The 66,203-nt window shown below is 40.0% G+C and overlaps 1 protein-coding gene across 1 annotated transcript; it reads left to right on the plus strand.

Annotated features, from left to right (window-relative positions):
* Positions 1-30,362: 30,362 nt before the first annotated feature.
* LOC308689523 (uncharacterized protein) lies at positions 30,363-56,847 on the plus strand. Its single transcript, XM_081363268.1, has 3 exons — positions 30,363-30,434; positions 40,943-41,090; positions 53,596-56,847. Exons 2-3 carry the CDS (start codon positions 41,006-41,008, stop codon positions 54,819-54,821), a joined length of 1,311 nt encoding a protein of 436 aa, XP_081219394.1. The 5' UTR covers positions 30,363-30,434; positions 40,943-41,005; the 3' UTR covers positions 54,822-56,847.
* Positions 56,848-66,203: the final 9,356 nt, after the last annotated feature.

Genomic DNA, 66,203 nt, shown 5'->3' on the forward strand with positions numbered 1-66,203 from the left:
AGCAGGATACTCAAACAGTATACAGCGAGGATGATCCTAAGGTGGTCCTTCGTGGAAAAGAAACCTTTGAAATGCATTGCCAGTCTCTCCAGGAAAACCCACAATTGAGGTCACTGTATGGTTTGAAAAAAAATTCTACACTTAATACACTTAGGTATTTTCATGTTTGCAATAACTACTTGTTCGATTATAATGCATGATCTTCTAGGGGGTGTGGTTCAGTACGAAACTAAATTGCTTTCAGGATATCTCACACAAAACTTTATCTCTGAAGAGGACTTGCTTTCGAGGATTTATTCTTTTGATTAGGCAAGGCAAGGCAAGTTTATTTATATAGCACATTTCATACACAATGGCAATTCAAAGTGCTTTACATAGAAGAAATTAAAATAATAAAAAGAAATAAGAATAATTAAAACAGTTTAGAAAAATAAAAATACAGTACAGTACAAACAGTCGGATGAACATTGGCACAGTGCTCATTCAGTAAATGCATAGTTAAACAGATGTTTTGAGTCTGGATTTGAAAGTGACTACTGTAGGAGCACATCTGATCTCCTCTGGAAGCTGGTTCCAGCTGCGGCTGGCATAATAGCTAAAAGCGGACTCACCATGCTCAGAGTGAACCCTTGGTATTTCTAGCTGATATGATCCTAGTGATCTGAGTGATCTGTTGGGTTTATATTCAGTGAGCATATCTGCAATGTATTGAGGTCCTAGGCCATTGAATGATTTATATACCAGTAATAATACTTTAAAATCAATCCTAAATTTAACTGGGAGCCAGTGTAAAGACCTGAGGACTGGTGTGATATGCTCATATTTTCTAGTTCTGCTCAGAATCCTGGCGGCAGCGCTCTGTATGAGCTGCAACTGTCTTATGGTCTTTTTGGGAAGGCCAGTGAGGAGTCTGTTACAATAATCCACCCTGCTGGTGATGAAAGCATGCACAAGTTTCTCTAAGTCTTGTCTGGAAACAAAGCATCTAATTCTTGCAATATTTTTCAGATGATAGTATGCTGATTTAGTTATTGCTTTGACATGACTACTGAAACTAAGGTCTGACTCTAGTGTCACACCAAGATTCCTGACTTGATTTTTAGTTGTTTGACCCCTAGAGTGAAGGTATGCATTCACCTTGAGAACTTCATCTTTGTTTCCAAATACAATGACTTCAGTTTTGTCTTTGTTTAACTGAAGAAAGTTTTGACACATCCAACTGTTGACTTCATCAATGCATTGGCACAGGGAGTCAATGGGGCTGTAATCGTTAGGCGATAGGGCTAAGTAGAGCTGTGTGTCGTCTGCATAGCTGTGGTAAGCAATTTGGTTCTTTCTCTGTCATGATCGGACAAAACTGGAAACAGTTGCAGGTTCTCAAAGCGTTTATTAAGCTCAAAAGGGTCAGACAAACAGTTCAGAATAACGAAGGGCGGCGACTCAGGCTCGTGCAGGGACTTGATGGTCTGTGGTGCGCTGGTGCTGTGACGGTGATGAATCCCGATCCCGGTGCTGGAGTGCGGTGAATCCAAAGACAAAGAACAGGAACGGCAGGAAGACACGGCAGGCGAACAAAGACACGGCAACTCCACGGGAAACACAGACACGGCAAACACAGGACCTCAACAAACAATCCGACACTGGAACAGAGAATGGTGTGAGTATATATAGGGAATGGAAATGAACAGCAGCTGTGAACAGTGATTGATGATGATGATGATCAGCTGGAGCGCTGACAGACACGTGAGCGGGACAACGCCCACTCACACATAAACAACAACGACACGAGACAAGAAGGAAACAATGCATTCAACAACCGTGACAGTACCCCCTCCTCTAGGAACGCCTCACGGCGTTCCCAGACTCCCTTACCTGTCGATTGTAATCATCGATAAGAGAGTGATCCAGGATGTCACGAGCCGGAACCCAACTTCTCTCCTCCGGACCGTAACCTTCCCAGTCCACCAGGTACTGGAATCCGCGTCCCCTCCGCCTAGAGTCCATAATGCGACGGACCGAATAGGATGGTTCCCCATCTACGAGTCGCGGCGGTGGGGGAACCGGGGCAGGCGGATTAATGCGGGAAAAAAAAAACGGGTTTAATTTTGGACACGTGGAATACCGGATGAATTCTCCTGTACACTGGAGGGAGGTTGAGGCGGACTGCCACCGGACTAACAATCTTGGTGACAGAAAACGGGCCAATGAATTTAGGAGCCAGTTTATTGGATACGGAGCGGAGCGGAATGTTCTTAGTAGAAAGCCACACTTTGGAACCGACGACGTATACGGGAGGCCTAGACCGGTGGCGATCGGCCTTGGCCTTGATGCGCGCCCGCACACGGAGGAGAGTCTCACGGGCTCTTGTCCATGTGCGGTGACACCTCTGGACAAAGGCGTGAGCGGAGGGGACCGCGACTTCGGATTCCAGACTGGGAAAGACCGGTGGCTGGTATCCTATACTACACTCAAAAGGAGATAGGCCCGTAGCTGACACTGGCAACGAATTGTGGGCGTACTCCACCATAGGCAGTTGCTGACTCCAGGAGGAAGGATTCCTGGCAGCCGTACATCGCAAGGTTCTCTCCAGGTCTTGGTTGGCTCTCTCAGTTTGACCATTGCTCTGAGGGTGAAACCCGGAAGACAGACTGACCGTCGCCCCCAGTAACTTACAAAACTCTCGCCAAAATTTGGACACAAATTGGGGACCCCTGTCGGAAACCACGTCTGTCGGGAGGCCATGTAACCGAAAGACGTGATTAACGACTGCAACCGCTGTCTCCTTGGCTGAGGGTAATATGGGCAAGGGAACAAAGTGGGCTGCCTTCGAGAATCGGTCCACCACGGTTAAAACTACCGTGTTACCCTGGGAGGGTGGGAGGGCGGTAACAAAATCTAGAGCGATATGGGACCAGGGTCTCGAAGGCACCGACAGCGGTTGGAGTAACCCATCTGGGGGTCGATTAGACGACTTACCAATAGCACAAACTGAGCAAGCCAAAACAAAATCGTGAACATCGCGAGCCATAAGCGGCCACCAGAATCGTTGTTTGACCAAATAGAGGGTGCGACTAACTCCTGGATGACAGGCTAGACTAGAACAATGGCCCCACCGAATAACGTCTGGACGTAGTTCCTCCGGCACAAATAAGCGGTTCGGTGGGCACCGGATCGGGGGCGTTACCCCTTCTAGAGCCTTCTTGACTCTCGATTCGACCTCCCAAGTGAGCGTAGAGATAATTAGGGTCTCAGGAAAAATACGCTCGGGAGTAGGTGCGTGTTCGGATCGATCAAAAATACGCGACAAAGAATCGGGTTTGATGTTTTTGGAACCCGGACGATACGAGAGGGTAAAATCAAAACGGCCGAAAAAAAGTGCCCACCGCGCCTGCCTGGAGTTCAACCTTTTAGCGGATCTAATGTACTCCAGATTCTTATGATCCGTCCAGACAATAAAGGGTACCCCGGACCCCTCTAACCAATGACGCCATTCTTCCAAGGCTAACTTGACCGCCAACAACTCCCTGTTGCCAATGTCGTAATTTTGTTCAGCTGGTGATAAGCGATGGGATAAAAACGCGCATGGATGCATCTTGTTGTCTGAGGGTGAGCGTTGTGAAAGAACTGCGCCTACCCCCACCTCTGACGCGTCGACCTCCACCACAAACTGGCGTGAGGAATCAGGGGCGATTAAGATGGGAGCCGAAACAAAGCGGCTCTTGAGGTTTGAAAAAGCAGTCTCGGCTGCTTCCGACCACCTGAACGCAGATCTGGGGTAGGTCAAGGCAGTCAGAGGTGCGGCTAGTTGGCTAAAGTTGCGAATAAAACACCGGTAGAAATTGGCGAACCCCAGAAACCTCTGTAGGGCCTTACGGGAATCTGGGTTTGGCCACTCTACCACAGCCTTAACTTTGTCAGGATCCATACGCATACCCTCAGCCGACACGATGTGTCCTAAGAAAGGAACCGACTGTGCATGAAAAGCGCATTTCTCCGCCTTGACAAAAAGCCCATTCTCTAGCAACCTCTGGAGTACTCGTCGGACGTGCTGCACGTGTTCCTGGAGAGACGAGGAAAAAATCAGAATGTCATCCAGGTAGACATAAATAAACTGATCGATCATGTCTCGCAGCACGTCATTGACGAGTGCCTGGAAGACTGCGGGACTGTTGGACAAACCGAAGGGCATGACCAAGTATTCAAAGTGCCCCCTAGGGGTGTTAAAGGCAGTCTTCCATTCATCCCCCTTCCTGATACGGACCAAATGATAAGCATTACGCAAGTCCAGCTTTGTGAAGATGGATGCTCCCTGCAACCTCTCGAAGGCTGAAGACATCAGCGGCAAAGGATAAGTATTCTTTACCGTGATGTTGTTCAGCCCCCGGTAATCAATACAAGGTCGCAGCCATCCATCCTTCTTCCCCACAAAAAAGAACCCCGCCCCAGCTGGAGATGAGGAAGGTTGGATGAACCCGGATGCTAGAGAATCAGAAATATATTTCTCCATAGCCTCCCTCTCCGGAACCGAGAGTGAATAAATCTTGCCCTTAGGCGGAGACTTACCTGACAGTAAATCTATAGCACAGTCGTAGGGACGGTGCGGAGGGAGAGAAGCAGCCCTTGACTTACTGAACACTTCCCTCAGGTCACGGTACTCCGCGGGCACGTTTGATAAATCCACTGCTTCCTCCTGCAACACAGGAACAGAGACAACAGAACAGGCAGACACAAGACAAGAACTATGACATTCAGCGCTCCAGGCTGATATGGTTCTCTGTTTCCAGTCAATGCGGGGGTTGTGTTGATGGAGCCAGGGGTGACCCAAGACAATGGGGGTGTGATGGGAGTCCGTGATGTAGAATGATATTGTCTCTGCATGGTTTCCTGAGGTGATGAGTGTAATGTTCTCGGTGGCCTGGGAGATGGTGGGTAGTGACTGTCCATTGAGTGCATGTACGGTGATCCTCTGGGGAAGTGTTCTGAGTGGGACTTGAAACTGTAGTGCAAAGGTGCGATCCATAAAATTACCTTCGGCCCCAGAGTCCACCAGTGCGGTGCAGTGATGATCGTGGACAGACCATCTAAGTCTTCCCGGGAGGATGGTGGATGTGGATGAGGACTTTTCGGCGGAGATCCCACCCGATAGTAGCCTCATACTTACTATCGGGCTTGACCTTTTACCGGGCAGTTGTTAGCAAAGTGTCCCGCTCTCCCGCAGTACAGGCAAAGGCCAAGGGATCTCCGCCTCTCCCTCTCCTCCCGGGAAAGTCGAGCTCGACCCACCTGCATGGGCTCGGGATCGGAGGGACCGACCGCGTCCATGCCACTGGACCACTGATGTTCCACCCCCCCACGAGGCAGGCTGGGTGGAGCGCGTGGTCCGACCCGGGCTAGTCGGGCGTCCACCCTCAGCGCCAGATCGATGAGTCCATTCAGTGAGGGGGGTAGGTCCAGGGCGTAGATCTCCCTCTGGACGCGGTCGGCCAGCCCATGCAGGAACCTATCCCACTGCGCTTCCTCGTTCCAGCGACACTCGGCCGCCAGGGTCTTGAACTCAATGGCGTAATCTGAAACAGATCGTTCTCCCTGGCGTAGATCAGACAAGACCCTGGCAGCCTCTCTTCCCGCGACCGCGCGGTCGAAAACTCTTCTCATCTCCGAAGAGAGCGCCTGGAACGAGGAACAGCATGGTTCTTGATTCTCCCACACCGCCGTCCCCCATAGTGCCGCTCTCCCAGTCAGTAGAGTGAGTACGAATGCCACCTTCGTCTCCTCTCTCTCAAATGTCCGGGGCTGGAGTGCAAAATGCATGCCGCATCGAGTCAAAAACGGCCGGCAAAAGTTAGGCTCACCAGAGTATGGCTCAGGAGTCGGAAGGCGAGGTTCCGACTGGGAGGCGGGCATCGGTGGTGTGGGAGGGACGGGCGGTGCGGCTGGCGCAGCGGGAGGTTGCAGCTGTTGAAAACGCTGGGTCAGCTCGGACACCTGCGTGACGAGAGCCTGAATCGCGCGCGCCGCTTCCCCTTGATGACGGTCCTGAGCGTCCATCCTTTGAATACTTGCACGAACAAAGTCATCCATTGTTGCGGCGGCGGCACCTGCTGCTTCCATGGATTGGTCGGATTGTTCTGTCATGATCGGACAAAACTGGAAACAGTTGCAGGTTCTCAAAGCGTTTATTAAGCTCAAAAGGGTCAGACAAACAGTTCAGAATAACGAAGGGCGGCGACTCAGGCTCGTGCAGGGACTTGATGGTCTGTGGTGCGCTGGTGCTGTGACGGTGATGAATCCCGATCCCGGTGCTGGAGTGCGGTGAATCCAAAGACAAAGAACAGGAACGGCAGAAAGACACGGCAGGCGAACAAAGACACGGCAACTCCATGGGAAACACAGACACGGCAAACACAGGACCTCAACAAACAATCCGACACTGGAACAGAGAATGGTGTGAGTATATATAGGGAATGGAAATGAACAGCAGCTGTGAACAGTGATTGATGATGATGATGATCAGCTGGAGCGCTGACAGACACGTGAGCGGGACAACGCCCACTCACACATAAACAACAACGACACGAGACAAGAAGGAAACAATGCATTCAACAACCGTGACATTCTCATTATTTGGCTCATTGGGAGCATATACAGGTTGAACAGGAGTGGCGCAAGAATTGAGCCTTGAGGGACTCCGCATGTCATGGATGTCCACTCAGACTTATGATCTCCTATACTCACATAATAACCTCTCCCATCTAAGTATGACCTGAACCATTTTAGGACTATCCCAGAAAGCCCCACCCAGTTTTCCAGCCTGTCAAGAAGTATGTTATGATCGACAGTGTCAAATGCAGCACTGAGGTTGAGTAACACCAGCACTGATAGTTTGCCTGAATCAGTATTTAAGCGAATATCGTTTATTATCTTTATGATCGCTGTCTCTGTGCTGTGGTGCAGTCGGAAACCAGACTGAAAATTGTCAAAGTATCCATTCGAGCTTAAGAGTTTGTTCAGCTGATTGAAGACAACTTTTTCAATGATCTTGCCTATGAAAGGAAGATTTGAGATCGGTCTATAGCTGCTTAGTATGGTCTTATCCAGATTGTTCTTTTTCAGGAGGGGCTTGACAACTGCAGTTTTCAGGGAGTTTGGAAAACTCCCAGAGAGAAGTGAGACATTTACCACTTCTAGAAGATCTGCTTCTAAACTGTTTAACACACTTTTGAAAAATGATGTGGGAAGTGTGTCAAGAGCGCAGGTTGATGTTTTAAGGTGCTGTACGGTTTCTTCCAAAATTTTGCCATCAATTTCTTTGAAGTCAGACATAGTAACTACTTTCTCAGGTGGTCTGATCTGTCTGACCCCAGGGCAACTCAAGGATGTGCTGATCACCTTTCTGATATTATTGATTTTCTCAGAAAAGAAAGAAGCAAACTCATTGCACTTGTTCTCTGAGAGCATTTCACTGGGAATCTCGCTTGGGGGTTTTGTCAGTCTCTCTACAGTAGCAAAAAGAGTGCGTGTGTTGTTTAAATTACTGTTTATAATATTTGAGAAGAAAGTCTGTCTAGCTTTGCCTAGTTCCATATTGAAAGCATGAAGGCTGTCTTTGTAGATGTTATAATGGACTACAAGTTTTGTCTTCCGCCACATGCGCTCTGCTTTTCTGCATTGTCTTTTCATAATTTGCACTGCTGTTGAGTTTCTCCAAGGTGCTTTTTGTCTGCCACTCTTCCTGACTTTAACAGGAGCAATATCATCAATTACACTTTTAACTTTTGAGTTAAAAGAATCAAGGAGAAAATCAACAGAGTCTGCAGATGTGCTTGGTGTTAAGGATATAGCCTTCATAAATGGTACACTAGTGTTCTCATTTTAGCATCTCTTATTGACAGACACAGATCTAGCTTCAGTGGCAGGAGAGATCAATATATCAAAGAAAATACAGAAATGATCAGACAGTGCTACATCCTTAATAACAATCGATGAAATGTTTAGACCCTTACTGATAAGTAAATCTAGAGTGTGTCCACGATTGTGTGTGGGTCCATGTATATGCTGAGTTAGATCAAAAGTTTTTAAAACACTTTTGATTTCTTTTGCCATATTGTTCTCTGCACTATCTATGTGGATGTTAAAATCTCCAGCAATGGCAAAACAGTCAAACTCTGAGGTAATTGTTGATAACAGTTAAGTCCTCAGCAAAGGCTGGAGAGTATTTTGGAGGCCTGTAAATAATGAAAAGTAAAATGCGTGGAGCACCTTTTAACACAATACCCAGATATTCGAAAGACAAGTAATTCCCAAATGATATTTGCTTACATTGATAGATATCTTTAAAAAGAGCAGCTAGACCCCCACCTCTCTTCACAGCTCTGCAGACACTCATAAAAGTAAAGTTAGGAGGGGCTGCTTCATTGAGGATTGTTGCACTGCAGCTGTCTTCTAGCCAGGTTTCATTTAGAAGCATAAAATCCAGGTTGTTTGTGGTTATTAAGTCGTTGACTAGAAGTGATTTATTTTTAAGTGAGCGGATGTTAACCCTTGTGCATCAATTTAAAAAAGTTACACATAGGTCCAAAGAGGACAAAAATGTCCATGTCAAAAAACTGTCATAAAAAGTTGAAGCTTAGGAGCACAGACTTAACTTTGGTATCATTTTAAAGAATACCCTTGGCAGATTATGGCTGAAGTTAATTTTTTTTATAAGTAAATCCAAAAAAAAAGTTATATAGGTTTAAAGGTATAGCGGAGGATCTTTCCGAATTTTAGATAAGAACCGCCCTCTCCACTTTTTGAAAAAATGCACATGCGCAACACTCTACTTGCTCCCGAGAGGGAACGCCTATTAAACGTGTGCGAGGTTCTCCTCGTGCACGCTCTGTTTACAAGTTGCTGTCGGCATCGCTCATACAAGATTACTTTCCAAAAGAAGATTTGCACTTTTTCTCCAAATAGCATGCCAAACTTTACCTGTCAAGTAGAAACTTCGCGACTGAGGCATCAGTGGGAAGCCCAACCTGTGTTTTCAGCGCACGCCATCGTGTGAAACAATCTCCCAAAAACACTCTGATCTTGTTTCTCTCTTCTGAGGCCTTTCTCTTCTTCTCATACAGTTCGTACAAACTTTTTCTCTTGCGACCCTCAGACATTTTCAAAGGACCCGGTGAAACGGCGAGCTTCAATGAATGGCTGAGCTCCAGCTCACCACACATAAACACCTGAAAGTGCGCATGCGCAGAAAGCGAAAACTAAGGGACGAGCACGCACGACGGCCTTACGTAAACATATCACCAGAATGATTGACACTTAGGTGGACCAATAGTTTACACTACCCACCCGGAAAAAGAAAATCCTCCGCTATACCTTTAAGTTTATGAAAATGATTTATGAATATTATTTTATATAAAATATATATTTTATGAAACAAGTTGAACTCTAAAATGGCTAGAAAATCAAAGCCATAAATCTAAATAAGTTGTGTCCCAAATTTGAGGTTGATATCTCAAAAAAATGAGCTTTCAGTAAGATTTTGTTTGGGCGCAGTACCAAACTTTCCCCATTGGATCCCAGCAAAACTCCACTGGTGAACACAGTGATTGGCTTTGTTATTTGCAGTTGAGTTTTTCTCTCTCAATACTACAAACACACACATGCACACAAACACTTTTTTATTTATAACACACATACCAACCACACTCTGACATCCATACCAACACACGCATACAATTATCATTGCATAATTTATCCAACTGGCTCTATAATAGCTCAAAATTCATGCAGTTAACATTAACAAAAAAACAAAAACGTACTCTTAGGTCCAAAGTGGACAAAAATGTCCAAGTCAAAAAACTCTCATAAAAATGTTACGCTTGGGAGCAAATACTTAAGTTTGGTCTCATTTTAAAGAAGACCTTTGGCAGATTGTTGTTGAAGTGAAAAAAGTGCAACCAAAAAAAAGTTATAAAAGTTTAAGTTTATGAAAAATATTTATGAACATTAAAATCAATATTTTTTTTTAAATGAAATGGGGGTGAAATAGTAAAATTACAATAAAAATACACACCTGTGCCAAAATTCATGCAGTTAACATAAAAAAAAAAAAACCTTACTCATAGGTCCAAAAGGGACAAAAATGTCCAAGTCAAAAAATTCTCATAAAAATGTTATGCTTGGGAGCAAATACTTAAGTTTGGTCTCATTTTAAAGTAGACCCTTGGCAGATTGTAGTTGAAGTGAAACATTTGAAAAAAGTGCAATCAAAAAAATGTTATAGAAATTTCAGTTTATGAAAAATATTTATGACATTATAATCAATATTTTATCTAAAATATATATTTTATGAAACATTTGGAACTCTAAAACTGATATAAATTCAAAGCCATAAATCTAAACAGGTTGTGTTCCGAATTTGAGGACGATATCTCAAAAAATGAGCTTTCAGTAAGATTTTGTTTGGGCGCAGTACTAGACATTCCCCATTAGATGCCAGCAAAACTCCACTGGTAAACACAGTGATTGAATTTTCGATTTGCAGTTGAGTTTTTCTCTCTCAAATATTACAAGCAAACAAACAACCTTTTTATTTTATAACACACATACAAACCACACTTAGACATCCATACCAACAAACCCACACAATTATCGTTGCATAATTTATCCAATTGGCTCTATAATATGGTGAAGCAGAAAACAGGAATAAAGCGAGTATTTGCTTTATAGGCCTAACCTGAAAAAATGGCACCATTTGTTAATTTTTTTTAAAAATGTCAATTTTGAAGCCTTGCCAACAGAATGAAAGCCTATTAAAAAAGATTGCATCATTTTATAGTTAAACAGCACAGGGATTAAAAAATGCAGTTTTAATGGGTTTCAATGGGGACATTTTTGTCCTTAAGGTGCTGAGAGGAAGTATTTTGTGTAACTAGTGCAAAATATATTTTTTAAAGAAAATGATGATGAAATAGTAAAATTCCAATAAAAATACACACCCGTGCCAAATTTTATGCAGTTAGCATTAACACAGGCAAAGTGATCAAAAAAACAAAACTGAAAAAGCCAAAAATGTCCTCAAGGATGCACAAGGGTTAAAGAGTGCTAACTTAACAGACTTACTTTTCCCCACAGCAATATTAGTTTGACGTATAATAGGCACCAGATTAGTTGGGTTTGCTGTACGGCTATTGAAGGCCTTAGACTTTCTATCTTGTAATAGAACAGCAATAGAGAAAGATACAGGCACACTGGGTTCCCGCTTGTTCTGTAAACATTTGAGAAAGTTACTGTTATCAAAAAGGGGACCCTACACATATCACTGAGAGCTGGTATCAGTTGTCTTTGGTTCACCTCGAGCAGATGGAGGAGGGTGTGGGCCCTGGCGTTGTGGCAGAGGCCGAAGAGCTCTCATAGGAGGGGGAGGGCGAGCTGGGCCCGCAGGCTTTGGTGGTAATGGTGGGATGTCCCAGTTCTGATTTTTTTGGTTGGTATCTGGGGGCTTGCAGCAAAAGAGTGGGATAGTCTGGTTCCAGCATGCACCAGTTCTTCCATTTTCTGTGAGAAGCACAGAAGTGGCGATGCTGGGGAGAGGGAAAAAGTGTCTGGTGAAAGGGGCTGTTGCTCTGGTGTTATCGGAGGCTGTAATATGCTGTCCTGGCTTCCCTGGCTGTTTTCCAGGAAGTCGTCCTTGGGTGCTGAATCTTCAAGCAGTTCTGATATGTCTGTCTGTGGTGAGCTCTGTGGGCAGGGTTCAGCTGAGATTGAGTCCGTGAGCAGAGGTTGTTGTGGCGAGGTGGTGTTATCATTGTCCTTGTGTGATATGTCAACTGCATGTCCATTTTGCTGCTGAAGTGAAGTCCCGTGGTCATTCATACTGTGTCCAGGTGTGTGTGTGCCGTTCAGATTGAGTGGATTGGCACAAACTGCAGAAGGATGATTGAGGGAGAAGTAGATATTGTCCTTTAGCACTCTTGAACCAAGTTTGTTTGGGTGATGGCCATCCCGATGAAACAGTTGTCTCTGACTCCAGAAAAGATTGAAATTGTCAATGAAGTTCACTGCTTTTATATTGCAGGTTTTTTGCAGCCATGTGTTAAGCCCAAGTAACGGTGAAAACCTGTTTGTTCCTCTTGCTGGGAGAGGTCCACTGATGAATGTTTGGACTTTCAGTCTTTTAAGTGTTTCAAAAAGTTCATGGAAATCCTTCTTAAGGAGTTCTGACTGCTCTTTATGAATATCATTCTTCCCCACATGAATGATGAGTCTATTTGCAGTTTCATCAGAATGTTCTGAAGTTCCCTGTTTACATCAGAAGTTGTTGCTTGTGGAAGGCAGCACGTAGTTGTATCCCTGCCGCTAATGTTTCTGATTATGGAGTCCCCCACTATCAGAGTCCTGGGCTCGGCTGCGCTCTGAGCTGAGTGCCGCTGTCTGCTCGACCTTGAGCGCCAGTTAGCATCAGTGTTAGCTACTGGCCCATTCAGTCTGTGTTCAGTCACATTCATCACGTTTGGGGATTCCTCATTTACATTCCTTAGTACTTCAAATCTGTTCTCAAGATGTATAGGCGGTGGTAATAGACCAGTGTTTGCAATCCTTGTCAGAGCTGTATCTGGGGTAGAGGATGCTACTGCGGCAATATGTGATGCTCGTGACAATCTGATGTCTCGAGTGCCTTTGGGTCTAGCTCCCTGTTTGTGCCATCAATTAGTAAGTCGATCGGCTTGTTTCTCTATCTGTCGAGGAGCACTAGTTTCATGGGACTCACCGGTATGCTGAGGGTGTCCATGACGAAGCTCTGTTGTGTGCTTCGTCTGGTTTGGTGGTCCCGTAAGTAACTTTGTTTCAAGAACTGCAATCCTTTGTAAAAGTCTGTGGCAGTTAGTGCAGCAAGTAGATTCCAGAAGAGGCATTTTATCTTATCCTTGAGGCAGTTGTGTTTTCCTTTCCCGGTATGTAAGCTGGTCGGGTAAAATAATTCTCAGTGTTTGTAGTAATCCAAACTTTGTCGTATGAGCACTGTGCTGATTTGCTGAAGTTAAAATTAGGTGATAAAAGGAAATAAAATAAAGGAAATAAAATATAAAAAAATAGGAGATAAAATGTAAAAGCGATTATGGATTTTTAGAACGTAAAAACCGCCCCACAAAGGTTATTTTGGAGAGTGCTGGTAATAGTGTTGGTTTAAATTCCATTCAAACATTATGTCTTGTGAAAAACCTGCCTCTTTTGTTTGGTGACATTGTTCCTCCAGGTCACAAACACTGGAGTTTGTTGTTATTGTTACTTCAAATAATGAACATTGTGTTTTCGCCTTGTCTCACTTTAGGCATGACAGTTTACTTGAAGCACTTGATTGCTGACCACCACAAACTATTTAAGTACTTGTACCCACATAAAAATGTAATACCCAAGCATCATTTTATGATCCATTACCCCTCTTCAATAAGGAAAATTGGCCCTTTATTAAATATGTGGTCTATGAGGTTTGAGACCAAACACAAGATGTTCAAAGATTTTTTTTTAAATTTCAAAAACATAACAAAATCGTTGGCTAAAAAGCATCAGATGGCCATTGCTTATCATTGGGAATCCTTTACCCTCAAACATAATGAATTTGGGCCAATTAAATAATTTCCCCTAAGAGATGAGAATGTGGTCAGCAATCATATCCTTGAAATGATCTTGTTAAAAGATGTCTTCTCAACCAGTTGGGTTAAAGTTGATGGTGTTGAATATAGAGCTTGACTTGTTGTTTGCACTGCAATGGAAAATGAAATGCCAGTCTTTTGTCAAATAAGTGATGTACTTTTGGTTGACAACCTCATTTATCTATTGGTAAACAAACTATTTACAGAGAATTTTGACGAGCATCTTCATGCATTCAGAGTACTACGAAGTGAGGAAAGGTGTGTTATAAAAATGTCAGAGATTAAATTTTGTAAGCCATTTGATGTTCAAAGCTCATACAGTGTTGCAGATGAACGTTTGTATATCATACCTTCTTTTGTAATGTTTTAAAGGGTTAGTTCACCCAAAAATGAAAATTCTGTCAGTAATTACTCACCCTCATGTTGTTCCAACCGCGTAAGACCTTCGTTCATCTTCGGAACATAAATTAAGATATTTTTGATGAAATCTGAGAGCTGGATCACTCCTCCATAGGCTGCTAGGTGACCGAAACCTGCTGGCCCAAAAAAGTTATTAAAGAGATCGTTAATATAGTCCAAGTGACTACAGTGGCTTAATCTTAAGTATATCAAGCGACGAGAATACTTTTTGTGCGCAAAAACAAACAAAAATAACGACTTTATTCCACTATTCATTTCCTTCTCTCTGGGCCTCGTAGTCTTTTTGCGCAGCGCGTCTGTGTTACACGTCACCACGTAGGCTCACAATTGGCCGAAGCTGGTCATGTGTGTGATGCGTGTTGACGTGCAACACAGACGCGCAGCGCAAAAACACTACGAGGCCCAGAGAGAAGGAAATGAATAGTGGAATAAAGTCGTTATTTTTGTTACTCTTATATCGCCTACAAAATTATACTGGTGTTCAAGGACAAGCATTAAACTGGTTCAGATCATACTTATCTGACCGCTACCATTTTGTCTATTTAAATGGAGAAAAATCGATCATAACTCCAGTAAACTATGGAGTGCCGCAAGGATCTGTGTTAGGCCCTCTGTTATTTTCAATATATATGTTGCCACTTGGAAATATTATAAGGAAACATGGAATTAGTTTCCATTGTTATGCTGATGACACTCAAATCTATATTTCATCACGGCCAGATGAAAACGCTAAATTATCCAAACTGACAGAGTGTGTTAAAGATATAAAAGATTGAATGACGCGCAATTTTCTTTTATTAAATCCAGACAAGACAGAGGTACTAATCATCGGTTCAAAAAACCGCCCACAAAACCTCTCACAATACAACTTTAACATAGTAGGATGTCCTGTTACTTTATCATCTACAGTAAAAGACCTGGGTGTTATACTAGACTGCAACCTGTCTTTTGATAATCATATTTCATATGTTACAAGAACAGCCTTTTTCCACCTTAGAAACATTGCTAAGCTACGTAATATGCTATCGGTTTCTGATGCAGAAAAGTTAGTTCATGCATTCATGACCTCGAGACTGTAATGCTTTATTAGCTGGTTGTCCTGCATCCTCAATAAACAAGCTACAGTTAGTCCAAAATGCCGCCGCTAGAGTTCTTACTAGATCAAGAAAATATGATCGTATAACACCAATTTTATCATCACTACATTGGTTACCTATAAAGTCCCGTATTAACTACAAGGTAGGGCTGTGCAATTAATTGAATTTCGATTTCGATTTCGGCTCCCCACGATCACCAAAATAGTATAATCGAGTAAAAACGATTATTTTGCCATGTTCTGTTTTGCAAGAACACTCTTATTTTGCATTGTGTTCTGAATGACACGCGCACGCGAACGCGCACATCCGCCCCTCCCGAAGCCATAAAATCAGTCAGGGAGGGCGAGTCGTGTGGATATCATCCGCTCAAATTTGAAAACTCGGCGCGAGTAAAGATGGCAGAAGGAGGGCAGCAACAGCAGCGTTTGGTGAGCAAAAAAGGCAAAACCAACTCCGTTGTCTGTGAACAGTTTGGTTTTGAGGAATCCGATGACGAGCAGAAACATGCTACATGCAGGATTTGCTACATGGTAGTTGCTGCAACGCATGTGAACACCACCAATTTGTTTAACCACTTGAAAATTAAACACCGAGTGACCTATGACAATCTAATGAAGAAACAGCAATCCACAACCCCCTCAAAATCCTCCGTAATTTAGGCATCCATAACAGACACACTGTACAGCGCAACTCCCTATCCGTTGAATTCGGAAAGGCACAAAAAAATAACTGATTCCGTTGCCTATTATTTAGCTAAAGACATGCGGCTCACTAGCATAGTTGACAACCCTGTGTGACCGAAGCAGTATTTTTGTAATATAACTCAATTCAGATAGCCTGACTACGCCAACTTGGGAATTACACCCAAGGAAATATAAAAAAAAGGAACCCAGGTTCGGTGGTGCAGAGAAAAGTCAGAGTCGTGTAATTCAGCAAACAAATAAATAATTTTATTTGAGAGGAAAATATTCTGCTTGTATCTTTAAATAGTATAAATCACTAGTAAGTTTATTGTAACAATACTAAGAACAATGTTAAAAGAACATTCCTCCGGGCATACGTGATCCAAGCAAGTTATCACATCAAACAAAACATCACAACCAAAAAAAAAACAAATGTATCGTCTCCACAAAATAATATAAGAAAAAAAAAAGAATTAATAAAAAAATATATATATATATGAACAAGGCTAAAGTTGCTTTAGGGGTGGCTAATTTATGTGTACACGGTAAACCAAATAAGTCGAGGTGCTCAACCCTGGTGCTCCAACCTCACAGCAAATGTGTTCACCCAGGTGACTAGCCTCCCCCTCGGCGCCCTCAGCCTTGACTCAAACAAAAAAACAAACAAAAAAAGAAAGATTAGTGGGTACGATACAAATACAAAATAATCACAGTAACAGAGGTCAAGCAAACCTCATTAAGGAAATAACAAAAATAACCCAAACCATGAAATGAAAAACAAAACAAAACACGGCATTCATCAAGTAAACTATCCGTTCACGAGAAACAAAGAGACTGATCTAGTCACGAAAAACAGCAGCACGACCTGAATTAATCACGTAGTACACGGGAGACACACGAGAATCACACACATCTCACGAACCACACATAACGTTATCACGAAGTCAGGATGCACTCTCGAATGTCCAGCTTAAAGCTTCCAATGAGCGATTGATGCAACTCCAGGGCATACAGCCAAAAAAAAGGTTACAGGAATCCTTAACTATAATGAAACCGGAAGAGGGGCGGGTATGACAAAGCCTACATTCAAGGGCTTCCAGTCTACGCACTTAAATACACCGGCACTAATTACCTCATCCTCCCACTCCCATATAAGGATAATGACGCAAAGAAAAGGAAAGGGGAAATCCCCTACTGCTACACCTGGATTCAAGAAAATGGTAAATACGTTGGATAAGCGCTATGCTTTGCCATCTCGACACCATTTCTCGAGAGTTGCTCTGCCAGATTTGTACAACAAATGTCATGCAGAAGTGGCTAACGAGGTGACCAAAGCAGAATACTTCGCAATCACGACGGATCTATGGTCTAGTCGAACCATGGAGCCATATATTAGCCTCACAATCCACTATATTGATGCCGATTTCCATTTGAATAACAAATGCCTCCAAACGGCGTTTATTCCCGAAGACCATACGGGCCAAAACATCGCCAATGGACTGAGGGAAGCTTTGGCTGCATGGGGTTTAAACGAAGAAAAGCTAATCTGCATTACTTCGGACAATGCCTCAAACATAAAGCTGGCGGCAGAGCTAAATGGATGTATTAAGGCTTCAGTGCTTCGGGCACAGACTCCACTTGGCTATAGGTGAGTGTTATAGGAAGTGACTTGTTATATGTGGTGATTTTAATTATGTGTAAAACAACAGTTAAAACAATACTAGGAATACTAATAAATAATAATATGTCAGTTAGGATACATGTGATTGTTTCTCTCACACTAGCCTTATTCTACCATTAGGCTACTACTACTAGCTTAGGCTAGAACTAGGCTAGCCTATGTCACGATCCACACACTGGAAACAGGGGAAAGATCCAATTTGCAGTTTGTTTATTAGGGAAAATCCGTACTCACAACTAGTCCAAGCAAGGGTCAAAATCCAAATAAGGCAATCCAAAAACACAAAACAATAAACATGCAAAAACAGAGCAAAGAAGTGGTTTGACAATAACAAGGACTCCGTGACAAACACTAAAACAGACAGGGTATATATACACAAGGAAATGACAATGCTAATGGGGAACAGGCTGAGTGCAATGATGAGTGATAAGGGACAGCTGAGTGCAATGAAAAGACAAGGATCATGGGGAATGTAGTTCAAGAGTGTGATGGACACCGTGGGGAAGGAGGACATCTAGTGGAGACCCAAGGAACATAAACCAGACACTGTGACATAACCCCCCCTCTACGGAGCGGCTACCAGACGCTCCAAGACATGACAGACAAACAAAAGTCCAGGCGGGAGGTGGACTGATGGAGGATCAGGGGGAGGGATGGGGGGCCAGGTCCATGGAGGGAAACGGGGACAGGGAGTGACAGTTCATCTGGCGGCCAGGGCGGAGCAGAGAGTCCATCGGGCGGCCAGGGCGGAGCAGACGGTCCATCGGGCGGCCAGGGCGGAGACTTTCCCTCGGGCGGCCAGGGCGGACACTTTCCCTCGGGCGGCCGGGGCGGACACTTTCCCTCGGGCGGCCGGGGCGGACACTTTCCCTCGGGCGGCCGGGGCGGAGACGACCCCTCGGGCGGCCGGGGCGGAGACGACCCCTCGGGCGGCCGGGGCGGAGACGACCCCTCGGGCGGCCGGGGCGGAGACGACCCCTCGGGCGGCCGGGGCGGAGACGACCCCTCGGGCGGCCGGGGCGGAGACGATCTCCCTGGGGCGGCCGGGGCGGAGACGACCCCTTGGGCGGTGGAACTGGCACCACCGGCTCAGGCACTGGAACTGGCACTACCGGAACTGGCACCACCGGCTCAGGCACTGGAACGGGCACCAACGGCTCAGGAACTTGCACCATCGACTCAGGCACTGGAACTGGCACCATCGACTCAGGCACTGGAACTGGCACCAACGGCTCAGGAACAGGAACTGTCACCAACGGCTCAGGAACAGGCACCATCGATTCAGGCACTGGAACTGGCACCAACGGCTCAGGCACTGGAACTGGCACCAACGGCTCAGGCACTGGAACTGGCACCAACGGCTCAGGCACTGGAACTGGCACCAACGGCTCAGGCACTGGAACTGGCACCAACGGCTCAGGCACTGGAACTGGCACCAACGGCTCAGGCACTGGAACTGGCACCAACGGCTCAGGCACTGGAACTGGCACCAACGGCTCAGGCACTGGAACAGACTCCACCGGCTCAGGAACTGGAACAGACTCCACCGGCTCAGGAACTGGAACAGACTCCACCGGCTCAGGAACTGGAACAGACTCCACCGGCTCAGGAACCGACACCACCGGCTCAGGAACAGACACCACCGGCTCGGCAGCGGCCATCTTGTCCGAAGACACAGGCTCGGCAGACATGACTTGAACAGGCTCGGAGGCGGCCATATTGTCCGAAGACACAGGCTCGACAGACGTGACGTGAACAGGCTCGGCGGTGGCCATCTTGTCCGAAGACACAGGCTCGGCGGCGGCCATCTTGTCCGAAGACACAGGCTCGACAGGCGTGATGTGAACAGGTTCGGCGGCGGCCATCTTGTCCGAAGACACAGGCTTGACAGACGTGACGTGAACAAGCTTGGCGGTGGCCAACTTGTCCGAAGACACAGGCTCGGCGACGGCCATCTTGTCTGAAGACACAGGCTCGACAGATGTGACGTGAGCAATCTCTAGATCGGCAGATGTGACGTGAACAGTCTCTGGATCGGCAGACGTGACATGAACGGTCTCTGGATCGGCAGACGTGACGTGAACGGTCTCTGGATCGGTAGACGTGACGTGAACACTCCTGGGAATTTCTAGGATATTGAATAGCGTAGAAAAATAATCCAATAATGTTTCAGTGGCCATCTTCTCAGGGGACACCAGCTCTGCGGCAGCCATCTTGTCCGGAGACCCAGGATCGGCAGAAGTGATGCGAACCTTCTCTGGATCGGCAGACGTGTGCCTCCTCCCCCTTCTCCGTCCACGATGGCGAGACGGCGGCTCCGATCCCTCCCTCATGAGTTCAGGGTCGAAGGGGGGCAGGGGAGGAAAGTGATGTTGGACTTCCTCTCGATGACCAACTCCTCTGCGACCTCCCCGGGTCCCACGAAAAATGGCTAAACGGGTTCCCTCAAACCTATCTTTTCCTCTCCGCTCGGTGGCTGGGGAGGAGAAGTGGGCAAACATACCGCTGGATCTCTTTGTGTGACGGAGTCCTTCTGTCACGATCCACACACTGGAAACAGGGGAAAGATCCAATTTGCAGTTTGTTTATTAGGGAAAATCCGTACTCACAACTAGTCCAAGCAAGGGTCAAAATCCAAATAAGGCAATCCAAAAACACAAAACAATAAACATGCAAAAACAGAGCAAAGAAGTGGTTTGACAATAACAAGGACTCCGTGACAAACACTAAAACAGACAGGGTATATATACACAAGGAAATGACAATGCTAATGGGGAACAGGCTGAGTGCAATGATGAGTGATAAGGGACAGCTGAGTGCAATGAAAAGACAAGGATCATGGGGAATGTAGTTCAAGAGTGTGATGGACACCGTGGGGAAGGAGGACATCTAGTGGAGACCCAAGGAACATAAACCAGACACTGTGACAGCCTACTACTAAGGGATAATGGAACGTTAGAGCGAGGCGGTTGCGAATACAACCATACACAGGAATACAACCCCGACGCTATAACAACCGCCTCGCTCTAATCCCGCTTATTACATGGCCACCTACCAAATAAATAAATAATTTGATACAAAATATTGATTTAAAAAACGATTGTATTGCTTCCGCTAAAGAAAATAGTCCGTTCCGTCTCTACAGTTAGAATCCTGCGTCCATAGCAACGCTCTGTTTTTCATGGCGCAGCCGCACAGCGGTCTGTTATCAAGAAATAACACACCGCATTCTACGTTACAATTCAACCAAGCCATGTAATAAACTATAATAATAATAATATTATTATTATTATTAACAACAACACACACCACAAATGGCAAATAATTCTTTGATGAAGGTTGTGACTAGGCTAGCCTACTAGTCTAAGCTTACTATTATATACTGTCTATTATACTATAATAATAGACTATAATATTATACTATATTATACTATAATAAGTAAGGGTTAATGCCCGACGAGGTGTCCATTATCAGGTTTTAATGGACGACGGCGAGGCGTGAACCGTCCGACGCGCAGCATATCTTTAACACCCCGACGCTATAACAACCGCCTCGCTCTAATCCCGCTTATTACATGGCCACCTACCAAATAAATCAATAATTTGATACAAAATATTGATTTAAAAAACGATTGTATTGCTTCCGCTAAAGAAAATAGTCCGTTCCGTCTCTACAGTTAGAATCCTGCGTCCATAGCAACGCTCTGTTTTTCATGGCGCAGCCGCACAGCGGTCTGTTATCAAGAAATAACACACCTCATTCTACGTTACAATTCAACCAAGCCATGTAATAAACTATAATAATAATAATATTATTATTATTAACAACAACACACACCACAAATGGCAAATAATTATTTGATGAAGGTTGTGACTAGGCTAGCCTACTAGTCTAAGCTTACTATTATATACTGTCTATTATACTATAATAATAGACTATAATATTATACTATATTATACTATAATAAGTAACGGTTAATGCCCGACGAGGTGTCCATTATCATGTTTTAATGGACGACGGCGAGGCGTGAACCGTCCGACGCGCAGCGGAGGACGGTTGCCTCCGCCGAAGTCCATTAAAACCTGATAATGGACACCTCGAAGGGCATTAACCCGCTTATACCATGGTTACTTACGAAAGAAAGAAATATTTAATCAATTAATAATACTTTAATGTGTTTTAGAGTAAAAATCGTGAGGGTTTTTATTTATTAAGTCGAGCGCACTATTTAATATCTCCCGTATACAGGCGTTGCCAAGCAACGTGGCCACAGCGACCCGACCGCAGCAGTTGATCAGTGAGTTTGAGCCAGCGCAATCATTTAGAACTGTCATCAGGCAAATTGACAGGACGCCTTTCCTAGGTGTCCATTATCACTTTTTAACGGACACCCTGCAGCCAATCAGAATCGAGTATTCACCCAGACCATGGTATAATATAAAATAAATGCTTATATAAAATAATGCTTTGATGAAGGTTGTGATAATCATAATAATGCTAAATATGTATTTGTTGTAATCTTAGAGTATGCAATGAAGGATCCCAGGAATGATCGGGCGATGGGGGTCTGCAAGAAGGTGGTCAGTAGCTTTTCCTACAGTTGGAAAAAGAAGGGGGCTCTGACAGAGGCTCAGAGGCAGTTGAAACTGCCTGAACACTCGCTAAAGACTGAATGCCCGACCAGATGGGGATCTAGGCAGGCTATGGTCGACAGAATCCTTGAACAACAGAAGGCCATTGCCCAGGTTTTCTCTGGTGACTGGAAGGCTAGACATCTCACCCTCACATGGCAGGATATTGATGTGCTGGAGGCCATCAACAAGTCACTCAGCCCTCTGGTTGAGTTCACTGATGCCCTTTCTGGAGAGAAATATGTAAGTGTTTCTTTCCTGAAACCAACCCTCCACCTCTTCAATAACCAAATATTGGAAGTGCAGGAAGAAGGCACAGACCTTGCCAAAAGCATCAAACTGAAGGTAGTAGATTATCTCAATGACAAATACAGTGACACAGCAACACAAGAACTGCTTGACATGGCCTCTGCCCTGGACCCTAGGTTCAAACTTAAATATGTCAATGAAGACAAGCGAGGGTCCATTGAAGACAGACTGATAGCGGAGATGAAGACTGTCATGGTAATAATAATAATAATAATAATATTAATATTAATAATAGAATATTAAGTGCATTAACATGTTTGTTGGCAAATATTGTGAACATTAATGCCATAACGGTCAGGTTAAAAATAAAAATTCTAAATTCCCAAATTTATAATTTGTTCCCTCCAGGAGAACGTCCCTCTTGAGACTGCAGCAACGCCTGCTGAGGATACAGAGGATGCTCCAAAGAAGAAGAAGAAGGGCCTAAGCAGCTTCTTCAAGGCCACAGTCACACCTCCTCAGCAACAGGACCAGGCCATAGCTAGTGAGCAACAGTCTTACCTCCAGAGGGAAATACTGGATGCTGAGGAAGACCCACTGAAGTGGTGGATGAAATCCCAGAGGCTATACCCTCGGCTTTCAAACCTGGCAAGAAAATACCTCTGCATTCCAGCTACAAGTTCCTCTTCAGAGAGGGTCTTTAGTACATGTGGAAACATTGTCACCTGCTTGCGTTCATCCCTTAAACCAGATCATGTTAACAGACTGGTGTTTCTGGCTAAAAACCTATAAGAGATTGTATTAGCAGGCTAGCAGCCCTACCAGCATGTTGACTTAAATCATTTTTATTTTGTCTTACATTTTAGTTAACTTATTTGCTGTTAATGCTGGGGCCTGATGGTGGGCCAGCCTTTAATATTCTTGGATTGAGTTACTAGCTGGAATTTGTTAAATATATTTAGCCAAAATTTTGTCTCTTTTCAAGAGATTGTGGAAGTGCACTTTATTGTTGATCTTATTTATTTGTGGTTATAATTTGTACTTGAATACTTTTATACTTTGATTTTAATATCTGTTATTTTATTTATTTTATTTTAAAAAATACAATAAATGTTCAAATTTTGATTTTAAGAATTGTTGAAAGGTGTCTTTTTAATAAATGCAACACATTCCCAAAGTCATGTGAATAATCGTCTTACATAATCGTGATTTCAATACTGACGAAAATAATCGTGATTATGATTTTTTCCCTAATCGAGCAGCAAGGTATTGCTACTGACTTATAAAGCCCTAAACGGCTTAGCTCCAGTCTATTTAACGGATCTTCTATCGCCCTATAATCCATTGCGCTCTTTAAGATCACCAAATTCTAGGCTTTTGGTCATACCTAGGATATCTAGGTCCACCATAGGAGGGAGAGCATTTTCACATTTAGCTCCAAAACTCTGGAATAGCCTTCCTGATACTGTTCGTTGCTCAGACTCGCTTTCCCAGTTTAAAACTAGATTAAAGACACATTTCTTCAGCCAGGCATTCATATAATACTTTTAATCTTACAGTTAAATCCAACCTCTAGTTTATAAACGCCAGAGGAGAACTGGCCCCCGACTGAGCCTGGGTTCTCCCAAGGTTTTTTTTTTTCTCCATTAGGTCACCTGATGGAGTTTTTCGGTTCCTTGCCACTGTTGCCTTTGGCTTGCTCAGTTGGGGATATTTGGGGATATTTTATTTAATTTAATTAATCAATCAACAATACTATTGATCAGCATTACCAAACGTGGACGTTTTCCACTAGAAACAAACATTGATGTATTATTTTAATTTAATACTGTGAAGCTGCTTTGATACAATCTGTATTGTGAAAAGCGCTATATAAATAAACTTGACTTGACTTGACTTCTTTCCAGCAACTCTGAGGCTTACTGCCGCCGAAAAGACCACGCTGATGCAGAGCTTCTTTGAGGCTCAGCAGAAAGACAGCCTCGCCAATTTTTTTTCTGTAAAGAAAATATGAAATAAAGCTGTAAGGGACAATTTAGATGAGGACCAATTAAAAGTCAACTGATCAATATTTAGAATAAACACACCATTTTAAGATTCAGTATCAAACTGGCCCAAATATTTACTAAATTGTAGTAAAAACTGTTCTTAATCCATCTATTGCACTGTCAGTTTTGTCTGAGGGGGTCTTTAATAACTTCAATTATACATGGATTTTACATTTAAACTTAAATTCATCACTGTGATTTACCAATTTCCTCTTGAGGATTTAGTTTTGCTGAGGGTACTGTAAATGGAACCTACACACTGGATGACATTAGCACTCAATAATAATAATAATTCATTACATTTATACATCGCTTTTCTTGGCACTCAGGGGAATCTCCTCAACCACCACCAATGTGCAGCATCCACCTGGATGTGGGGGATTCAACAGTGCATGTGACTGTAAAACAGTTCATAGAAGTATTAAGTTATATGTTCTAGTATAAAATTATTGAGGTATATACAAACTCTAACACTGGCTTCAGCTAGAATGTGGTCATGTTTCAGTACAAGAGCCAAGCGTCTCCCCTCTTGGTAGTGGGGATCCTGCGAGTCAAGTTTATGTTTGGTGGCCATTGCAACACAGACAAATACAGACAGACTGACAAAGACTGATAAGACAGACAATTAGACAAAGACAGACAGAGAGGAAAGACTGTGAGATAAAGAGATTGGAGAGATGGATAGAAATATAGATAATGAGATAGATGGACAAAGAAGTTGCAAAAGATAGGCAGAGATGGAAAATGATGAAGTGATAGATAGAGGTTGGCTCTTAAAAGTGCCTTTGAGTTTTGAAAATCAGGTGTAGCTAGGTTCGGACAGATGATACGTTGGACAGGATCTGCAGGGAGAACAGAAAATGTTAATTATGTAGTGTAAGCTAGCTATGTTGATATAAGGTTTAAAATGTGTACCCCAATAGTGAGAGATTTGAGATGTCCTTCAAGATGGCTGAGCTCGATCGGTTTCCGGGTCATAGGATGGAGGACGGATGAGCGAGGAGACGAGGAGGGATATTGAGAAGCACCCTCTGTATTGTCTGAGCAGCGCACCCAATCCCCCAGCATTTAAAACCACACCAGCTTAAAAGTGTTCAGTACATCCTAGTGACAAAGATGAATTAAAGAGGGGGGGTGAAACACTCAGTTTCAGTCAATCTCATATTAATCTTGAGTACCTATAGAGTAGTATTGCATCCTTCATATCTCCAAAAAGTCTTTAGTTTTATTATATTTATAAAAGAAAGATAGGCTGTACCAAGTCTTTCCGGAAAAAAAACGAGCGGCTGGAGGCGTGCCGTGTGGGCGGAGCTAAAGAATCACGAGCATACATACAGAACACGTTTTTGCTTAGAAAAACGTGAGATGGGCAGTGAAATAGGGGAAAAACACGAGGTCTCGAGAGTTTTTTAAAAGTAGAAATGATTTTAACTTGAGCGCAGTGTTTTTAGAACACCATGTCATGCGCGAGTTTTACAACATTTATGTGTGTTTACTCGTGGTTTATGAGGACATGAATTGGTTTATGGATTATTGTATGTGACTTAGCAGTAGCAAGCGGAACAGTTTTGCACATCAGACTAGTATTTTCATAGAAAAACAATGGAATAGTAGCGCATTTCAATGAAGAAGCACGCTTTGTATGAACGGCCCCTAGGTTTATTATGAAATAATTCATTTATTTCAACATATTTTCACACTCTTTGTGTATTGTTGTTTGGAGTGGTTTTACAATAAACAAACAAACAGACACCTACAGTGGCCAGCTAAACAAATGTATTTAAACACACACACACACCATACATTGCATGCTCCATAGATACATTAACTATACGTGATCATGTTGTTTACTTGCTGTGCTTACGCGCCTATAGCTAACAACACACAGACATTTGAAGCAGTTTTACTCACCGCCTGCGGTTCCAACGCACGACCGTGAACCTTTATCGTTGGGACTGCTCCATCCTTAAGCATTAGACGATCTGCAAATCCGGCAAATACTTCCCTAAAGCCGAGCACAGCGCTTTGATGGGCGTACTGCTTTCGCTCTCTCGCTCTAGTCTACGGGTGTGCGCGTGCCCTTCCGGGAGAAGTGCCCTTAGCACCCGTATAAGGAAATTCTGCCGCATCTGACGTCACACACGCTCATACTCGAAAAAAACTTTACGAAACTTGTGACAAACCGGAAGGAGTATTTTTGGTACAGAAATACTCCATCAAACGTACAACTTAATTTTTGAAACTTTGTCCATGTTTAGCATGGGAATCCAACTCTTTAACAGTGTAAAAAACTCAGTATGCATGAAATAGCATTTCACCCCTCTGGAAGCATCTCTTTCAGTAGCTTCGTCATTATAGAGTCTAACATACATGTTGTTGATTTAGATTTTTCTCCTATAGCAGTGAATGAATTGAATTTTTCCTCAGGGAGACTAAAATGCACTGTCTGATGTGATACTGTAGTAGACAGTTGCATAGTTATAATTTTCTCTCTAATATTATCAATCTTGCAAGTAAAGAATTCATTACTGCTGTGCTGTTTCGAAATGTCTGTTGTTGAAGCTTTATTTTTCGTTAATTTAGCTACTGTTTTGAATAAATACCTTGGGGTGTGTTTGTTTTCTTCTAATAGGGTTGAAAAATAAGCAGATCTAGCAGTTTTTAAATGCCTTTCTATACAGAATCGTGCTCTCTCTCTACGGAATCTCAGCGAAATGCGAAAAACTTCTAATTTTGTTTTCTTCCAGTTGTGCTCCATTTTTCTGGCTGCTTTCTTAAGAGCCCGAGTGTGCTCGTTGTACCACGGCGTTGCACTATTTTCTTTAATCTTCTTTAAGCACATCGGAGCAACTGTGTCTAAAGTGCTGGAAAAGAGAGAGTTAAAAGTTTCTGTTGCAATATCGAGTTCTTCTAAGCTATCTGAGATGCTGAGGAGATGAAACTGATTAGGAAGATTATTAATAAAGCAATCTTTAGTGGCAGAAGTGATTGGTCTAACATATTTATACCACGGAGTCGGCTTTGCACACTGTAAAAAGTTTAACTATTATTTACTCAATTTTATTGGTGAAACATTTTTACACTCAAAAAAATTGAGTAAATTTTAAAGCTGTGAAATCAATGAAATATACTGTATGAATTGAGTAAATGCAAGTAAAAAAAATAAGTAAATCTGAGTAACTCCATCTGGTACATTAACACATAAAATTGAGTAGAAATAATTTAACATTTAAACATTAAAAAAACTATATTTATGAGTAATGTTAACTGTTTTTATTAATGAGTAATATTAACTTTTTTATTTTCTCTAAACCTTTGTAAAATAGTACTCCAGACAACCACCAGTATACATTACATTGGCCTTTATTTTCAATGCGTACAGCAATACAGCACATTTTAGACTGTTTTTAACATGTATACAATATTGCCTGCATTTAAACTTATTTAACAAGTAAAAATGAAATATTTAAACATTCAGGTAGCCTAATTCAAGTGTAATCAACCAGTCTGTTATCCAATATCCACCGAATCTGCGCTGGTCCTCACATGCCGGAGACAGACTCGCCTCTGCGGGTGAACTTTGAACTTCATACCGCCGTCCTGCGTTTCACTCACAGCAGAGAATGTCTAATAGGAAGAGAATTGGCACTCTCTGCTTACTTCCGGGTTCTGGATTGGCTGCAGTAACACGTCTCTGTCCATGCGGGGGCGCTCGCGAGCGAGTGCAGAATGAATGGAGGTCTATGGTGAAAAACCCTCAAAATCCACTTTTCTCAGGATATAATTTTTTGTCTAGTAATTTGAATGTTGTATTCGAAAGGAGATGCAAAGAAATTACACATTGCTGGCTGTTAGATTTTTTTAGAGTCACTTATTTGGTTTAAAAAGTCTTTTAAAATGTCAATGACGTCAGAATGCTGACGTCATTAGCAGAATGCTAGCGTGTTATGGGCAACAACAACTCAACCTGTAAGAAATAGAAAAGAAATAAGTACTCGTGCATTCAACTTTCGACCTATAACCCATGTTGAACTTGCAAAACCTACAATAAAATCTGAGATTTCTCAACGGCATTTGGGTGAAAGAGACACATTTAGCCGTCTAGCCCCATTGACTCCCATTCAGTCTGCACTCGCTCGCGATCACCCCCAGTGGAATTCTAATGGAACTGCAACCAAAATCAATACATGGGGCTGAATAGGGAGTGCCAAGGCTCTCCGTAGACGGGCTCTGCTCACAGTCACTGTCTGAGGCACAGCCGAAAGATACTGCGAGCGACTGACATAACCTGCCAATAAACAAAAAGTGATAGTTCTGAGGACATTTTATCATCCAAATGATAATAATTATATTCATTATCATTAGGAATGAAAGTCGTGTGTTTATGCAAAGCGTTTCAATCACGCAAAAAGACAGGCGCGGCTCTCGTCTCGTTTAGGTGTCGAATTACGCCTCTGTAATACGTTGTTTTGCATTAAATATGATTTAAAGCACAGTAATGATTCTATAGATAAAATAAAACATACACCAACCTGAATTTCACAGGAAATGCACCAAATCTGCGACGCTGAGAAGAGAACTGTTGTTCTGGAGACTGGAGAGTTCAAACAGCCACGCTCACTCCAACCGTCGAGTTGTCGTCACGTCAGAGGGTAGGGGAGGGGGGCATTGTTTTAATTGAGTAAACTTACTCAATTTTAAGAGCGTGTTAAATATATTAATAATATTGTTTTGAATTAAGTATTTTTTTTGTTTCTTGAAACAGATCAGTTTAATTAAACATTCTCAAATATTTTGATAGAAATTTCACAAATATATTAAGTATATTATAAAGAAATAATTGGTTAGTCAAATACTAAATTATTTTATTGAAAAAAACTTAAATATATCTGTAAATTTTAGATAAAATAAATTGTTGGATTTTTACTCAATTATTTTAGTATGTTTAACTCAAACAATCAAGTAAACGATATTCAGAGATTTTATTAAGTTAATAAAGTTAAAAATTTCTGTAATATTTACTAAGCCACAAAATTATTTTTTACAGTGCAGCCTTGGCTAAATGAAGTTTACACGAGACTAGATAATGATCTGAGATGTCTTCAACGGCATCAACATTGATTCCATGTGCCAATATTAGATCTAGAGATTACGACAATGAGTGGGTCCTGACACGTGTTGTCTAACTCTAAGAGAGAATGTCTCTAAATGCCAATCCCAATGCGTCTTTTTCATTAATATCTACATGTATATTAAAATCACCAACAATTAGGACTTTATCTGCAGCCAGTACTAACTCCGATAAAAAAATCAGCAAATTCTTTGAGAAAGTCTGTATGGTGCCCTGATGGCCTGTATACAGTAGTCAGCACAAATCTCAGAAGTGATTTATCATTTACACTAGATAACGTTATAGAAAGCACCATCACTTTAAAAAAATTATATTTGAAACTAGACTTCTGAGTAATAGGCCTACTGAAGATATTGCTATAAATTACAGCAATTCCCTTCTCTTTATCCTTTTAAACTAGCCTCGTGTTTATAGCAGTAGTCTTGCGGGGTGGACTCATTTAAAGTAATGTTATCGTCTGGTTTTAGCCAAGTTTCTCTCAAACACAGCACATCTAGGTTATGATCTGTTAACAGACAATTGTCATATCATTAACAATAAGTGCTTTTGAAGAAAGGGATCGAATATTCAACAACTTAAGCTTTATCATTTGTTCATCTGTATATCTGTTTTTTAATTACTAAAAAATTGTATCTACTAAATGGGAAGTTTAAATTCTTTGTAAAATTCACAGGTCAAGAAACGATGGTTTGAAACGGAACATCTTCCTCTTTGTCACCCTCCAGCACATTAGGTGGCGCTTTGCTCCCTTTTATCGGTTTGCAACTCGCCAGTGAATGCACAGAAGTAGAATCACACGTCATAAGGCTGCGCCGCACTTTCGTGTCTGAGGTGAATCGACTGAAGAAAGGTTTGTGTTTTTAAGTGTTTAAGTTGATAAAAACTGCTGATTCAATGGTATAGTTGTTGCAAGCGCTGTAGAATGAATGGATTATTATTCAACGTGACATTGTAATGCTGTATCTAACATTTATTAGTCTTATTTTTGTGAGTAAAGTGCACACAAAAGTAATAGAAAAGATGTGTCTCATTTTCTTGGTTAATAACTGGAGATGTCCTCAATATAATTTAATTTACATTGAATGTGCTTAAAGGTTTTCGTCGTGGAAATGACTTTTTCTCTCTTCAAACATTGTAACGTTAGCGTTTTATTATTTCGCACATCCGGGTCACAAACTGCTCGTTCACTTTAAAATACCGAAAAACAAAATAGTGCTTTAATTATTGATCATCATTGAGGAAAACAGAAGAAAATCAGCAAATACGAATTACACTGGCAATTATTGTATTAATTATAGATAGTAATATTGAAGCTATGACCCTTTAGTTACTGAGTTTTGCCCCATTATCTAAACGCATCAACCACAGTTTACAAAGAAAAGGTAAAACAAAAAAAGTGTCTTTATTCCTTCGCATATTTCATGATTTAAAGTGGAGCGCACAAGCCTACTGTATGTATATGTGCAATACTTCAGAGTCTGATCACCTTTTTATTAAAGAAAGCAAGAAATTAATTTTCGTATTCATACAAACATCACATTAAAGAGCATTAGAAGTAGACAAGGTTATACATCCCATAAAATATTAATTATGAGTAAAGACTGTACAAATTATACATTAATAATGTGTGCAATTTTTTTCATGCGCTTAGTTCACTTTATGATACAATCAAGTATTAATGGGTCAGTGACATTTTAGAATTTCAAAACAGTAAAAAAAATAAAAATGAAAAGACAAATTAAATATAGCATTTTTTGTGTAAATCTATGTGTATATTTTTTTGTTTTATTAGTGCCCTTTATAAAAAATAACAATATATGACATTTTAATGTGTTTCTTTGTATACAGTCCTTGAAAATGTCATACGGTAAAACGAAGTGATTTTTAGAAATAAATAAAATTTGATATTCATGACACGGTTAAATACAACCAAGAATGTAATAGTTGATCTGTAAGTATTCTATAACAAGTTGCAAAATATAAACACCTACACCACAAATACGACTACAGCATTTCATCTATGGACATTTGTATGGACATCTATTTTTTTGCTAGAAATTAGTCAAAAATGCCTTGAAGTTATATGTATATATATTAGAGGTGGGCATAGATAATTTTTTTTAATCTAAATTAATCTAGATTAATTTTGAAATTAATCTAGATTAAAATGGCTCATTTGAATTCTGCCGAAGGCATTCAGAATATGTGTGCTACCCAAATAATGACTATAAAAGTAAGTCTTTGAGAACGGGTTTCTCAAGCCAGGTGGCGCATTAGACCAGGGGCTCATCTCCTGTTTCCAAAATGCATCACAAACTGCTTGAGAAAGCTGTTCTACTCATAGACTGTAAAAGGTTACTTCTGTACTGTTACCGTCCGTAGGCAACATATATAGGCCTATGTTATTATCAAATACTATAGGCTATCAATTAGGGATGGGCGATATGGCCTAAAATCTATATTGTGATATACATTGCAGCCTCTTGCGATAACGATATACAGTATAGGCTATTATAATAAAACCATTTCAGAACAGGTTACACAGACCCTGCTAAACAACTGCTAATTTTTTTTTAAAGGGTATATGTAGTTTTGAGAACATATATTGTGCAAAACTGTAAGTATACAACATCATTTTGCAGATAAATAAAATTTAAGTACACTAGCTGCAGAGATCTTAACCCTCTGATGGTCCGCGGGGTCTTTTTGACCCGCAAATGACTTTTTCTCAAATTAAAAAAAATGTTCCCTTTGTCCAAATGGTATGAAACCTTCTACGGCTCTTAACACTTTCTAGATCTACAAAAAAAAAAAATAAAGTGGAATGATATCTGTTTTTATGTTAGCGTGACAAAATTTGTGACACTCGTGGTCTTTGGGGTCTCTGGAGACCCCGCAATCAAAATAGACAAAATTCATCATCAAAATCAGAAACAACACAGAACACATCGACAGAAATGACAGAAATAAAGTGGCACACTTCCACCAATTCAAAAAGCATCCACAATGCTGAATTATTTTGCTCACAAGCGCACACACACACACACACACACACACACACACATATAGGCCTATAGAGGAATACATTTTTGAGACTATAAAAACTGTTCTCTTATCATTTGTAAAATAAAATCATCCAAAATGCAGTACCACCACAAAAATAAATTGGTGACACTGACACATTGAAAAATGTACACACACACACACACACACACACACACACACACACACACACACACACACACACACACACAGGAACATTTGTAAGGCTATAATTTGTCAAATAAAATCATCCAAAATGCATTACCACCACAAAAAAAAATTGGTGATACTGACACATTGAAAATGTAAACACACACACACACACACACACACACACACACACACACACGCACACGCACACACACACACGCATACACACACAGGAACATTTGTAAGGCTATAATGTGTGTGTAAAATCATCCAAAATGCAGTACCACCACAAAAATAAATTGGTGACACTGACACATTGAAAAATGTGCACACACACACACACACACGCATACACACACACACACACACACACACACACACACACACACACACACACACGCATACACACACAGGAACATTTGTAAGGCTATAGTGTGTCAAATAAAATCATCCAAAATGCAGTACCACCACAAAAATAAATTGGTGACACTGACACATTGAAAAATGCGCGCACACACACACACACACACACACACACACACACACACACACACACACACACACAGACACACAGGAACATTTGTAAGGCTATAATGTGTCAAATAAAAAATCATCCAAAATGCAGTACCACCACAAAACTAAATTGGTGACACTGACACATTGAAAAATGTGCACAAACACACACACACACACACACACACACACACACACACACACACACACACACACACACACACACACACACACACACACACAGGAACATTTGTAAGGCTATAATTTGTCAAATAAAATCATCCAAAATGCAGTACCACCACAAAAATAAATTGGTGATACTGACACATTGAAAACACACACACACACACACACACACACACACACACACGCATACACACACAGGAACATTTGTAAGGCTATAATGTGTCAAATAAAATCATCCAAAATGCGGACCCACTACAAATATAAAGTGGTGTGGTGACACTGGCTCATCGACAATGTGTACTCACACACTCTCTCTCTCTTTATCTCTCATACATACACACACACACACACACACACACACACACACACACACACACACACACACACACACACACACACACAATTGAGTGTGTCTAGAATCTAGAATTAGATTAAAAATAAATGATTGAAATAAATGATAAAATCTTAAGACTCCAACATTTCTCTTTATAACATTTTGTTCAGGTTTGATTCTAATCATAATGTAACATTATTGAAAAACTGGGGGTTTTTTTGGTACAAAAAATGCTAAACTTTGACAAAAATATTTTATTTTTGTTATAATTGTGATTTTATAATATTTAGATATGAATCCAACTGAATCCAACTTGTGAAAAGATATCTTTCAGGTAGTCTAATAGCAAATAGCATATACTGGAGCTCTATAGCCATCTAGTGGTTAAAATTATTATTTTTTATTTTAAAACTGCATTTTCCAAAAAATGGGCATAAATGTTACATTAAACCATTTAAAATCATCCATGTTATCCCCATGAATGAAAGTTAGAAATCTGGGTCTTTTATAAAGTGAATTTTACATCAAATGCTGTTTTTTTGTAAAAAGGCTATTTAAATATTTATTTATTTATTTATTTATAGAAATTTAAAAAATATCATAAATTCTCCAAAAACTGCACAAATGTTGAGTAAAAACATTAACAAACAGAACAAAATTCCATTTGTAAAAAAAAAAACCTACTATCTTGTTACAAAATTAAATGTTATTGTCTGGGGTCTCTAGAGACCCCAAAGGACTCGAGTGTAGACATAAAAAAAGACCATCAGAGGGTTAAGTAGGTCTAATGTTTATTATAGCTTTGAGCTTATGAAACCCAAATTTAAAGTTATAATATTGTCTAACTGATGTCTTTTCAGTTAAAAAGAAACACAACAACGATTCTTAAAATCGGGCGTAGACAGAGATTATGTGTTAACGTTACACCACTAAGATATATTGGAATGAGAATAATACGCGCGCGCTGGTATTCAGTGATATCATGTTTTGTTTTGAATTTGAGGTGGTAGAACGAATTAGTCGTGTGTTAACTTACCGAACCGTTACCCCACACACTCGGATAGTTTGCTGCTGTTTGTCGGATGGCTTAAATCCGAACCAAGTCCAAATTATGGATGTTGCAGCTTTCACTTTCAGCCGTGTTTACTTAAGATGACGACGAATATGCGTTGCAGCCGGGTTTACCTCGCGGCCGTGGGTAGATTGCGTCATCATAGCTTGTGTAGTAGAGCCAATGAGCCATCTCCCAACCCAACTTGGGGAATAGATTAACGGCGATATTTTTTTTATCGCGCGATTGCGTTAACGCCGATAACGGCCCACCACTAATATATATATATATATCATACTAGCTCTCCTCCATTATTTTCATGAACAATGTAAACAAACAAAGTATTTATTTTTTTTCTTTTAAAATTCAATGTTTTACCATATGACATTTTGTTTTACCGTATGACATAGTACAATTTCAATGTTTCATTGCATTTTTAATGTAATAAATTGATGTAGGCCAATTAAGAATGATTTCAAAGAAACAAGGCATCTCAAGTGAACCTTTTATTAACAGTAGAATATATTTCCCAACATTTGAACATTTCTTTTAGTCAACTCAACTCTCTTTCAGTACAAGGAACACATAGGACGTGCTATATGTAATATATGACAATATCAGTCAGATTTACAACAGTGAGATAACTTGTGAAAAATTCAGTTTTTAACATTCAGTTAAAAAATAACAGTAACATTCATGTCTGCTTTCAAAAGGTTATGATCAACCTAATCTCATATAATTTACAGTAATAGCTCATATCAAAAGATTCATCACTTTTTCACGAAAAACGTATAACAAATAACAGTAACATTGTGGAGACAAACAGACGAGTATATCTGAGACGAGTATATCTCAGATGAGTATGTCTGAGACGAGTATGCCAGACAATTATTTCTGAGACGAGTATTTCTGATACGAGTATATCTCAGACGAGTATGTCTGAGACGAGTACGCCAGACAATTATTTCTGAGACGAGTACATCTGAGACGAGTACATCTGAGACGAGTACATCTGAGACGAGTACATCTGAGACGAGTACATCTGAGACGAGTACTTCTGAGACGAGTACTTCTGATACGAGTACATCTCAGACGAGTATTTCTGAGACGAGTATTACTGATACGAGTATATCTCAGACGAGTATATCTCAGACGAGTATATCTGACGCCACCTTCACACTGGCAGTTGAAATCAGCTCCGATACGGCTACGAAATGACCGGAAGTCATTCATCTCCTATGGAGATTCGCAGACCGCATGCGAATGGGTCCGAAGCGGGTCCGAACGAGTGCGGTGCGAAAAAAATCGTGTCCGTTGGTCATCCGGATGCGTTCAAAAAATTTAACTCTTGCGAAAAGCTACGGACGTTTCCTATCCGACAATTCCAGCGGAAGTTGGGCGATTCCACAGTTTCTGTCCACAAGGGGTGTAATGAACAATATAGATTGAATAATACCCAGTTGTTGACATTTTTTTATTTTTAGTTCACTATTTTGTTAAAGATAGATGTAAGAAATAATAAAGTTACTTTTATCCCACTAAGCCTTGGCATTATCGTGTAATGAGACTTTATTTTATTTCCGTCCCCAGAAATTGCGGATGTCAGGGTAGGACATTCAGTGCATCTGGTTTTTCCTAAGTCATTTCTTTCATTTCCTTTAATAAAATCCTGAATTTTGGCACATAACATTTTGGTGTGTCTTCAACAAAATACTACTACTAACACTGAAATAGAATTCCCTTAATCCACCACGATGCAATGGAAACATTTACTAACGTTCGTTACACTTTCTGTCCAAGCAGTTACGCACGTTAAAATATGATTCTAAAGGAAGCGGAGATATAATTTTTCCATGTAATTCTATCAGTAGCATAACGATAAAACCATCTTGTGTGGGTTAAATTCTCATATGCGTTGCTACATGATAAATTGTTAATAAATCGGGATAAAACAGGGGCCAAGATTTTCTGTCAAAAAATCATAACGCTCGAACATTTTATTCTGACGCTGAATTTCCATCTCCTAATGTCTTAACGGTTCTCATGTCAGAAATAAGATTGTCTAGGTCACGGTCGCTCTGCGCGGGAGGAAGAGTTAAAAGGATTTCACAGATTTCGGCGAATGTGGGTAAGTTTGTGGATTCTGTCCAAAAGGTTACGAACGTTAAAATGATACGAACGTGGTAAACTTTGGTTAAGTAAACATTAAATAGGATCATTGTGGTGAGAAAGGATTAAAGAGTGTGCAAGTCGGATGATTGCGAGTGGTTTCGGACCGAAAGCGTCGTTCATCGTGAAAGAGCATGCATGAATGGTGGTTTTATACATTTTGACAGATTCTGCACATCTTGTTCGTAAATTAGACGGAAATTTTCAGTCTGTCCAACTTCCAACGTTGTTTTCTGCGCATTTTTGACTCAATAAGCTGTTCATAAAAGTCAACATCGTCAATGACATTTTTCTGTTTTTTTTGATTATTTTTTTTTTCTGTCCAATGTTCGTAAGAATATAGCTTAGGCTGACGAAGTTAACATGTTAATAGTGCGTTAACACAATCTGTATGATCTTTAAATTTGATAGTATGATGACAGGTTATTTTAATGTGTTATGAACTTGTTCTATTCTTTGCCAGTTTTCATGAAATGGTATTATTTTGTGTTACAGAGGCAATCTTGCAGGATTGTTTAATTTTTTCCGTCCACGTTACACACGTTATAACTTAGCACACTTGTAGGAGTTCCTTTGTCTTCTACATTTGGCAAATAAATTTGAAAAATATACCTGGTATTTGTTAGTAATTTTGCTGGCTTTCAGTTTATGAACATACCAGACTCAAAAATGCACCTTTAAGTTTATAGAACAGATAATATTAGATGGCCACCCTGCCTGCATGGAAGTCCTATTACCAGTTTTGTGAACCATACACAACGCATGACTCATAACTATACCAAATTAGGAACAAAGTAAAACATGAACTGGGATTCCAACCAGAATTTTATTAAACTGAATTAGATTAAGTACACTTTCTGCTTGAACTTACATTGTTTTTCCGTCCATGTTACATACGTTAAATTTGACATCAACTCAACTTTGATCAAAGTTTACTAGTTTACCATTGCCAGATTTATCCTGCCTTTCACACAGCTGTACCCCAGGTTTTCTCAGGATGTTAACCTGAGGACAATGACTTTCTCCATGAAGATTGATTTTGCAGGCTATTGTCCTTGCAGTTGGCCCTAAACTGTGGAATCGCCCAGTTAGCGTTGCTATTAGGGCTGGGCGATTTAAATCGAGAGATTGTTATGCGCATCTCGTCAGTAAAGCCGGTTCCTTGATTAGTAGTAAATCGCCATCACCTGGTTTCAGATGGAGCGGCATTTACTACAAAGAGCCGTAGTTAACTGACAAGCTGAGCCATATCGCATTAATTATCGCTGGCGATACGTCCAGGTCATGTCAACATGTCATATTATGATGGGAGAAATGGAGCCATTCAAAATTCCCCCGAAATTCGATATCAATTCTCAAAAACCACAAATCAATCTTTTTTTTGTGTATTTATTTCCGCAAACATTAAACATAATATCTGATTGACATTAATCTCATTTACTAGTCTTCTACACTACATGTCAACTAGTGATCGACCGATATATCGGTCGGCCGATAAATCGGGCCGATATTTGCGGGTTTGACGTGTATCGGCATCGGCCAATACGCGGCTGCTGCGTTCGCCGATAGTTTTTTTCCCGGCATTATTTACAGACAGGCGTCCGCAGGCAGCTCTGCGTTGCTGGAGACGCTGCAGTTCACGTGCAGCCCATGCACTGCCCCTCCCACACTAGCAGAGTGCTGGAAGCCTCTTCAAGACAACGGCAAGTTTTAAACTTTCAAAGCATCTTTTAACTGTTTGACTTAGCTGAAATATTGCCATACACTTTAAAAGTGGAAACACGTTGCTTTATATGCGTGTGCAACTAAGCAAGTTTGTGGGTCCAAATGGAAAACGCGCGAATGCCTATAAAACTGCTTGTCATTGTATTTAGGGAGCTGCAAATAGCTAAGTTTGAGGCTATCCATATGCATACGGCAGCTGTTACGAACACTGGTCATAGGATTAAATAATGCCGACATTGTTCCGTGATATTTGTGGGAGTTTTATTCAGCGACCACCTGGCTGAGGTTTGGACGTGTGCTCATAAAAGAAGCGACGCGGTTGCGACACGCATGCGATGCACTCGTTTGTCCAGGCGCTTCTATGCCGTGGTGAGATGAAAACAAATACATTTTTTAGGGCCTGTTCACACATCGCGTCTTTTGCGCGCTCAAGTTCGTTATTTTAAATGTATGCGCGCGGTTCCTTTTTTAAATTGAGACTTGCAACATTTGTTGTCATCATTGTGTCATTTTTATGATTTAAATTAAGTGAGCAAAAGCAGTATCGGCTCCAAATATCGGCCCAAGAAAATCGGCAGCCCGTATCGGTCATCGGCTAAGGCTGATGAAAAAAAATCAGTATCGGCATCGGCATTAAAAAATCCATATCGGTCGATCCCTAATGTCAACCTCTTACCTTGATCCTGTCACTCATTCGGTGTTGAACATGTAGGATGCAGGTGCTCCTGTCAGCAAGTGGTCAAGTCACTGCAGAGTCAAATGAGGACCAGCTCCTCCTCCTCGCTGGAGCTCTAAGGGGGTGGTCTTTGAAAATAACACACCCCTTTAAGGCTGAGAGATAAATCGATTTTAGCGATTAACTCAAATGTGTAGTTTACGTCGACTTGTTTGAATGAAAATCGTTTTTCTCTTAACATCCACCGACGTTCCCCTCTGGGCTCCCGTAGTTCCGAAGGGACTCAGCGTTTGCCATAGAGATACACAAACAACTTGGCAAATGACCAAGACCGCAACAGCACAAGCACACCCGCCAGAAACATTTACACACTGAATCCGCAGGGCTGCCAACTCATTCATTCACCGTGAGACTCATGCAACTTTACACACTCTCCGCCACACATCCATTTTCTCACGCAGAGAAAAATCGCGAAGCAAAGAGGACACTGACAGGACTCTGACACCGACAGACAAGACAGAGAAGGTTACTATTGATATGAAACAAATTCTCAGCTCTCAGATTTTGTTAATTTAATTTTGAAATTCAAACAATAAACACAGATTTGGCGCTTGTAAATGTGACGTGACAGATCGCTGACATTTCTCAGTTCAAGCGGCAGGTGAACCGATCATCTGTTTCTCTTTACTACTAGTTAATAGTAAATAAACATGAATGTGAACACTGGTCACTGTCTCCCGTGTCACCGGAAGTCACCCGCCCTCCATTGAAATGAATGGGATCACGTCTCTTTGTGGCTGCGTGACGCTGGCGGTGTGAACAATGGCTCAATTTAATGTCTCAAAGCACTTAACATTACAATAATTTGGACTGAATTCAGTGATTGGACGTTTTTGGTCCTGAGACTTCAACTGGAGATGTATTGTACATGTTTTAAAATTTACACCCCTTCTATTATTAATTGTTATTAGGATGTGAAGAGAGTTTCAATCATAATAACAAGTAAGTGTTTATTGAAAAAATTGCTTACCCTAACTTTAACTCTCACTCTGACACTCCCTCATCCGTCCTTCGGATGAGACGTTAAACCGAGGTCCTGACTCTCTGTGGTCATTAAAAATCCCAGGATGCCCTTCGAAAAAGAGTAGGGGCGTAACCCCGGCATCCTGGCCAAATTTGCCCCTTGGCCTCTATCCATCATGGCCTCCAAACCATCCCCATATACTGATTGGCTTCATCACTGTCTCCTCTCCACCAGTAAGCTGGTGTGTGGTGGGCGTTCTGGCGCAATATGGCTGCCGTCGCATCATCCAGGTGGATGCTGCACATCGGTGGTGGCTGAGGAGATTCCCCCCTTCTATGTAAAGCGCTTTGAGGTCTCAGATAAAGCGCTATATAAATGTAACAAATTAGCAGTGCATTGAACTAGAGCTGATTGAGACGCACCCAGAGATTTAGTTTGGAATCATTTTTCTTTGTTAATTATCCTCATTATTCTATTATCTTTAACAGGACAGAGTGTCCAAACACACAGAAAAACTCCCGGTGAAGCAACGGAGATCCACGTGACACAAGATGGCGTTGATTAAAGAGGAGAGTGAAGAAATGAAGATTGAAGAAGTATTCAGTTTGAAACAAGAAGATACTGAGGAACAAATAGGTTGGTTTCATACTCAAAACTGAACTCAGTCATTTAAAATGTCGATGTCTACAAAAATGAATGATATTTTTCAAAGAATGTCCTATTTAAAGCAGTTTTATTTGACGTGTAGTGGGTCGCTCTTGGGCAGTAGGGGTGGGAATCTCTTGGCACTTCAGGATTCGATTACGATTCAGAATGGTGCGATGATAAAATGATTATTGATACATATTTTTTTTCTATACAGGATTTCTTCTTTTCTGACTGTAACTTTAGGGTGAATCTTTCTTTATTAACCTCACAATCCGATTCGATTCAGTGAGTCATGATCTGATTCCAAAATGATTCTTGATCTATATATTTTTTATTATTAAGTTACCGACTATAAACCTTACATTTATTTGTACATTTTTTAATAATTATTTGTACATAATTTTCGTGAAAATTTAATTACTTGTCTAATTATTAGGGCTGGGAATCGATAAAAAAAAAAAAAAAAACTAATTAATTGCAGAATTTGCTGTAATTAATTGCAATTAATTGCATTTCCTCCAAGCTTGTAATCATCAATATTTAAACTTAGAATCACCTAATTAAATGAAACAACACAGGAAAAAAAAAAAGGAACCGAAAATAGCCCTATATTAAAATAATATTAAACATCAATATATCAATGTATTATTCTTTTTCAATAATCAATCAACATAATCAATTTAACAGATTTTTGTAAAAAAAAAAAAAAAAATTACTAATTATCAAATTAAAATATAGTCCTACAAAGCTATTATTACCAGAGCATGTGATCAGAGCAGGTCATTTTACCATTGCTGCCCAGCATGGCTATACCAGCTCAGCAAACAGAAGTCTACTACGGAGAAATTTCACATTATTTGAGCGGACTTTGCTTTTCCAGTGCGTGATCGGTACATGATTGGAGCGTTTGGGCCATTAACGACAGAGCAGAACATTGAGCAGAGAGGGCAGCGCGCCGACACACACACACACACACACACACACACACACACGGAACAGAGAGTGTGACGGCGCACACACGGAGCGGAAAAGACCCGCTCATGAAAGCTGCGCGAGAATGAAATAGTGTTGGGCGATATGCTCCATTTTCATATCGTCCTATCGTCAGCCTGTGAGATCGTCGATACACGATATTATCGTGAGGGGGGCGGGATCACTTATTTGATTATGAACTTGCTTATTTACTCATCAATTTGCTTGTTTTATTACTTCGTTTTATATATGAGAATCTTTTTCTATTTTGCTAGCAAAGATGGAGTGTTTATTAATAGGCTAAATCGAGGTAAAAAAAGATCCTAATCATTCTTGCATCTGACTCGGAGTATTTCAACATGTCAGCTGGAAATTAACGGACACGCATTATCCTCTCATGCCGTTACAGATGCAGCATTTTGACTGTACTTCCGAACGAGATGGGAACACGTTTTAATAATTTCTTGGGTCAAGAAAGAGTCGGAGTCTGCGATATATGTCCTCCTACCAGTGCTCTCTCTGTCTGGATGCACTTCACATATACGCACCGCACTTCAATAAGCCCAAATAACGCGGGTCAATGTGTTTTAAATGCCGAGAGAAATCAGAGGCAAAAATCTAAAAGTCGATCGTTATATTTCAACTTATGACTTGACTCTGATAAAGGAAAACGGGTTAATGCGTTTACATGACCACATGCATTGTCAGTTTATTCAGCATAATCGAGTTAATAACATGCATGTAAACGCGCTCATTCCCTGAAAGAGAAAGCTGAAACGGACTGAGCTTTCGCTGCATTAACGGCGCGTTCTCTCAGAGACGACGGTGGATATAGCGGTATAGCAACTATCTTAATTTACTGGCTTAATATTTCTCTTGTGGACTTATATTATTGACAGTGAAAAAAATTAGAACAATATTTCTTGTTTCTTGTTTTAAAGATGGACAGTGACAGAAATTTGCACAAATTAAGCATACTTTCCATACAATTGAGGTATTATTGAAATATCAAAATTTTGATAACGAGTGATTATTTAACAAAAGGCAAGTAAACCGGTCAGGGTTACATTTTAGACACACACACACACACACACACACACACACAAACACACACACACACACACACACACACACCTCTGAAGCGATAGAAAAGTCAAATAGTTTAGTTTAGATGTGTCCGTGGTTGATGATGGCCAACCAAGCGCCCACAGTCAGAGTCTAACAAAGATGTACTGGAACTTTTGCACCACGAAAACAAACACGCGTCCCATCATTGCCTCTCTCATCTAATATGCGATATCACAATTGTTTGACCGGTCTATGAGTTTGACATGTCTGTCATTGGAAACTTCCATGTGGTGTCATGAATAATTAAGAGGCAGTGTCTTCTCATTGGATAAGAAAACTCAGTCATGAATAATTATAAGACATCTATGCGTCATCAAAGTACTACAGTGCTCTGCCACGTCACAGCCTGTGACGTGGACACGATGAAGATTTTAAACTGGAAGATGAAAATAGCGTAAAAAATCTCAAATGTAACCATTTTCCCCGTACTATTAAATCTAACAGATTCTAACATTGTCTTCAATGTTGTTCAACACACATACCTCTGTTAAAATCTCAGAAAATTTGGTTTAGGGTTTCATGACCCTTTAAACAAGTTTATGAAGTTGCTTTTGATTTTCACAGATGGCAGAGTTGTGCTACGTTCGTGAACTAAAGACTTTTATTAGGCCTAGGTCTTGATATAATTTTATTGATATTATTATTATTATCATTAATATTTTGTAATTGTATTGTTTTTAGTGTTATTAGTGTCATTAAATGTTTTGTTAATGTGCTATGAACAAAATACTGATGAACAAAGATGCCGTCTTCATCTTGGCTCTTTATAAGAATGATGCGTCTGTTAAAACAAGCACTCTTGACAATTTGTGAATGGATCACCTTGCAATTAAATTTTGTTGTGGGATGTAATTTTTTAGTCTGTTTTAAAAACATTTTCTTTGAGGAGTCCTCATACGCGTGTGTCGGTGATGTCTCAAGTGTGGTTATGTGGTGATGTCGTTATGAATTTAGGCAAGGCAAATTAATTGTAGTTCCTAATTAATTTAATAACAATACTAGCTTCATAATAATAATAATAATGATTTAATACATTAATGGGAAAACGAGCCAATTATCGTATTGATATCGTCAAAAGCATCTGCCAGCAGCGATATCTCTGAGTATTGTCGATACATGATACTATCGTCTATCGGCACAACCCTAGAATGAAACCTGATCGCCGAACACGGAGGGGTGGGACGGCACCTTTTAAATAGCAGCCGCAACAGGAAATCATTAAAACGAGGCAAAAAAAAAGTGCTGCGTTATTTTATTTTTACGCGTTAAACATCTCAAATTAATCGCAAAGATTAACGCGTTAATTCCCCCAGCCCTACTAATTATGAATAGGCCTACTTTTTAAGGCGAGACACGGCAGGCAAAAACATAGTTTTTTTTTTTTTTTTCACTGGTCAATTTTGAGATTTTGGGATATTTGTCTTCAATATGTCTTCTGTCAGACTTTTGGTGAAAAGAAAAGTCCGAAATACACTTTTAGGTCTTTATTTTACTACACTTTGTCTGTTTGCGTCTGTAGATTTCTCATAAATTCAACAAAAGTTGGCGTTCTAAATCGTCCCGCTGCTCCGCGATCGCTGTCTGCACTTCTGTTGTCACATATACCGTTAGAAAGTTCTCTCTCTCCTGTACAATGCTGTCAGATCCAAATATGGTCATTTCCTTTTTATCAGCAACCAATCGTGAAAGTAAAAGGGGGGATTTAACTCTAAATGCAATCTCATTGACTGATATAAATCTTTAAAGGTCCCGTTCTTCGTGATCCCATGTTTCAAACTTTAGTTAGTGTGTAATGTTGCTGTTAGAGTATAAATAATATCTGTAAAATTATAAAGCTCAAAGTTCAATGCCAAACGAGATATTTTATTTAACAGAAGTTGACTACATCGAACGGCCCGTTTGGACTACATCCCTCTACTTCCTTCTTTAATGACGTCATTAAAACCGTTTTTTGACTAACCTCCGCCCACAGGAATGCTTCCTCAACTCTACCGAAATTCGTTTATGTACTTGCGCACATCTTATAACTTACTGTGTTTACTCAGCTCTTACAGTGATTTTCTAAAGTAAAACTGACGCTTCATCTTTTGTGTGATGTACAATAAACTTTATTAAACTCATCAGTATATGTTTGATCATCATTCAGACAGCAGACTTGTAGGCTATTAATAAATAATGGATACATACAAGCAGATGACAAATACGTTATAATAACCGTAATTAAACTACTAAACTATACCTGTTCCATCTCTATACAGCACTCTGACTCTGTAGGCATTATTGTCTGACTCGAACTGAACACCGTTACTGAGAGTTTCTGATATTATCATCATTCCGTGAGATGAAATTGTCCTGAGACTGAGCGCGAGCTCATGAAGCTCCGCCCCCTGTGTCGTCCAGCAGCAGCTTATTTGCATTTAAAGGGCACACACTAAAACAGCGCGTTTTTCTGAGCCCCAAAAAATGACAATTTAAACATGCTGTAAAAAATTATCTGTTGGGTATTTTGAGCTGAAACTTCACATACACACTCTGGGGACATCAGAGACTTATTTTACATCCTGTGAAAAGGGGCATAATACGGGACCTTTAAAGTCTGTTTTCTCAAAATGACTTCTCTCATACGCCCAAGTCCGAAATCTCCACTTCATTTGCACCAAACTTTACAGTCTTGTACCTAGTTATATTATGAAGACATTTACAGAGGGATTTGTAAATATATTATTCCTAGCCTGATTTATAGAACATTTTATTCCAAAAAACATGGCGCAAATCTATTTTTTAAGGCTATCGACATTATATTCTGATTTACAGGAGTAAATATCCATAATAAAAAGATAGATATATAGATATCCATAAATCCCTCTGTAATTTTTCCCCCATCTAATATGTGAACACAATGAAAAAAGAATTTTGAACATGGCTTTATGCAATACTCAGATATTGTCTAATTTGCATATTAAAACATTAAATTACAGAAAACTTGTAATACATTTTTTCTCATCTTAATGTTAGGGGATCAACTGGGAAAGTTTCATGGTGATATCTGCTAGTTAACATTTTTACCCTATTCAGTGTCTCGCCTTAAAATAATTTAATTACAGGTTTTAATCAAATTGTACAGTATAGCTTCAAAACTTGCAAGCAAAAATTACATACAAGATCGAACAGCTTGATTTGAGATGGGGGAAAACGTATAAGAAGATAAAAAAAAAACACTGGATGGATTTTTATCATTTTATGATGGTTGTGTAAAGGCACTGCCAACACACATTTCAGTACAATCAACTTGTAAAAGTGCATGTACCATTATATGACTCCTTTAAGCACCAGTTTAGTTTAAGTTCAGTTTAAATGACATGAATTCATACATCCTTATCATGTTTTTGTTCTAATTACTAAAGTTCTATCTAGAAGTCAACCGATGTGGGCTTTTCTCTGGCCTATGCTGATATTTAGAAATCGAGGCAGCCGATGGCCCAATATATTATGTAGATTTTTTTGGCCGATAGCCTATGTTTGGCCGATTTTCCTTTTTTTCCCCCTTCATCTCATAAAATCTAACAGTTAATAAGAAATGATACAGAAAATTGCTTAAATTAAACATTTATTGAACAACACAAGCCTCTCCAATCAATGCACTTATATATATATATAAAATAATGAACACCAGGTTTGTTGTGCCTTGTAGTTATATAGGCTACATGCAGTGCTGCATAAAATAATAACAATAGCCTATAGCTGGCGGCCTATAAATCGTTAAAAAGGAACACTTCAGTAACACTACACTAGTGAAAAATATATTATCATGTTACTTCAAATGTTTCCATTCGTTATTAAATGAGATTGGAGTAAAAACATGAAGACTAATGTTTGGCGTGTTTTGCTTTTCAAACGCACAGCGCGACTGACTCAACTCACAGTGTGTGCAGAGAACAGTTACTGAAGTGATCGAGCCGCTCCAAACTATGAAACATTATTGTTACCATATTATACATATCTATGTTTGAGCAGGTTTCCACAAACACAGTATTTAACAGTAAACACGGATCTAAACATTATAATATTCACCATATTAGAGTAAACACTCATACTAGCCTACTTTTCATCATTAGGGTTGGGAATCGTAAGACATTTTCCGGTTCTGGTTCCGATTCCGCCAAACGTTTCTGGTTCCGGTTCCCATTCAATACGAATTATTAAAACAACTAATAAAAAATAGTTGTAAGGGGAAAATGCACAATCCTTTTTGTGTTTATTTCTTATATTTGTCAAATGAGTTTAACAGACTGGTAATGTCAATAAATTCAACATATTATTTAGCAATTTTTGCAAAAATAATTAATTTTTCTGAAGGAAAATAAATATTTCTGCATTCTCTAGGATAATTTGGGACCTCTCTTATAGCTTATTGTATCTCCAGCAGTGGAGAATACCATCTCAGAAGGGGTAGAATATGTGACACACACATGTAAGATCCAGACAGGTGAAACATAATATTTCTTATACATATTTGAATGATTGATTCATAAAGACTTCCCTTCATTTCTGGATGAATCAGCGCTCTAGCAGTTAAATAAACAGAACTGCATGCATCTTGAGGAAGAACATTGTAGCCGGAGCTACTTCTCTATGTTTATTTCTATGACGCGGGTGGGTCACTCAGGCACTGTGCTACTCCGCAGCGGTGCTGGTGTAAAGTAGTCCGAGTATAAACGCTTATTACAGGCTTACCATAGTGATTCAGGATAAGACAAAAACACGGTTTGAAAAAAGGCATTCATGATGTACTCGCTTATTATATGCATTTAGTAAATTCTAAAGCGAATTTTCGTTATTTAAAGCGACATTCAAAAGGTGATTTACTCTGTTTTGGTTTCTACCGTAGACATCAGTGTTTATTCTCGAACTATAAACTTTTATTTCAGTACTTCTGTGATCATTTGTAACACCGAAATACCGATACTGTGTTGTTGATAAGATTGTAAAAGTAAAGCTGTTTCATATTGACAACTGTTCTCTCAGTGACAGCGCAAACAGATTTGAATGTTCCAGTGTGAAGTTTTGTCATTTAGGAATAAGATCGATAGGGCTGGGTACCGAGTTCGATACTTTTTAGGTACCGACCGAATTGCCTCGATACTATTGAGTATCGAAAAATGACTTGTTTTTCGGTACCAGATTTCGATACCTAAGGGGTTAACTCGTCAACGTCAGTGCTCAAACAAATACATAGGCTATGAAATGCACAACGACACGCCTAAAGTCGCTCGCGCACATACACGTGAACTCTACACACACGAGACACGCAGAACTCTCCGCGCACATAGGGTAAACGTACCTATTAAGCTCACTAAAATCTACATTGAGACATTTTTAGTGCACAAGATATTGGTTTTAGTACAAGAAGTTATTTTAAAATAAAATATTAATCTCTCACACTATAATATTTCATTTTATTTTAAATGACAAAAGTATTTCAATTAAGATGTACATCATTAAATATAAAAAGTCTGGCTGTGCTTAATGGGTACGTTTTGTACCCTTTAAGCACACCCCTGTTCCCAATAAGCTCACAACAAGTTTTATTAAAAATTCTTGTTTATTTTAAACAACCTTTTTAAGGAATAATTGAAAAAAGTTTTATTTGAAGGCACAGAGTCAATCACAAAAAAACAGAACACTAAAATCAAGCAACAAGGCATTCAATTTGATCAGGTAGCCTATCCTATTCATAGTGACGTGCCATTCAAACTCATTGCAACATCTAGACTAGTCCACGTTCTGGTAACACATATTGAAAAATCAAATAACAAAACAAACCAATGTGCTCCTTAAAGGGATACTCCACTTTTTTTTTGGAAATAGGCTCATTTTACAACTCCCCCAGAGTTAAACAGTTGAGTTTTACCGTTTTCGAATCCATTCAGCCGATCTCCGGGTCTGGCAGTATACTTTTAGCATAATTAATTAAACCGGACAGGACCATTAGCATCTCTCTCAAAAAAATGACCAGAGAGTTTCGATATTTATCCTATTTAAAACTTGACTCTTCTGTAGTTACATCGTGTACTAAGACCGACGGAAAATGTAAAGTTGTGATTTTCTAGGCTGATATGGCTAGGAACTATACTCTCAAAATCGCAACTTTTAATTTTCCGTCGGTCTTAGTACACGATGTAACTACAGAAGAGTCAAGTTTTAAATAGGAAAAATATCGAAACTCTTTGGTCATTTTTTTTGAGAGAGATGCTAATGGTCTTGTCCGATTTAATGATCTATCTATGCTAAGCTATGCTAAAAGTGGTACCGCCAGACCCGGAGATCGGCTGAATGGATTCGAAAATGGTAAAACTCAACTGTTTAACTCTGGGGGAGTTGTAAAATGAGCTTATTTCCAAAAAAAAGTGGAGTATCCCTTTAACTCTCTGGGTCAGAGCTTTCCTGTCTACTCCAAACTTCTTGGACAGATACGACAGGTTTCTGATGGCTCTTTCTTTGTATAGATGACATGCCTCTTTCATTTTTGGGCATACACTATAGTTTCGTCTAGCTTTTGTCATCTTACGACTGTGAAAGTAATTTATTAATAATTTTTTTGAAGATTAACATAGTGACAACCATCAGTTAATATTTAAATTCTGATTATGAAGTATTTACATGGACGTTCAATGTGGATGAGCTTAAAGGGAGCACACACTGTGCTTAATTGGAGCAAAAACAATTTTTAATTAATAAATATTAAATTAAATTTAAAGGAAAATATTTAGCTAAATTAATAATCTAGGTAATGTATTAAGTTTATACCAATTTTAATATGAACAACTATAATTGACAATATCTATGAAATTATGCTTTTTCTAATAGATGTCACACTGAAGCTGTGTGATTGTCATAGTAGTGCACCCTTTAAGCTCACCTAACAATAATATGAATTCTTTAAAAATTACAGCAGTTTAAAACCACAGACTATCAATAAAATGTAAAATTATAATATTATGGATTTAAAAGTACAAGCCATTAATGCCTGTGAAGTAATATATTAGTGTAGCACACAATCTTATACAGCTAGTAAGCTAGCTATGTTCGTAGCATCTGGGCTATGTTGCTAAAACTATCCTTTAGATCTAACTGTAAATATTTCCCACATCCAGGTTCCAGGTTATAATATGCAAAAGTCTAAACATTAATCTCTTAATTTTGCAATAAGAAGACGTACTTCTTCAAAATAAATGTTTAAACATATAAAAAATGCACATTTGAGGGGCTCCTCTTCTGGTGAAAGTTTTCAGACAGCTTTCAAAATAGCCGCCAGACAGTGTGAACACATGGATACACATATCTCAGTGTGCAATGGTATGATTGGTTTAAAATTACAGGAGGTATATAGTAACAAACACATCAATTGGTTAATACATCAAATAGGATAATACATTGCTCATTCTTTTTATAATCTGAGCTCCAAGATGGGATTGTGCTTAATGGGTACTTGAGCTTAATAGGTACGTTTACCCTACTCATATGAGACGCACGCGCGCGCACAAACTGTCCACGCACAAACTGTCCACGCACAAACTGTCCACGCACATTCTCATATGAGACGCGAGCGCACACACACAAACTCGCGCACATACTCAATAAGACGCGAGCACACACACTCACAATACCCTAAAGATGTGGAAAAGTCGATCAAAAGTGTGGATGCATTTCTCCAGGCTCGATGCCAACAGCGGTGCAGTATTTGCGGTAAAATAAATGCTGCAAAGACCGGTACCGCGACAGATATGATGAAGCACTTGACAGTGCACGGAGTAAACATAAGAGCAGAAAGTTGCTCCGTCTTTGACGGGTAAATGAAGAGATACCTTGTTGATCACTCTGACAGTGTTTATATTGCAATAATGACCTACTGAATGTACACTGCCGTTCAAAAATGTGTTGGTTCGTCAGAATTTTTTTTCAGTAAGGATGCATTAAAGTTATCAAAAATGACCTTAAAACGTGTAATGTTACAAAGGATTTCTGTTTCAAATAAATGCTGTTCTTTTAAATTTTTTATTCATCAAAGAATCATGAAAAAATGTATCATATAGTTTCCAAAAACTTTTCTTATTTCTGAAGGATCATGTGACACTGAAGTAATGATTTTGAAAATTCAGCTTTGACATCACAGGAATAAATTACATTTTGAAATATATTAAAATAAGATTTTAAATTGTAATACTATTCCACAATATTACAAGTTTTGTTGTATTTTTGATCAAACCAATTCAGCTTTGGTGAGCATGAGCTCTTTATAAAAAAAATTTTTTGTTCCTTATGTATGTGTATAAGGAATATTTTGTTCCTTTGTGCTTTTTTTGTTCTTTTGTGCACTGACTAAGGAGCATGAGTCAAACTGAAAAAATAAAACCAAAGTTTTCTGAGGTAATGTGTTATGTAATCTTGTTAAAATGGATTTCATAGAATTGGTATAGAAAAAAGTATCGTTCAGGAACCGGTATCGAAATCAAGGTATCGGTATCGGTATTGGTATCGAAATTTTTTGAACGATACCCAGCCCTAAAGATCGAAATCCTCTCTCTCTCTCTCTCAAAACGTATATGAGTAGCGCGAGTGCTTTCATTACTATTTTAATATTCAAGAGTTGAGTGCGAGACGTCGCTATTAAAGGATAAGCTTCCAGCACTTCGCCCACACATCAGCCCAGAACCGTTTTAGGAAACGAAACTTAGCAATTTCGCACGGTTCCGGTATTTTTCAAAAAACACTTTTCGGTTCCCAACCCTATTTATCATGCTGTTTTATTATCGAACATAAAAAAATACTCGTGTCATACATGTATATAAATGTAGCATTGAAAGGTTGCCTACCTGTCTAGTTCACATTTCAACATGTTTCTGTCTTTATTGATACTTTGCAGTCACTGCAATATCTGGTGGGCAACAAACGCGGTTAATGCATCCAATCGCACAACAACTATCTGTCATGTCGTGTACACCTCAAAACACCAACTTTTGTATATTAAAACTGGCAACGTCCTGGCAAGATCCTTGATTAGTTTACTGGTTTTCGTTGCTAGAGAATGACGTTCTTGCCCGCCAGCCAGTACAACTGACGTCACGTGCAATGTATACATTATGTACGACATTAGGCTTCATGTTTTTACTCCAATCTCATTTCATAATGTACATTTTAGTCTGGCACCAGTTTAACGTGTCTTACCTTAAAAATCTTCTCATCTTCAAATCGCGGTCTTCTAAATCTCCTGAAGTAAATCAACAGCACAGTCTTCCAAACTCGATGAAAAGCAGAGGAGTACGTTACTGGAGTCTCTGATTCTTTGTTTTGAGGTGATGGGACGTTTACAGGCCTTCACGTGGACTATTTGCATGTCAATCACTCCTGCGCGCGGTGCGGTCACAGAGTTAATGAGGACCCGTTTCAGAAACTGTACATGTCGTTGCTTTCATACGGATTACTTAAACAGAGAATATTTGTTTTTGATATAATTTAAATAATTTAAAAATAGAGACTCCAAGCTTTGTAAAGACATACGTCACAGGTCTGTGTGACAAACATTCGCTGAGTTACAGATCATTTTCTGTTGCGTTTCAGAATGAACTTCACATTGAGAGAGACGGCAGAACGCGCATCATGTTTATTATCTTTATTTTACGAATCAAGACCTGCAGTGTAAACAAGACCCCTTTGTTCAAAGATCGCAGACGGCCCCAGATTATTGGTGTTCAACATTCACTGCACTTTAAAACATCACACTCTTTCTTGTTCGTATCATGAGAAAGATTAAAGACTCCAGCTTCGATATTTGACCACTGTTTATGATAAAACTGGGTTGCAGTGATATTAATTTCTTAATTTATGTCAGGAGTGCAAAATAATCAATCTGTAATGTTTGATATTTTGAATAGAATATCACACCCATATGAATTCACTCACATATAATTAACTCACGATAATTATCGGCAGGCAAAATTTTGGTGCAACCCTATTTTCCATGTAAAGTTACTTTGTTGTAAATTTTATTCCTAACTTAAATCATTCACATATTTTTAAATAAAAAATAGCACTTTGTTTTATGATCTGTACTGACAATGATTATTTTTTATTTTGTGTATACAAACTGTTACTATGCATTTATTTTGGATTTATTGTCAGTACTGGGCTTTGTACTGTGTGTGTGATGACCGTGTTTGTCTTCCACTACCGAAGACAATTTTAACCAACAAAAAACCCTGGATAAGATGGGGTATATAGCTATGTATTTAATGTTGTTGGTTTTGATGCTTAAAATGTTTGTTAAATATTTTGATTTCTTTTGCATTGTGCCATTGAGCTGGTGTCAACTTGTATTTGTCTTTTTTCATCTTAGAGCTGATGGCGCTGAAAGATGAGCGTTCTAAGGAAATGAAAGAGAAAGAACATGATTTCATGACTGGAAAAAAATCTACACAGATTAAAAAGACCTCAAGGGAAAAAAAATTCACCTGCCAGCAGTGCGGAAAGAGTTTTTATCAACGTGGAAACCTTAGAGTCCACATTAGAATTCACACTGGGGAGAAACCTTTCACCTGCAAACATTGTAAAAAGAGTTTCACTGATAAAGGAAACCTTAATATTCACATGAGAGTTCACACTGGAGAGAAGCCTTACACCTGTCAAAAATGTGGAAAGAGTTTCGCCCAAAAAGGAAACTTTACAAACCACATGAGAATTCACACTGGAGACAACCTTTTCGACTGCCAACAGTGTGGAAAGAGGTTCAGTGAAAAGGGAAGCCTTAAAATTCACATGAGGATTCACACTAAAGATATCTCATTCACCTGCCAACAGTGTGGAAGGAGTTTCACTCAAAAAGGAAACCTTAAAAAGCACATGAGAATTCACACCGGAGAGAAGCCTTATACCTGCAGACTCTGCAAGAAGAGCTTCACACGGGAGCTAGGCCTTAGGTATCACATGCAAATTCACACGGGAGAAAAGCCGTTCAAATGTTGTAGGTGTGGAAAGAGTTTCACACGTAAAGAGACCCTTGAGGACCACATGAGAGGTCACACTGGAGAGAAGCCGTTCACATGTGGTCAGTGTGGGAAAAGTTTCGTAGGAAGACAAAACCTTAATAAGCACATGAGGATTCACGCAAGCGAGAACTTTTTTAAATGTCATCAGTGCGGAAGTAGATTTGGAGACATGAATCGCCTTAAGAATCATGTAATAACTCACTCTGGAGAAAAGCCTTTCATGTGCAATCACTGTGGAAAGAATTTTAAAAATAAAGGAAAGCTTAAGGCTCACACGAGACTTCACAATGGAAAGAGGCCTTTCACATGTCTTCAGCGTGAGAAAAGTTTCACAAATCAAAGAGACGTGACACGTCATTTCCAAATTCCCTCTCGAGGAAAGACATTAGATTGTGATCAGTGTAAGAAAAAATTTATTTTGCCATTATACTTACAGATACACCTGAAAAGTCACACAGATTTGAGACCATATTCGTGTTCTTTGTGTGGAAAGAGTTTCAAATGGTTTAGCAATTTAAAATCGCACCAGAAAATGCGTATCTGTGTGAAATTGAGGCTACGTTCAAGCCGTAGATGAATGTGGGCCAAATCAGATTTTTGTCGTGAGATTGTTCACATGACCTTTATACACTCACTGTCCACTTTATTAGGTTCACCTGTTACTATTTTTTAAACAAAAATATTTAATCATCCAATCACATGGCAGCAACTCAATGCATTTAGTCATGTATACAGTCAAGATGAAGTTCAAACTAAGCATCAGAATGAAGAAGAAAGCTGATATAAGTGACTTTGAACGTGGTATGGTTGTTGGTCCTAGACCGGCTGGTCTGAGTATTTCAGAAACTGCTGATCAACGGGGATTTTCATGTACAACTATCTATACGATTTACAGAGAGTGCTCAGAAAAAGAGAAAAATATCCATTTAGCGGCAGATCTGTGGGCTAAAATGCCCTGTTGATGTCAAGAGAATGGCAAGACTGGTTGTAGCTAATAGAAAGGCAACTGTAACTCCAACCACTCGTTTCAACCAAGGTCTGCAGAATAGTATCTCTGAACACACAACACTTCAAATCTTGAAACAGATGGGCAACGGCAGGAAAAGATCACACAGAGTGCCTCTCCTATCAACTAAGAACAACAAACTTTTCTGGTCTAACGAGTCTCATTTCTACTTTGATATTCAGATGATGGGTAAGAATTTGGCGTTTAACAACATGAAAGCAAGGATCCATTTTGTATGGTTCAGGGTGCTGGTGGTGGTGTGATGGTATGGGAGATATTTTTTTGGAATACTTTGGGCACCTTAGTACTAAAAGCATCTTTAAATCGCCACAGCCTACCTGAGTATTGTTGCTGACCGTGTCGATCCCTTTATGACCACAGTGTACCCATCTTCTGATGGCTACTTCCAGCAGGATAACGCATCATGTCCCAAAGCTCAAATAATTTCAAACTGGTTTCTTGAACGTGAAAATTAGTTCACTGTACTCAAATGGCCTCCACAGTCACCAGATCTCAAACCAATAGAGCAGCTTTGGGATGTGCTGGAACAGGAGATTCGCATGATGGATGTGCAGCCGACAAATCTGCAAAAGCTGCATGATGCCATAATGTCCCAAATCAAACTGAAATCTCTGAGTAATATTTTCAGCACATTGTTGGATGAATTAAGGCAGTTCTGAAGGCAAAAGGGTTCCAACCGGGTAATAGCAAGGTATACTTAAAGGAATAGTTAACTTTAAAATGAAAATTCTGTCATCATATACTCACCCTCATGTTGTTTCAAACCTGTATGAATTTCTTTCTTCTGCTGAACAGAAAGGAAGATATTTAGAAGAATGTCAGTAACCAGGCAGTTTCTGGGTCCCATTGACTTCATAGTAGGAGAAAAATATACTATGGAAGTCAATGGGACCCAGAAACTGTCTGGTTACTGACATTCTTCTAAATGTCTTCCTTTGTGTTCAGCAGAAGAAAGAAATTCATACAGGTTTGGGACAACATGATGGTGAGTATATGATGACAGAATTTTCATTTTAAAGTGAACTATTCCTTTAATAAAGTGACCGGGGAGTGGGGTTGCCAACTGTCCCGTATTAGCCGGGACATCCCGTATATTGAGCCTCATTTATTTGTCCTTAAATGCTATTATTTTGAACGATGGTTTGCGTGTTTGTATAACATTAAAATTATTTTTTGAATTAAATTATACATAAATAGGTTAAGCAAAACAAATGGTTTATGTCTGAGAACCTTTTATACACATTCTTAACTGCAGACACGGAAATGACATTGTGAGATACAGTACAAAATATTTAGATTGTCCCGTATTTTGCAACCCTACCAGTGAGTGTATGTGGTCCATATCTGACCCTCATCTGATCAAAAAATAATTTCTGCCACAAGTGATCTAGTTATTGAATCTGATTGGAATTATAAAGGAATGTGTTTTTTTTTTTTTTTTTTTGCTGTTTTTGTTTATTGTTGTATGGCCATATGTATTTGTGTTTTTTAATTTTTTTTTTATTTTAGAAATGCTCATTTTAGAATGCTAGAAATGTTAAGAAACTCACTGAACTAAAAATAAATAAAGTACTACTACTACTGTGTAGGCTTTTGTATAGTGAAAATAACCCATAGCACTAGGAAAACGAAAATGATGGTTCGCTATGTACTTCGGTTTTGAAGTCACGGTTTGGAATGTTTTCGGTACAAGAGTGGATTTTTTTTATTAAATAGTGGTTTATTGAACAATATCTCCGTTACTTATGTAACATCGATTCCCTGAGGTAGCGGGAACGAGTATTGTGTCTTTGGTAGACAATATGGGGGAAACTCCTTTTTTCCGAATTGAAAAAATGCATAACACTACAGCGATCTGAGCATGCCTATTGGCCAGTCAATGGGAACTACATGAACCTATGGTGAAGCAGCATGTCTGCGCGAGCCAATCATGGCGCATCCTGGCAAGAGAGCGCAGAGGCCGACGAAAGGGGCGTGCGCATCTGCTTAAAAAAGAAGCTCTTTTTTCGCCATAGGAATCAGGACTTCATTTAATTTGAAGCGATGAATGACAGTCATGTAGCGACATAGCACAGCCATCTACGCAATACTCATTCTCGTTATCTCACCAAGGTTACGTAATTAACTGAGACATTCCCTTTTGAATCATTTACATGTATTGCGAATTTGCTGGACGCTATGGGGAACCAATCCAATCACACCGTGCTATGTGAGCAGAACGACATGTTCTAGCCCTAGACATGGACGCTTGGGTAAGGGTCCCTAGGTGATAGGGCTGGAGAAGGGCAAGTTAAGCCTAGAATAAAAAGGGGGCTCGGACTGTGGTCAGAGGGGAGCCCTTTGGTTCACCGAAGCATACAAAGAGCTGCTCTGACTGTCTGAAATGGACAGAGCGCTGTATATATACTCTTAAGGCCCGGACAGGGCAAGTGAAGTTGACGCTCGGGCTCTGAATCGATGTGATGGATCTGCCATGAGCCTTAGCAAATCACACAAAAAAAATTCTCCTTCACCACTAAATGGAGAAACTTCTATTGTGACAGTTTTATTAAATCTTGCTTACGCAAGATAAAAAGTGATCAAGCCTCATTAGAGAGGAAAAAGGCCAAAAATTGTAACAGTTAAAAAAAGAAGAGTATCCAGTATTTAAAAAGGACATAATTGGGCTTGTATCTTTACATTCTGTTGAGGACTTTGGGGGATATCTTTGAGGCCACAATTGTTTTTTTCTTCCTTCTTTTTCTTCTTTTTTTCTTTTCTTTTTCTTCTTCATCTCTATCCCTCCTCTTTTTGGTTACTATCTCCTCTTTTCCTGTTACAGAAGGCTGAATGGTTTCAAGCCACCTCAACCCTATACAGTAGGTAGTCAACCAGAATGCCTATTACCGCCGCGCTAGCTGGCGTGGCAAAAATAAACCAGTTGCATTTCAAAGTCGTTCGTGAAATGACCGCCAGGTGGTGCAAAGGGACATTTTGCAAAACAGCAGCAGTTGCCGCATTTTGAAACGTAAGTTGGGCTAATGTCAATTAACAGTAAGAATGAAATACTACAACTATGATAATTTCTAAATAAGCCTACAACAAACATGAAAAATAAAAAAAGAGTTATTGATATTTGCTGTACAATAATGAAACAAACTAAGATTTGGTGGAGTTCAAACTGCATGTTGTAAAGTAAGAATTTTGTTATTAAATAAAGAAAGAAAATTGGGTTATTTTTGTTTAAACAAATGATGCATACATATATACAGTAACACTTTAGAATACTGTTCCGTCATTAATGAATAACTACACAGGAACAAATGAGTAATACACATTCTTTAAAAAAAAAATCTTTACAATTAACATTCTAGTAACTGCTATTAACTAGCAAGAAACTCAAATTAGTAAGTAGTAGTGCTTGGTTGAGTGTGGTAGTTCACTATTAGCTAATCAGATACTACTATTCTTTTTTTAAACCTCCTAGAGAACTACTAAGAACTACTACATGTATACAGGTTCAAAATTAACATGAATACTGTATAATGTACAATTAATTGGTTTTGGTACCGTCTTCCAGTGTTAGGACAGACCAGGTTCGATGTCATTACAATGCTCTGTGGCTGAATGAATGTAATACATAACACAATCAAGGTTTTCCTGTGTTGTGATTTTTTTCGGCCGATACACAATTGATATTGCAAACTAGATGCCAAATCGTATTATGTTTATCTCACTTTCCACACTTTAAAAGCTGTAAATATCAGAGGTGGAGGTCAACTTGAGTTACGTGACTGCACGCAAATTTAAAGATGTCTAATAAATGAAGAAAACTACTTGACTTTGATTGAGAACGAATACTCTAAATTAAATCAGTCTATGCGTGACTCGACAATGACTTTATAAGAATTGTAATTAAACTTTAAAAAGTTAATAAAAAATGATTGCGACATTAGCTAATATACAAACTGCGCACCACGGAAGCAGCGGCACCAGCGCCTCTGATCAGAGTCTACGTGCTGCATGATGCTGTGCAAGCACAAAACAATACAGGACAGAGTAGAGGACAATCTACGAATATTGTTTGTTTGGATTTAAACACTTCGAAATGGACCATATTCCTAAAAAGAATTGTGTATGCACAATTTGCAACCCGGACATGGTATGTAACGGTCTGTTATGGATAATTTCTCATAATATTTAGAGATATTTGATGTTGAGTTTTCTTGCTGTCTGAAACATAGAATAGATGGTGTTTTTCTTCAAATATCTTGTAGTTTTGCAATGTTGTGTGGCACAATCTGGCTAATTTCTTGAATTGTGTGTCAAGCAAAGTGAACAATATTAAATGTGTACTGTATATGTTTTCTATGAAGATAAAAGTTAATGGCAACTTTTCTGTTGTGACTTAAGTCTTTATATGAAGAAAGTGTAGCACTTGCTTTTTTAGGAATAAACTTTGTAATGAGAGGGGAAAACTGCTATTTTTAACCAGACAAATGGATTAAGACATTTAATGAATATCTTATTTCACAGGAACCCTACAGGAGCCAATGTTTGCATTCTGTTGCCGGAGCATTGTGGAATGCAAAGTGTGTGTGCTGCAATGGCATGAAAATTCTTCCCAGTGTCTTAAATGTAGACAAGAGTGTGCCAATGTCTATGAAGTCACAGGCCTTTCTGATGCATTGTCTGTTCTGAGAGACATAGTTTCTGTTGACTAAACTCCAAACAAATTTGTTAAGGTTTTTGCTGCTTTTTCTGTTATTTATGGTTCATGTTGTGTATCTACTGGTTGTGTTGATAAGATCCAGCAGAGCTTGTTTGAAGTACAATAAGTCACCGTTCACAGTATGGTTGTAACATATAGAAATATCGGGGTGCAGTTCAGCAAAGTTAAGAAGTTAAGTTACTTTAAGTAAAGTTAAGTTAATAATAAAATGGTTCTTTCAGTTTACCTGGAATCAAGGGCGTAACTTTGGGTCTACCATTGGGGGGGTTAAACTCGCTGCATATTTATTAATTTATTTATTGAATAATTTTCTTGTGTAAAAGGTAATTTGCCGTTCCTGTTTTAGAAATACATTGTGATACTTTTACTGATTTAGGCTACTTAACGTAAATGCAGTTGTTCACTTGACTATTTATGCCATAATGACACAGTGTTTAAGCACTAGCCAGCAGTGGCAGCTTCCAATTAATTGATTTTTTGTGTGTTCAATATCTTATAAAAAAAAAACTAAAAAAAAAAAAAAACTTAAAGATTAATCAATTGCATCACTGTATTGGCACCTACATGCAGCAAATGTATTATGCACAATTCAACTCTCAATATTACAATATAGGGTGGCACACTGGAGTGCAGCTTGCACCTTTATTCTGAACAGATTTCACATATTGGTGGGCATCACCAAAACTCACCATCCACTAACAAAATCTTTAAGTTTATCTGTTAAAATGTATTTTATTAACATCACATTTTAAAAACTTAACATGAAATAACAGCATTAAAAACTTTCAAAGAGAGAAAATGAAAGTGCAATTATATTATCACTTTGCATGAAATAAGACTCAAAAGTAGATAAAAAAAAATTGTGTTTGCATTTAGCCTCTGATAACATCAAATTCAGAAACTGGGAAAGTGTGGACTAGTTGTGCTTTGATTCATTTTGTCACTTTGCAAACTGCAAAAATAACAAAAAAATTATAAAAAAATAAAAATAATGATAATAATCTCAAATTGAGCCGGAGGTGGTAAATTCCTAATAATTTACGTATTTTTGTTTTTAGGTATTTTAAGATAACTTACCTAAAATACGTTGCGCATACAACTAACGCGATCGTTATAAAGGTGTTTAAACAACAAAACACATCCACTTGCACATATTTGACAATCGGAATATCAGATATATCCTGCTATAGCTAACAAATTTGTGAAATTTTGAATAAAAAGAAATAAAAGCAGATCATCAGTCATTCATTCAGCGCTATTGTGGCTGCGGTGTGACAAGCAATGAATGACGCGTCTCCATGGGAACCATAAAGTGATAGCCTAGCTACTACTTTTAAACTTACGTGTAAAAAGGTTCAGCAAGGCTTACATTTAAATGTGTCTTTGTTTTGTTTTGAGTGTATGGTCAATAAATAAAGGAATTAAAAAGATGGGCACAAAACCTGTTTGTCGCGCCCCATTTGTCATGTCTCTATTCCCCCCCAGCAGTGGGCCGCGCACGCGCCCGCGCCTCACACTTTGAGAAACGCACCTCCGTTTGGTCAGGATTTTTCCTCTTTTTGGCTGGTGTCGACCATAGACTGTAAAAAATGGTGTCGACCAACAATGAAAAATCGTTGTCTGGCTGCCTTTCAGTGTCCTTTTTCATCTTTCCATCCGTTAGCATGCACCGTCAGCTTTCTCCAACCATTCATCCCAGCGACTGCGCAATATAGTGAACAAACTTGGTAGAGAAAGCGGGTTGGGTAATACCAAGTAGTCGGCGGTGCGGTGGGCGGGAAGTACATTACAGATTATTTAAAATATGATACTATCTTTCTTGCTGGCAAATGAAATAAAGAAAACGAACAAAAGTATTCATTCGGAATATTTCATATTTATTTTAATATGGGGGGGGGGGTTATATTAGCTGGATCAGATTTTTGGGGGGGTCATAACCCCCGTAACCCCCGTGCAAATTACGCGCATGCCTGGAATCCTGTGTTCATTCCAAGCTTGCAAAACTCTACTGATGCCAAGGTGACACAGCTGGCGTGTGAAGTTGGAGACACAGGATCTGACAAGGTTGTCCTTCATGTCCAATGTAAGATATTTGTAATTTGTAGTGATTACAATTTAGCTCAAAGGAATTATTAATTAATTTATAGGGAATTCAAAAGAGTCACTTATTACAACCGAGCAAATGACTCGTTCGCGGTTCATTTGAACTGGCTGTAACTATCAACTCTGCAACGGATATAAATATCCGAACTATAGTGAAACACTATATAGTTAGCAAGGTAACTTAGATCAGATGTTTAAGACATTAAATGTGTATGCACAATAACACAAGTAATATTTCTCTTTAAAATACAAACAAGACTTTATTGATTATTCTAACACATACAACTAATATCTAACACAGACACACACATTCATACGCGTTACAGAAAGATAGAGAGTAAGGAAAGATTAAGTTTTAAGAGTGAGTTTAAGAGTGAGATGATGTAATCCCAAGTTTCTATGCACTTATAAAACACAACCTGAATGAACCATCAATCATTAGTTTAACCCTTTTATCGTTTCCTAGGTTATTAAATCTGTATCAAATACACCAGTTCAGTTTAAGAGTCTGGAGGCAGTACTTGCTTGTCTTTGCTTTTGGGGATTCCCTTTTGTTGCGTGTAAGGGATTTTCCCGGTCCGTTCGTTGGCTGGTCTCCTCATGCCTGATGTCTGGGTCACGTGGTCAGTCACGTGGCGTGCTGGCGGAATGAAAGTCTTTGTTTGAAGCTGGCTTTGCAGAAGAAACGTGGCTCGAAATCTTGTCGCAAAACTTAACTTAGAACGGAGACTCACAACGGAAAAGAAAGGAAACTAAGAAAAGAAAGGAAATTGAGAGGAGTAGATGATGGCTTGAATGAAGCTGTTTAACCCATGTTCTTCAGATCTTGATTTGGGTTATTTCGTCTGCGCGTTTACATGGTTCCTAGTCTGAGAGAGCGAGAGCAGCGAGAGAGAGCTTTGTTTTTGGGTCTAAGGTTTTTAAACTAAAAGTTTGCCCCCCCTCCTGAAGAGATTGGACCAATTAGACACTGGCTTTGTTTGCAAAGTCATAAATCATGCGTTATCTGGGATCTCCTTACTAGCAGAGAGAACAGAGGCTACAGTTTAGATATTATTACTATTATAAGAATACGAACAGTTTACACAGATTTCAATCAAGCCATCTTTTGAATCATGAGCATACGATCATATTGATACGAAACGCAACACACTTTCATTCAAACATCTAACAGTTATAACAATTAAATGAATTATATGGGATTAAAGCATATTAAATAGACACATGTATTGTAGAAACACCTAGAATGATGTATGATGTTTTAAGTCCATTGAAAATTGTTCTTGAATGAGTTTTACGTATACTGTAGGAAGAATCTCAGTTTTCTGGTTTGAAAAGAAGAGAATTGGTTTGTTCGTTCAGAGGTCCTTAAGGAGGAGGGGGTCTGGAATGTTGTGGGCTCGAGCAGCTTCTGCTGTTATCTTGATCGGGCTGAATTGTGCTATCTCTGAGCCAATCATTCTTTTCCAAGCTATCTCACATTGACCAGTTCTTCCTTTAGTTGGGCTCATCTTCTTTGAAGCTTGCATGGCCATAAAGTTCTTAGCTGGGGGTTTTCGTTGGTCAGCGGAGACTGGCTGGCTGGAGCCTTCTTTTATGGCTCTGGGGTTGGTGATTTGGTGTCTGGAATGTTCAGTTCTGTGAGAAATTATGTTTGAACAATTCACCTGGAAGATTCATTTGTGTTTGTTTCACACTCAATCCTACACCAACAATTCCTGGTCCACTAGCTCTACAAGTGCTGTCTTGAGTGGATAATTAACCCTATTATTTATCTCTGGCCACAACTGTGTGGATCTGTGGCCATAAAAAACAGAAGAATGTTAAGTAGTTACAGTCTGCTCACAAATGTTTTATTTTTATTTATATAAATAAAACGTACTCGGTTACTAACGTAACCTCGGTTCTCTCTAGAAGAGGGAACGAGTACTGCGTTTTATCAAAACGCTACGGGAAAAGTCTCTTTTCACGAAACACTGAAGCAAAAAATTATCCTTTAATTTTCATATATGTAAAACGCGTTGCGGCAGCAGCAGACAGCTATGGCGAGACGGCTTGCTCGCTCATTGGCTGCTCTGCGGCAACTGCTTAAGCCTATCGAGCGAGGCCTGGGATGACATCAGGCCAATGAGGGCGCTTCGCGCCCTCCTCGCCACTTCCCGCCGAAACGGGCGTGGCTTACCTCTATAAAAGGAGCTCGAGAAGGCTGACTCACTTGATTTTGATCGCCGAAGCGAACCAGACTGAACCGTACGCACGGCAGAGAACGCAGTACTCGTTCCCTCTTCTAGAGAGAACCGAGGTTACGTTAGTAACCGAGTACGTTCTCTTACGAGAGTCCTCTCGTACTGCGTTTTATCAAAACGCTACGGGAACCCCTTGCAAAACGCCGTGCGTGCTGGGATAAAAACACTGATCACCGGAAGCTTTTTCAGGCATACAGTGCATAATCACCAGATTGACTCACACAGAGTCAGGGAATAAGGGTGAGAGCCTTAAATCCCTAAATTTTAGCGTCGTAGAAAAACATGTCCACAGACGCAAGTATAATCATCACATAGACAGGGTAGGGAACCTGAACTAATGTGGAAAATGTAGGTCTTACACAGTTCTGCCCAAGATAGTCGGTAGCGCATAGCGCATGAGTTTCAGCGGTCTGATTAGACGGCTGAACAGATTACACCGACAAAAGCTTAGCCTGCAAGGCGGGAACCTCTAGGTTATAAAACCTGATAAATGTAGACGGCAAGGCCCAACCTGCCGCCGTACATATATCCTGTAGGGAAATCCCGCTGGACCAAGCCCACGAAGAAGCAACGCTTCTCGTAGAGTGCGCTCTGACTCCCAAAGGGCATGGAATGCCCTTGGCAGTATAAGCCAGCGCTATGGCGTCAACTATCCATCTGGATAGACTTTGTTTCGAAACAGCCATTCCTTTGGAACGTCCGCTGAACGAGACAAAGAGCTGCTCTGTCTGTCTGAAGACAGCAGAGCGGGACATATAAGCTCTTAAAGCCCTAACAGGGCAAAGAAAACTCGAGTCCCCTTCCTCACTTGATGCCGGCAGGGCAGCCAGGGATATAACCTGAGCCCGAAAAGGCGTGTTGAGGGATTTCGGCACATAGCCATGCTTAGGTTTGAGTATGACTTTAGAGTCATTAGGACCAAACTCCAAGCACGCCGGGCTCACAGAGAGCGCGTGCAGGTCGCCTATGCGCTTCACTGAAGCGAGAGCCATCAAAAACACTGTTTTGAAAGACAAATGTTTGAGGCTAATAGACTGGATAGGCTCGAAAGGGGCACCTTTCATGGCCGCTAGGACCGTAGAAAGGTCCCACAAAGGAACTGAAGGAGGTCTGGGTGGATTCAGTCTCCTAGCTCCCCTGAGGAAGCGGATGACTAAATCATTCCTTCCCAGCGACTGACCCAGCGTTGAACCAAAGAACGCTGAAATAGCCGCCACATACACTTTGAGCGTGGAAGGGGATCTGCCCTTATCCAACAGCTCTTGTAGGAAGGAGAGAACCTCCGTTACCTCACATTCGAGGGGTGAAATGCTCCGAGCTGCACACCAGCCGGAGAAAACCGACCACTTCGAAGCATAAAGCCGCCGTGTCGACGGTGCTCTAGCCTGAGTGATGGTATTCACGACTCCCTCTGTGAGACCAACGGGTATCCGTTGAGCACCCACACATGAAGGGACCACAGTTCCGGGTGTGGGTGCCAAATTGAGCCCCCGGCCTGCGAGAGGAGATCTCTCCTCAACGGCAGCGGCCATGGAGCGATATCTGCCAACTGCATCAGAACTGGGAACCATGTTTGGTTCTCCCAGAACGGAGCTACAAGCAGGACTGGGCATTTCGTTTCCCTGACCCGTTCCAGCACCTGTGGCAGGAGGGAGACGGGGGGAAAAGCGTATAACGGGCAGCGCGGCCACCTCCGGGACAGCGCGCTGTCGGTCTTTGAATAGAACGCGGGGCAGTGCGCGTTTTCGCGGGACGCGAAAAGGTCCACCTCCGCTCTGCCGAATCTCTCCCACAACAGCCGGACTGTTTGTGGGTGTAGAGACCATTCGCCCGGGGGAACATTGTTCCTGGACAGTCTGTCTGGGCCCACAT

The sequence above is a fragment of the Scardinius erythrophthalmus genome (genome assembly GCF_964197995.2).
Source record: "Scardinius erythrophthalmus genome assembly, chromosome: 4".
Lineage (NCBI taxonomy): Eukaryota > Metazoa > Chordata > Actinopteri > Cypriniformes > Leuciscidae > Scardinius > Scardinius erythrophthalmus.

Coding starts and splice junctions, on each gene's coding strand:
- LOC308689523 (XM_081363268.1), top strand. CDS start 41,006: ATGGCGTTGATTAAAGAGGAGAGTGAAGAAATGAAGATTGAAGAAGTA. Junction 41,091..53,595: donor AGATACTGAGGAACAAATAG/GTTGGTTTCATA, acceptor TTTTCATCTTAG/AGCTGATGGCGCTGAAAGAT.